The sequence below is a fragment of the Lutra lutra genome, chromosome 16, assembly GCF_902655055.1.
Source record: "Lutra lutra chromosome 16, mLutLut1.2, whole genome shotgun sequence".
Taxonomy (NCBI): Eukaryota; Metazoa; Chordata; class Mammalia; order Carnivora; family Mustelidae; genus Lutra; species Lutra lutra.
This window is the reverse complement of record NC_062293.1, coordinates 37,467,037-37,538,238: the sequence shown is the minus strand read 5'-3', so window position 1 is coordinate 37,538,238 and position 71,202 is coordinate 37,467,037. Positions and strand designations below refer to the sequence as shown.

General features: G+C 44.1%; 1 protein-coding gene and 1 long non-coding RNA gene across 4 annotated transcripts; both read left to right on the top strand.

Annotated features, from left to right (window-relative positions):
- Positions 1-19,734: 19,734 nt before the first annotated feature.
- Positions 19,735-24,329, top strand: LOC125087650 (uncharacterized). The gene is made up of 3 exons (XR_007123479.1): positions 19,735-19,890; positions 23,012-23,112; positions 24,144-24,329. It is a non-coding gene; the product is annotated as an uncharacterized LOC125087650 (long non-coding RNA).
- A 3,316-nt stretch (positions 24,330-27,645) lies between these two features.
- On the top strand, positions 27,646-67,755 carry HEATR6 (HEAT repeat containing 6). Of its 3 annotated transcripts, XM_047707525.1 has the most exons (21): positions 27,858-27,875; positions 31,394-31,501; positions 32,831-32,906; positions 33,607-33,747; positions 34,236-34,351; positions 34,920-35,034; positions 37,094-37,195; positions 38,099-38,236; positions 40,365-40,663; positions 41,408-41,585; positions 53,275-53,481; positions 53,905-54,004; positions 56,011-56,366; positions 57,211-57,333; positions 57,706-57,792; positions 60,146-60,280; positions 61,026-61,148; positions 62,062-62,186; positions 63,222-63,318; positions 64,348-64,552; positions 66,797-67,755. In XM_047707525.1, the coding sequence occupies exons 5-21, from the start codon at positions 34,272-34,274 to the stop codon at positions 67,366-67,368; spliced, it is 3,042 nt and encodes a 1,013-aa protein (XP_047563481.1). In that variant the 5' UTR covers positions 27,858-27,875; positions 31,394-31,501; positions 32,831-32,906; positions 33,607-33,747; positions 34,236-34,271; the 3' UTR covers positions 67,369-67,755. The 3 variants fall into 3 exon arrangements, with proteins under 3 accessions (XP_047563482.1, XP_047563480.1, XP_047563481.1); XM_047707524.1 differs by lacking the exon at positions 32,831-32,906 and having other exon boundaries at positions 27,648-27,875; XM_047707526.1 differs by lacking the exons at positions 32,831-32,906; positions 64,348-64,552; positions 66,797-67,755 and adding an exon at positions 64,029-64,319 and having other exon boundaries at positions 27,646-27,875; positions 63,222-63,346.
- Positions 67,756-71,202: the final 3,447 nt, after the last annotated feature.

The following is a 71,202-nucleotide window of genomic DNA, read 5'->3' as shown; positions in this document are numbered from 1 at the left end:
AAAGGGCATACATTTTTTTTTAAGTCAAAGATAAATTGCCAATGTGATTTTGTGAGGATGCATTATCTTTCTCAAAAACTTCAGTAAACTTCAAAATGCTGGATATATTTTTAATTTTCTCTACTTGGCAATAACCCTTTCATGGAAATTTGTGATTTTAAACCAAATGCAATTTAAAAAGAGTTTCAGTTATGTTCGTGAAATATTGTTTTTAGGGAATGTTTCAGGAATCCTTTGCAATGGGTTCGCATCCCCCAGAGTGGGGAAAGAGTGAAAACATGCATTTTTGACAACCTCTCTGTGGCAGGTCTTTTCAAAATATATGATTTTGTTTGAGAGGTTTAGGTGTGAGAGGTCTAAGTATTCATCTCACCTCCATTTTACAGATGAGGAAACTGAGGAATGAACCAAATTCTTTGGCCTTTTGCTCACCTTGCCATGATTTCTCTCTAACAGTGACACCAGGGGGCAATCATACCTCCAAGTGTCCCCACTTGCACTCACAGTTGGTGTCCTTCTACCCCTCAGGCAGGGCAGAGTCTGGGTGCCTGGCTCAGGAGCAAAGCCTGGGATGGCACCAGCCCCCTTGGTGCCATCTGCCAGCTGTCACTGTCCAATGTGTGACCTACCCAATCACACATGGCAGTACTGGCTGGAGCCGACGAGGTGGAAATATCTGTAAATCTCACATTTTTCCATTTAATCTTTATAACACTTTCCCAAAGGAAATCTTATTATCTGTATTTCAAGTGTATCAAAACTGGATCTCAGATTATGTGCTTATCTCCTATTAAGCAGTTCATAAACAACAAAGCTAGTCTCTCCATATCGAAAACACATGATGCTGCCTGTCGAATGAAGGAGGGGACACTGTCCACATGGTTCTGCATTTTCCTCCAAACCAGTGAAACCGTAAGAAAAAATATCCAGCATCTTTGCATAGAGTGACCACAAGCATGTGTCCTGGTGTCTCGGTGGCTGGCCACACTCTGACTCAGTCTCATGGCCAAGCCATGGACCACTCCTTCCCGCTCAGACCTTTTCCTGTTCTCTGCAAAGCCCAACTAGAGCAAGCAGTCTCTGTCCCTGTGGGGCTTCCCATCTCTGCCTGGCAGACTGGGCTTTCCCCCGCCATCCACTCCTCTCCTTCCCCCAGGGCAAGACCCATACAGCCCCATCCTAAGGAGCTGAGACAGAAGGTCATGGGGCTTCTGACTGAGGGCAGCTTTTCCTGGGGCTGCCATCATCATTCTGGTTCATGGGAGGACATGGCTGCGAGCTCCACAGAACATTGGATGCTTTATAGTATGGTGTAGTGTAGTGAGGAGGTTTGAAGTCACACAGACCCCATTCTGACCCAGCTCCCTCCTTCTCCTAGATCTATGGTTTTGTGCAAGTTACTCATCCTAAAATGGGAATAATCATCCATACCCCTCAGGATTGTTCTAAGGACTAAACAAGATAGGGCTACTAAGAAGCCCAGTGCCTGGGAGGTGTAAGTACTCAGTAAAAATGGTAGCCAAGGGGCGCCTGGGTGGCTCAGTGGGTTAAAGCCGCTGCCTTCGGCTCAGGTCATGATCCCAGGGTCCTGGGATCGAGCCCCACATCGGGCTCTCTGCTCAGCGGGGAGCCTGCTTCCCTTCCTTTCTCTCTGCCTGCCTCTCTGCCTACTTGTGATCTGTCTGTCAAATAAATAAATAAAATCTTTAAAAAAAAAAAATGTTAGCCAAGAGGGGCGCCTGGGTGTCTCAGTAGGTTGAGCATCTGCCTTCAGCTCAGGTCATGATCTCAGGGTCCTGGGATCGAGCCCCATGTGGGTCTCCCTGCTCAGTGGGGAACCTGTTTCTCCCTCTCCTCCCCATTCCTGCTCTCTGTCAAATTAAAAAAAAAAAAAAACTTGAAAAAAATGGTAGCCAAGAAACAGGTGAGGGGTTGGTGCTACATATGTCCCTTCTCTGAGGTTCTCTTGGTCAGTAGGGAACATTTGCAGCATGTGGAGGTAGAGACCCAGAAGTCTGGAGTCAGACAGACATCCTTTTGGCTTTAGGCTCTGCCATTTATTGGCTGTAGTGACTTTGTGTCTCTTCTCCTCAGGCCCATAGAAAGTCTTTATAAAAGCTCAGGGCCTTGCCTATGTATAAGGCTTTAGGTACATATTTCCAAATTGCACATAAGGACCTGTTTAAAATGCCAGAAACGTTAAGACACTCATAAGACTGCTGAACTTTTAGTATCCAACACACCTACAACATCATGACTAATGGAATCTGTAAGGCCACTAAATGACAGCCTGTGTTATTATTTACAGCCGTCCTCGCTTATATTTGAACAGAGAAGCATAATATTTATTCATTTTATGGACCAGATAAGGGTTACAAAAGGGCTTGCTAACCCCATGCATTCCCCTGTTGCCTGGGTCTGCATGACATGTACATGGAAACCTGGTCCCCAACAGCAGGGGCTGCCACCTCTCTCCCCAGCTTTGGGTCCCAGCTCTTGCTTTCCTAGGTGCTAGTGACGGACTGGAGTTTAACAGTCAGTCTGGGTCTTGGACCGCCCAAGTCCTGCTATACTTTGAAATCCCAGTTGCAACCAAGGGCTTAGAAAAGACCAAAACCCCAGGTTGTCAAAGTCCCCTTCTCTTAAAGGGATGAATTAAAGGCTTTTTTCCTTTCCCTTGTCCTTGCCAGGGTTTGTGTCCTTCCTATTCCCAGAATAAACAGAGTCTCATTAGGCTTTCATACCAAAAATTGTCCTCAAGTTTGTACAAAGAGATAGCTTGGTTCCAGACAGGAAAACCATAGCCTCAAATCTATAGAGGGTGAGAAGTTTGCATGGGAACAGCCTGTGTTGGAATTCAGAAAGTCTTGACAGGCTGGATGGAGACTACAACTAGCTCAAATGATGCTTCTGTGAGAGTCAAAAAAAACCCCTTCCAGCGGAGTCCAACGGGTGCTTGGTTTGATAAACAAATGACACCTTTATCCTAATAAGGAAAAAGTACCCCTCCCTTTGGGTGGAGGCTGTGCCTGGGGTAGGACTTCAGGAATGAAGTCGGGGATGGATTACAATCCTGTTTACAGTCACCAGATATAATTGTGGAGTGCACCACCTAGAAAACCATACATGGCCGCCGTAGTTAGAGTAGATGAGATGGAATTATGGATGTCTTCATTCCTCATTACATCTTTTTGAAGTCATAGTGTCATTCTCATTTTATGGAGATGGCAATTGGGGCTCAGAAAGATGATGGGATCTGTTAATAAAGGGTCTCTTTAACTTGAAAAACCAGATCACTCTCTACAACACTATATTGCCTCTTTGCATAAAACCTTTAAAGAGCCACCATTTGCCCACTTCTGCATCTTTCTTCATTCATATTCTCAGGGCACAGCAACTTCAAGAATAGAAAACCCAGCATCTTTGCATATGGTGTATTATTTTCTTTTCTCTGAGAGGCCCAGCTGGAGTAAGCAAGCTCTGAACCAGTGGGGTTTCCTCTGGCTGGCTGGCTGGACTTCCTCCACAGCGCCCCTCCCTTCCTTTGTGGGGACACACACAACCCCATCCTGAGGAGGCCATGAGGGTGTGAGCTAGAGGATGGCTGTCCAGGGGCCACCTACATTGTTCTGGCTCGAGGGTGAACATGATGGCCGGCTCCATGGAGACTTGGAGCAGTAGTGAAGAGGCTTCTTTGCAAATCTTTCTTTAGGAATCAGACTTGGTTCAGATATCATGTCTGCCTCTTCCTAGCTCTGTGGTCTCGTGTCCATTGCTCAAGCTCCCTGAGCTTCAGTTTATATAAATTGGGATTAAGAATCCCTATGTCCTAGGAATCTTGTGACAAACCAGTGAGATCACAGGCACAATGATAAGAACTCAGGATGTAGTGGGAGAAAAAACCCTGGGAGCTTAGGAGCCAGATATGCCCCATTTCTGAAGACAGCTTTCATCAACAGGAAACATTACCCTCTTGAGATGGCGAGAAATCAGAATGTCTGGGGTCCTCTCCTGTCATTACCGTGGTCTCTGTTTGTAGATCCACTGACAAGCCTCCATTCAATCTGCCGCCTGGCACACCTGTAAGGCATTTGATGTATATGTTCAGACTGGCCCGTGAGGACTGTTACATGTGAAAAAGGATAGGCAATCTGCATGGTAGTTGTAGAATCCCTTTGACCCAGTGGTGCTGTTAAACAGTTTTGTATTTTTTTTTTTTTAAGATTTTATTTATTTGAGAGAGAGCACGAGCTGGGAGAGGGAGAAGCAAGCTATCTGCCAAGCAGGGATCCCAGTGCAGGGCTCGATCCCAGGACTCTAGGATTATGACCTGAGCTGAAGGCAGATGCTTCACCGACTGAAACACCCAGGGGCCCCTCTTTATCACTGTTTTATTGAAACATTCCAAAATACTTTCCCAAATTATGGTTAAAATGGCATAGTTGGACTTGATCAACATTTTGAACAAATTCTGACATCTCATTTGCATTTGAGTTTCTCGGAATAACATCATCTCCATTGTGTCATGCACACGCACATTGCGAAAGTGTCCCATAAGTGTCCATTCTATGGAGATAGTGACTTTTTTGCGAGAGTAGGCGCATTATAAATTATGTAATTCATTAGAAGGGCAAATTGCAGACACTGCCTCTTAGGAAGGGCTCTGCTCACTCTTGGCCTTGGCCCCTTTCTAGCACTGGGTCCTGAGACTGAGGCTTTTTGATGAATCTGTTCTGGCAGGCATCTGTGAGCACCCATGCAGGACACACTGGGACGGCAGGGCTGGAAGACGGTGCATCGGGAAGGGCCAGGTCTGCTCCCCCAGCCCCCAGTGCAGGGAAGACCAGGAGTCCGACTCCATTCCCCAAATCAGGTGTGCCCAAGGTTAGCCCTGCATGGCCGTTCCAACACTGGGCTGCTGCTTAGAAACGGGACAGTCCCCCCTGGGTGTTCCTGGGGCTTCTCCCTCTACTCTTGCCCTCCCAGGAGGAAAATGGACCACAGGGCCTTGTGCCAGAGTCTCATTTTTAAAGACCCCTTTGAAAGACCTTTCCTCATTTCCTCTTCCCCCCACCACAAGTAATGCTTCTTATATAAAAATCAGAAACTAACAGGGCGCCTGGGTAACTCAGTCATTAAGCGTCTGCCTTTGGCTCAGGTCACAATCCCAAGGTCCTGGGATCGAGCCCTGCATTGGGCTCCCTGCTCAGCAGGAAGCCTGCTTCTCCCTCTCCCACTCCCTCTGCTTATGTTCCCTCTCTAGCTGTGTCTCCCTCTGTCAAATAAATAAATAAAATATTTATTAAGAAAAAAAAGCAGAAACCACAGATGGACACCTCTCTCTCTCTACACACACACACACACACACACACACACACACACACACACACACATATTGCCAGCATTTTGGCTACCCAGAAAAAGAACATGTCCACAGCATATATGCATTATACATATTTATATAAGTATTAATAATGCTTGTTATTATATTTAACCCCAAAGTCATCCAGTAAGTACTTTTTTGTAACTTGAGTTTTGTTGTACCTTCAGCTGTGAACGCTTATTTAATATATTTAATTATATAAATTAATTGAATACATTTCCTCATTTAGTTGACGGACTTTATTATATGCCACCATTTAGAACCTCCTATATCACCTCAACAGGTCACCTTCTAGGGGACGTTCCATGTGGGGATTTTTCTGTTTGTCTGGTTTGTTGGTGCTGTTCTAAGCAATGTCTCAGTGATAACTCTTGCTAGAATTCGTGGCCCTCCTTATTTTGATGCCCACATGAAATGGTGGCTCCTCATTTTTAAGAGACCCATGAATTGCTGGTGGCTGGGAAAACAGTGAGCGGCTGGGTCAGGATCTATCCCAGGGCTGCCCTTGACCAAGTGGGAGGCGCGGGGCTCCGGGGCCTTCCCATCCTACCTCTGAGGCTCCCCCACGTGGGGCTCAGGCCAAGTTACTTCACCTCAGGTTCCTCACCTGCAGAATGGGGTGACGCCCACCTCAGAGCGATGTGGTGGGGACTCCAGGAGCTAACGTCTTAATGTATTTGGCCCTGGCCCTCACGGATCCTTTGTAAGGAAAAGGAACAATAGGGAAAAGAATGAGGCAACAGAAAACATGGTAACATCACATGAGGTTTCGACTTGATTTCAACACATTGTCCTGACATGGAGGAAGCATATTTAGTTTTTATGATCCTCCATTGCCTCATCAGTGAAACCCAGAAAGTGGATCTGTGTGACAGCATTTTGGGAGGATTGAATGAAACGTCTGAGTCTGGAATAAGTGTCTAGTGAAGCATAAGTGCCCAAGAAACCCGTGACTGCCAAGGTGTGGGCCACTCTGTGGTGGGACTCGGGGGGCACTGGGGTGAACGGGAAGAGTCTTAGGGTCCCCTTCTCTTCCCCTTCTTTTTCCCCAAAAGGAGGCAAATTTAATTCACGTTGTGCAGAAGAAGGAAATGAAACAAAAACCTGGAAAGGGGCAGATGGGACTCTCAGCTAGGGCTCAATCCCCACTTTCCAGTTACTGGGTTTTCTTTGTGTAAGAACCTCCACATTCCAAACAAGGAAACTACCCTGGAGACAAAACAGACACTTTGGGAAGCCAGTCTGTCCTCTGGCTCAGCTGACAGAATCATGGCAGAGATGATTTCTTTCTCTTGGGGGATGGTACAGGAGGAGAGGAGCTCCTTCGCCGAAAGTTCTTGCAGACCAGAGAATATGTCATGCAGGGTTAGACCATCTGCTAGCCATGAACCTGGAGCGGGAAACCTAGAGCCTGACCTCCCCTCCGGTCGGGCCTGACCGCTCCCCGACATTCCTCCCCTCCACCCCCAGGCTTTTACAGCCAGGCTCACCGGGGGCGAGCTTGCACCCACGTTAGCCCGGTTTCCCAAAGCCAAGATGCCGGTGTCCCCGCGGGTGGACAGTCACGGGTGTTGGCTCCCCCTGCAGGCGGAAGGCGTTTAACATAACTTCCCTCTAGAGCTTCACCGCTGGGGTGCAAAGCAGGGTGGCCCCACTCCCAGCCCCGCTAGAAAGGCTTTGATTGCGCATTCTCTTTAGTTTGGCTCACTCTTTTGGGGGCACCCTACTCTTATTTCCCTAGCCACCTTTCTGCACAATTCTCTGCACAGCTGCATCAGAACGTTTTGAGAAGTCCCTGGACAAGCTACACCCTCCCCGTCCCCCCAACTTTGCCATCAATCAGTGCCCCAGACCAAACCTTTGCCCCCTCTGCAGGATTTCCTTTCCTGTTCAATATGGTTTCCTAATCTGTAAGCTGTTAATAAGTAAGGTCTGGATCCTGATATGTGACTAAAAGTACAAACAGCAAAGTCAGCCAAGTCACTTGAACAGGAGACGTTACTTTGAACCCAAAGGATCCTGGTTTCAATGGTCACTTGAGCCCTGAAGCACATGACTGGACTCGCTGCCAGGGATGGGGCTTCAGCTGTGGCTAGGCTGTCAGAGGGATCTCATCCTAGACCTGGTGACTTTAATAGCTTTGTCACGGTGCTTGGTTTTACAGCATGGGTGATACAGGGTGACTTCTGCTCAAATTAGCCTTGTACACTGCCATTCTAAGGATGTGGTACGTTTTCCCACTGACCCCGAGGAATGGAAGAGAAAGCAATGGAGTCTGCCATATATTGGACTTCAGCCCCTGGAACACACCTTTGTTGGCTGTGGCCAATGCATCTGGGACAGAGTCACAAACCACAAGAGATCTCAGGAGGCACCAGGGCTTGGGAGACTGAGCAGTAGCACCGTTTCCCTGGTGAGAGGGAGCCCTGAGAACCACACCGCGGAGAATGCCATGCTGAACACCCAGGAGGGAGGACGCCATCTTTGTAGGTGCAGCGGTGGGAATCATGAAGGCAACAGATGCCTGGGAGGTTGGGAATGGCATGATCCCTCAAGTGCTTGTGAGTTCCTGTCCTGAAGGCTCACTCTTCCCCCTCCCTGGAAAAAAAGCTCATTGTGCCTCCCAAAAGTCACACTGGGCCCTCAGACATATACAGCCATGGCAGAACCAATCCGAGGGCATACCTGAATCCACATGGGCATGTGTGAGCTGGGGAATCACAGAGAAGGTCTCTAGTCAAAATGAACTTGAAGCCCAGGGCCACCTGGGTTCCAACCCCAGCACCACCGCTCATAAGTCCTGACTGTGGGCAAGTCAGTTGTGTTCTCTGAACTCCTATGTCCTTGTGTCTTAAATGGAAATTCTATGCCCCCCAATACCTCTGTTGTTGCACAATTGGCATGCACAGGAAAGGCTTGGTGAGCACGGAATCCATCTTCTCCTGTTCTCCTGCTGATCGACAGCATTGGCCAAAAACCTGATGCTTATTTCTCTGAATTTTCTCCATTTTTAAATTTTGGGGTTTTTTTCTTTATTAAAGTTACACTTTTCTTGCAAAAGCTAAAATGTCAGAGAACTAAACCGAAAGGGATATATCTGTTTATAGTCGAATGGTCTTGAGATAATCACCTTTCATGGTTGGGTAAATATTATTTCAATTCCTTCTAAAAATATGCCAATTTAGACTTATTTTCAAATTATGTCCTGTTTCACGTCCTATTCCGTTATGTACTATGTACCACATAGAAGCAGGCCTGCGTCCAGATACCCCCACCTGAGCCTTCTTTGCACTCACTGGGTCTTTCCTAATGTCAGGAGTCTGTGTGGTTCTCTGCCAAGGCGACCAAGACTGTGAGGGCTAGAGGACAATCTGTCAGGAGGGGGTGTCATCAAATCGGCTCCCCAGCCCAGGAACCAGGTAAAAGCCCCCAACACCGCCCAGATCCCCAAATCCCACAGAACCCAGGGAGACTTACTTAGCTCTGTCCACAGATCCCTTCCTTGGGTGGTTAATACCTATGGTCTCTGCTTTCAGGCTTGTCATTCCTGAGAGAAAAGAATGACATGGCCCCCTGTGTCTCTACTTTCTGAGCACAGGAACTTCTTTTCTTACTTTATTATCCAAGTAATGCATGCTCATACAGAAGTGCTACTAATAAAAAAGAGAAATTGTCCATCATCCCACCACCTGATAACCACGTTAACATTTAAATAAATGTTTCCATAATTCGCATGTGCATGCATACACACACACTTTTGCAGTTTTCACAATGGATAGAGATTTATTTTGTGGTTACTGCATGCCTCTTATTGTGCTAAGTGCTGGAAGAAAAATTAAGGAGAGGTCTGTGTCCTTAAAGATCTTACAGTAATAGAAATAAACATACAAACCAACAAAAATTTAGAAAATGAGCATGTGTATATGATTTTTACAAATGTGATGTCATATATCAGCCCTAATCAGTAAACACAGTTCTACCACATGTTTTAATAAGGCTTTATTGTTTTCCGATATATAGATATGCCATATTTTCCACACCTTGTCCTGTTATACTTAGAAGATCTGTCATTTGGGGTTGATGTTCAGTAACAAGTACGAGATAAATATCCTTGAGTGAAATCATGTTTCTTTTTTTTAAGATTGCTTATTTGTTTATTTGAGAGAGAGTAAGATAGAGAGCATCAACAGGGGGAAACGTAGAGAGAGAAGCAGACTCCCCACTAAGCAGGGATCCTCACTCTGGGTTCCATCCCAGGACCCCAGGATCATGACCTGAGCCGAAGACAGACACTTAATGACTGAGCCACGCAGGTGCCCTGAAATCATATTTCTTTAGGATAAATTCTTAAAAGTGACATGCCCAATTGTACATTTGAAAGCTTTTGACGTATATTGTAAATGCCTAAATGAAGACATCCTTCAACACCAAAAAAAATGTGTATTCTCACTCTACATATTTGTAATTTAGTAAACAAATGTCTAGTAACATTTTATGTGCGTGTATATGTGTGTTATTGATGGGCTTGTGTTTATATTTATAAAAACAGAGAGAAAATTCTGGAAGGAGCCACAAGCAACAGTAGATACCTCCCAGGAAGTGGGCTTGATGGGTTGGGGGGGAAGGGAAACTGACCTTTTCTTTATATAGTTGAGTGGGTTTTGCCTTTTAAAAATGAAAATGTAGGGATGCCTGGGTAGTTTAGTTGGTTAAGCATCTGTGTTCAGCTCAGGTCATTATTTCAGGGTCCTGGGATCAAGTCCCACATGGGTTCCTTTCTCAGTGGGGAACCTGCTTCTCCTTCTGCCTGCTGCTCCCCTTGCTTGTGCGCACGCTCTCTCTCTCTCTCCCCGATAAATAAATAAATGGATAACTAAAATCTTTTTATAAAAAATGAAAATGTATTAGTTTTATAATAGTGCAAACTATGTAGCTATCTGGATATTTTGAACTGAACAAAAATTTAAAACCCATAAGCCCCCTCACAGCCTTCCCCTGCTCTCCTACCAGGCTTCATAGTTCTCGTTTTCCAGTGGCAGGTCTCTGTGTGGAACAGTGCTGAGGACCCTGGGACTGCAATTAGAACAGCCTTGTGTCAGTGGCCAATGCAGCCATGTGCACTCACCAGCTCAAGACCACGGTAAGAGCAGCAAGTCCTGCTTTCATGTCCTAGTGCAGCTAGAGACTTAGCCCTACCCAGACAATGGGTGTCAGGCCCACCACACCCACAGAGAGAGAGAGAGAGACCGAGAGAGAGAAGGGGGCTGCAGGTGGGGCCAGCTTTAGCCCCTGTGAAAATTAGAAAAGGTGTCCAGTCTCCCAGGTCTAGAAGACTATGAAGACAGATAAATAAGATCTTGCTTTAGAAGTATTTGCAAACCTTGGGGCACCTGAGTGGCTCAGTGGGTTAGGCCTCTGCCTTCAGCTCAGGTCATGATCTCAGGGTCCTGGGATTGAGCCCCACATGGGGCTCTCTGCTCAGCGGGGAGCCTGCTTCCACCCCTCCCCCCTCTCTACCTGCCTCTCTGCCTCCTTGTAATCTCTCTCTCTCAAATAAATAAATAAAATCTTCAAAAAAAAAAAAGAGAAGTATTTGCGAACCTTGAACAGCTGGAAATAGTCTTAAAACGAAAAGGAAATATCATTAAGTTACTACGTCGTTCCTCATCAAGGGCTGGAAAGAACATGGGTATGAATGAGTTAGCCTCTGTCTCACACCCAGACATGCATCTGTGCTGGTGTGAAGCACACAGGTCATTCACTCCCAGTCCTTACCCCACCCTGGCTGGCAGTTGCTGGTCTGCCAGAGAATCTTCAGGCCACGCACGTAGCCTGGAGCCCCTGAGGGCCCCCGAGCAGAGTACCAGGAACAGGAAGCCAGCGCACCCCAAAGTGAATGATCTCGGGAGCTAGTAGAGTGGCTCAGGGATGCGTTAGTAGTCTGGAGGAGCATGCCAAGGTAGCAACAGCTGCACTGCGGTCCTGTTCACCATTCCACTGCTCCACACAGATTGTAAAGATGAACTCTGAGCTTTGGGATTTTGAAACCCAGGTGAGGATAAGGAATGCATTTAGAGGAGAAGGAAAATCTTCTATATACGATGTTATGAGGTGTTAGATATTTTCTCTACATTATTTCCTTATCCTTACAAATAATCCCATGAGGGGCACCTGGGTGGCTCAGTGGGTTAAGCCTCTGCCTTTGGCTCAGGTCATGATCCCAGGGTCCTGGGATCCAGCCCCGCATCAGGTTCTCCGCTCCTCAGGGAACCTGCTTCCTCCTCTCTCTCTGCCTACCTCTCTGACTACTTGTGACCTCTGTCTGTCAAATAAATAGATAAAATCTTTAAAACAAACAAACAAAAAAATAGACCCATGAATGGAATGATCTGAGCTTCTCATCTGTGAGGAAGAAGCCTCCGAGATTAATTGCCAAGGATGTAGTCGATTATTACTACGATGTGGCAGAGCCCACTTTTAGATCCAGATCTGAGGGGCTCCCAAACCCCCTCTTTTTTCCTATACTACACTACCTCCAAAAAGAAAAATTAGGATGTGCATTATCTGTCAATTTCATTGTAGTCAACGAATGTACTCGCTACTCTCCCAACATGGGAAGCGCTGAGAGTATTAGGGCCTTAGGAACAGACACTGGAGGGTTTCCGAACACTTGTTTAGTGACTTGTTACAGGATCTTGATTAAAAGGAGACTAACAGCTTTAAAGACCTGAATTGATTATGCAGCCTTTCTCTGCCAAGTTAATTAGACAGTCCCTAAAATACTGGCTATGGGTCTTGGATCCCTCTGGAAACTGAGAGATGAAGAGGGACCTGTAAAGTGGGTTGTGACAATAGTCCCCTCTCCCCTGACAGGGGCTTGCAATGTCCCCGAGGTTTAAATGTCACCTGACACTGCCCAGGGAAGCAGCTGCTGGGATCTGTGCTATGGAAAGTCACTGATGATCTGGCAATCTGTGCCTAGTTCAAGCTGATCCCACTCTAAAGTGTGTCTTTTTTTTCTTCTTCATTGAGCTTCACTTTCTCAGTCTCCCGAAATCCCAGGGTTCACAAATATTCCCTCCACTACACCAATACACTGTACAATAGTATCACCCCAAAGTCCTCAAGCACCCCCAGCCTGTAGGAAGAAATGAAATTACATCTGAATGGCAGCCTGGGCTGGTACTCCTTAAAGGCAATAAGAACGTAGTGTTCCATTATAGCCGCACCACCAATACTATTCATGAAATATCAATAGGGACTTCAGAAAATCAGAAATCTCAAAAAGTGGCCAGCCTCTCCATTTAGGAATGCAGTGTGAGTAGGGGGAGAGGAGTTGGGAGCAGGAGAGGCTGGAGAGAAGATCAAACTCACTTGTCGAAAGGGGTGTGTGTGACTACTTAGAATTCACATTGCATTAATTAGCTGCAACAACAGATAAACCCCAAGTCTTAACTGGCTTCACTCAGTTGAGGGTCACTCCTTCCTGCTGTGAAATCCAGAATGTGTCATCTTGAACAGCAGACAGCTTTTTTCCAGCTGGTAATTTGAGGACCAGGCGCCTTCCATCTTGACTCACCAATTTCAGTACTTGGCTCCTAGAATTATTTGTCTGTGTGCTTCAGGCTAGCAGGTGGAAGGGAGGAATGCAGGGTTGCATGTGGTGGGGAGGGGGTGATCAGGGGCCTCTCCCCAGAAGTGGTGCTTGTCACTTCTGCTCACATTGGGTTGCCTAGAACTCAGTCACATGGCCATAGCTCACTGCGGGGGAAGCTGGGAACTGTAATGTACGTTCTCAAGAAGGAGACATGGGTCCGCCTGCTACCCCTAGGGAGCCTGACCTCGCTGACTGTGGCCAAGGCTGCATAGTACTCAGACCTTCCACAGAGCCCCCCTTGCAAGATGAGTGTTCTTCCAAACAGCTTTGCAAAAGGAAGACTGAAAACTTCTACATAAAAGCCAGGTCAGTGTTTCTGAGAAGATGTAATAAAAAGAAGGCTCAAAAAATTAAAAAAGAAAGAAAGAGAGAGAGAGAGAGAGAGAAACCTCGAGGATTCTATATAAGGTGGAAGGAGGGAAAAAGTTGTGATACTCAGGTATGGCGTTTTTTCTTGTGCCTGAATGTGGCTTGAGGCTTATTTACCCAAGGAAATCTCTACTTGTTAGCATTTTGGGCAGCGTGACCGGATGAGGAATTCTAAGTAGCTTTGCAGAGACTGGGGGAGAAGTGAGAGGTTGCCAGTCCCCACTCCTAGACCAGATTCTAAGCCCTGCAATAGTAATATTTGGATCTAGAATCTAGTGAATGGGAATGTGTAAGGAAAAGGTGTGAACTCTGTGTGTGTGTGTGGAGAAGAGAGCTTGGGATTTCGATCAGGAGGACCTGAATCATTAGGAAGTGAGTGGGGAGTGACTTCTCTCCATGTGTGTATTGGAGATAAACTCTGAGAGTACTTTTTGCTTTTAAAGGGGATGGAGATAGCATACACATATCTACCAGTTTAAAGATCAATTTATATATACTACTTAAAAATATGTATCTATAAGATCCAATTTATATATGTGTATGTTTGTAAAATCTGGCACACAGAGGTGCTCATCCCCTTTCCCTCCGCCATTCAAAGTGGCCTCTGTTCTGGGGCACCTGGCTGGCTCAGTCGGAAGAGGATACATGCCACTCATGCTCTTGGGTCATGAGTTCCAGCCTCACGTGGGGTATAGTTTATTTACTTAAATAAATAAAACTCAGAAGAATAGTGGCCTCTGTTCTTCAGCAGTCTTGATTATTAGGCAGAAGAAACTATTTTACTTGGCCTCAGAGAGCTTATTTGAAGATACGCCATTATTCAATATTAAACACGGATCTGTATAATCCAGAAAGGTCAGCTGCCCATATCAGGGTTTAAGCTTCCAAATACCCTTGCCTCCACCCAGGTCCCACACCCTGGCCCAGCTCAGTCGCCAGAAGTGCATGAATGTCAGGTCATCTCTGCCCATCTGCACTGTCACCCAAGGAAACTCCATACAGCAACGTGGCATCGGGGTGTCCTCCTCCTTGCAGCCCTCCCCACTCTCCACATAGAGCTGCAGGGGCTGCCCTCCAAACTGGTGAGGGGGTTGGCAGGTCCGTCAGCCACCACTTGCCTGTGTTAGGACGAGGAGCTGGATAGAAGGATGATACAACGATGAGCAGGAGGGAAGAGAGTGGGGAAGGCAGGGGCACAAGACACTGTATCTGAAGAGGAAGCCCAGGGTGGCATCTCAGTACCTGTCCTCTTTTCCAGAGCCCCTTCCCATGGGCCTCTTCTGCTCTGGCATTCTCAAGAGCACCGGTAATACAGAACTCACTTCATTTAAAGGAGAAGCATACGCCACTGTCTGTGTAAAGCAGAAGTGCTCACATCAGTGGGTTTTCAAACTGGGGGGGGGGGGGCTTCCTGCTCTAGCAACAGCTCTTAGCAATGAGGACCCTTGCGTCCCACAACAACAGCATGACTTATCCAAGGTCACACAGTCTGAGGCTTAAATCTGGGTACACTCAGTTATAAGCAAGAATTCCTTTTTGAATAATACTATCACGGATCCTGGAAACAGCAACCATTATGGGGGTGCTTGCCGTCTTTCAGACGTGGTGCTGAATTATGAACATAATTATCTCGTTGCATTCTCACCCCTGACACTGTGGGGCAGGTATTCTTATAAACTGAGCCTCCCAGGGGTTGAGTAACTTGTCCACGGTTGGTCGCACAGCTATGGAGTTGGGATCTGACCCAGGTGGCTAGGCTCCTGAGTGCAGATTCCTGCCTGTTACGTGATCAAGATTTGACACAGCACAGAGGTCTAGGCAGGAGGACACATGCTTAATATTCTCCTGGGGACCAGATGTTATCCTCTCCAGATGACCTCACCCTCAGTCTCATGCTCCAATTGAAGAACGCAGGGAGAGGCAGAGCTGGGATTTGGAGCAGGTCAGTGTTCGCGAAGCATTGCTGGTAAGTAGTTTTTGTTTGGAGCAGGGACTCTTGAATGAGGACAATCCCTTCTAGATGATTGCTGTGCTCTTTAGCACTTTGAGGAGAAATGGTATTGGATTGACTTCATTGACCCTCGTTAGGGAAAACTTGGTTCCATGCTAGGTTTCCTGACCTTCAGATGGGAATCCTGAACCCACATAAAGTTGTTGAGCTGACAACTTCATGGCGTTGATGGTTCAGCTGATAATTCCCAGTAGAATAAAATATGGGTAGGTTCTGATTCCCCTTTCTCTTGTGATATTTCCTTGGGGAACTGATACATTTTTGCACGGGCTGTCTGTACGTGCCCTGCTATCGGGAAGAGAAAGACATACATTCCCTTTCATAGAAATTAATGATAATAACAGCTGCTTTTTTTGTTGTTTTGAGGACTCTTCCAGGAATAGATATGTGTCCATATGTGTTCATTTAATCTGCCCAACAGGCCGATGCAGTAGGAATTAAAACGCCCACTTTACAGATGAGGAAGTGAGGCTCAGAAAGAGCAATTAATTTTCACAAGGTACACAGCTGCCAAGCAGCAGAGCCAGAGGCAAACTGGATCTGTCACACCCCAGAGTCCTCAGTCTTAAGCGCTGGGCAGTGCTTGCATTGGTCTTAGTGAACAGCCAAAAATAAGGACCCTATTGCTGTACCTCAACTCTCTTAAAATCACAGTGACAGGTTTTTTTCTTTTTCTTTTTTTTTTTTTAGATTTTGTGTATTTATTTGAATGAGAAAGAATGTGCAGTTGGGCGGGGGGGTTAAGGGGGAGAGAGAGAGAGAGAGTGAGCAAGCGAGCAGACTCCCAGCTGAACAAGGAGCCTGATGCAGGGCTCCATCCCAGGACCCTGAGAGCAAGACCTGAGCTGAAGGCAGATGCTTAACCCACTGAGCCACCCAGGCGCCCCCACAGTGACGCCTATGTGGGTGAGTCCTACCTTTAACCTGAATGGGCATCAGAATCCTCTGTAGCAAACAGCTTAGCCCAAAGTGGTTGTGTTCTGTGTATGAAATCTTAGCACCAGGCCTGTTGCTGTGTCCTCACAAACCTATTTATCTGTGTCCCAGAGAGAAGTCAAAGTTATCTTCTAGGCAGTTGGACTGAGCCTGACAGAAATGTGTCCCAGTTAAGTACAGTCTTTGGAGTTTGATCTTAGTTCTGCCATGTTATTTTGGTATATTACTAAACCTCTCCAAGATTCCATTTCCTCCTCTGTAAAATGGCAGTAATAGTGCCTGTCTGTGTTGGAAACCACGTGCGGGGACTTGTGGCTTACAATGGCTCCCTGAACATCCCCCCCTAAACACACACCAGGGCCCTCAGCAACTTTGTTTATATTATCAGCAATCAGACGATCCATTTCTCTCCTGCAGCATTCCAAATTTGCAACTGAGAAAATCTAGCCTTTTTGGATTGATTTTGAACTTAGGGTTCTGGAATGGTCACATTTCCTCCATCCTATAGTTTGAGAAACAGGAAGAACCGTAACTGGGGAACCCTTTGAAGGTTGCTGGTTTTTTTGGGCGGGGGTGTGGCAGAGTGGCAGCACAGTCAAGATTTTTGTTTTTTGTTTTTTTTTTAAGATTTTGTTTATTTATTTGACAGAGAGAGAGAGAGAGGGAGAGAGAGAGAGATCACAAGTAGGCAGGGAGGCAGGCAGAGAGAGAGAGGAGGAAGCAGGCTCCCCGCCGAGCAGAGAGCCCAATGCGGGGCTCGATCCCAGGACCCCGAGATCACGACCCGAGCCGAAGGCAGAGGCCCAACCCACTGAGCCACCCAGGCAACCCAGCACAGTCAAGTTTAAATGCAAATGGCACTCCCCTTCGTAGGCCTGGGGAAGCCAGATGACATTGGCTTAAAATTCGCTTCTATGAACAGACTATTTTCGTTGTTTCATACCAGCCGGGGTGCTGTAGAATGTTTACCTCCTCCTCTGTAAGAGGAAGTCCACCTTGCTCACACCCCATTTAGTACCCAGCATTTAGTACCCAGAATTTAGTACCCAGCATGGGACACAGTCAGAGATCAATAAGGCTTTTTCCAAGAACTGAATGCAGTTTTTTCATTCGTTAATATTTGCCCACGCACACACCCAGGAGATGGCCACATGGAAGGATTCAAATGGAAGTTTATCCAGCTTCAACACCGTGCCCTTCCTGCTGTTGGTGCCTTTATGGGACTTCCATTCTGGCAACTAAAGGATGCATTACGTGTCCTGTTCAGACCCATTCTCCATCACATGCTCCAAAACCCCTTCTGCTTTCCCGCTCTTCTCTCTGTCCTCATCCTTTAACCAAAACTCCCATTCATTTATCACTGCCTGTATTATGGGTTCATCTAATAATTACTGAACTCAGCAAATGCTTATCACTGGAAGACAAAAGATACATAAGACCACTCCCTCATCCTCACCATCAGGATATTCTCAGGAGAGAAATGTAAAAATAATAATAGATAATTGTAAATATAATGTACAAAGTGCTATGACCAAACAAGTATAAAGTTACCTCTCCTGGGAGTGGAGGTTGAGGAGGGTTTTGGCAGTGAGGTTTGTGCTGAGCCTGGTGAGATGTGGTGGGGAAAGAAAGGGAAAAGGTGTTCCAAGCTCAAGGAAAAGCTTGAGCAGGAGTGTGATGTACCAGGCAAGGGGCAGCAATCAAAGCAGCCCAGAGGGCCAGGGCCAAGAGGAAGGGAGACAGGCTTGGACCCCATTGCCAAGGCTCTGAAGGCCCTGCTTGGCTCTGAGTGACCCCAGGGACAAACAAAGCCTGTGTTTAGGACACTGGCAAAACAGGGCCCCCAAAATAAAATCAGGAAAAAAGAACATCTAAAAAGAAACTAATTTTAATTTCAACACACCTTTGAGTTTTGTTAAAATTTCAAAATTATTTCAAAATAGATTTTTATTTCCAGTTGAAACATTTTTTTTAAAATTTGGAATTACATGGGGGAGAACATCACTATCATTTTTTCAGTGTTTAGGATCTCTCAAATATCTCTGTCTGGCTCTGACTCTGTTACAGAAATTGGGCACCAACCGACCTCAGCACTGGGATAGGTAGGATCGAGTTGAAGCAGTATGCGAAATTGCTTTATGAATAGCCTCTAACTGGCCCCTTAACCTACCCGGGGGTACTAGCAGTTTATGATGTCAGGTGTTTTTCCAAAGGACTTCTCACTGGTGGCATTTCAGGAACTGTGACAAAGGAAGCATGATAGGGAGGGTCTCTTTCCATAGCCCTAGAATTAGGAAGCAGGACCCTTGGTGAAAAGTCAAGGACTCTACTTTCCAAAGAGAAGTCAGCCCTCTCCCCGGAGGTCTAAGAATCTGCAAACTGGTCCTACCATTCCCAAGTAGCCCAGTCATCCTTATCCCATGTTACCAATAAGACATCTTATGGGACAGGATGCTCAAGGCCAGAAGTTACGCATTCCTTCCTCTGCCCCCACTGCCTCTGGGGAGGGAGGGAGGGAGGGAGGGTGTATTCTTCCAAAAAACCAATGGGAGTATAGGTTTCAGGAAATCATCCCTCTAGCTCAGGAGTGCTTAGGAGAAGGAGGAAATGAAATCTCTCTCCCACCCCCACCCCCCGCCCCCCCGGAGCTGGCTGGTTACAGCAGCCACCCTGCCCCCGCCCTCCCACCCCTGTGCTGCCTGATGAGAAACATTCTGGAAGAATCTAGCATGTATGTTGAGAGTTAGGGTTCTCAGAAAAGAAGGTGGGCAAGATGCAGTGAAACTCTAGGCCGTAAAAGGATGTAGTTCATATAGGCAAAGACCCCCGCAACCGCCTAAATCAGACCAAGACAGGAGACTAAGGGGGCGGGGGGGGGGGGACTCCTTCCCAGCAGCAGGTGACCTAGGAGCACCCCTGCTGGCTCTCCTGACTCTCCGTGTCCTCAATACCAGAGATCTAGGGCCCAGAGCAGGGCGCAGAGAAGTGAGACAGGGGGCTACGCCCTGGCTAATGCCCAGTTCCTAGGTTGGAATTTCTATAAGGCTGTATCTGTGCCTAGCAGGTGCCTGGCCCAGAGGAGACATTTGCTTGTGTTGCAAAAGGAACACGTGGATCAAGTACATAATAAAAGTTAGTGCCCCCCCACACCCCACTCCACCCTTTTCTCTGTCACTCACGGCTTTCCTGCTTTGGGAGAGTCTTACTCATCTGCCAGAGGAGGGCGTTCCTTTGGCTCGGACTGGCTTGGGCAACAAGGCCTTCCTCAGAAGACCTACCGGGTGGGAGTTCTTCAGACGTAGTTTCAGGGCAGGGCTCAGCCTCTTACGCGCCTAGTCCCACCCCTGGGCTTGCGTTCTAGCTCAGTGAGCGGGAGAGCATAAATTGCAGCTGTCCTCAGCCTTGCTGCATTTTTACCGAAGACTTCCGACAGCAACATGAAGTTGGGGGGTTTTCTCCTCCTGGTGATGCTTCTCACCCTCAGCTCGGAGGTACAGGAGCTCCAGGCTGCGGTGAGACCACTGCAACTTCTGGGTAAATCTAGGCAAAAGGCAGCCCTTTCTCTGCATGAGGGAGCTGGAAAGTGGGCCGGCAGGGACTGGTGTGCGCTGGGGGTGGGGGTGGGGGTGGGGGTGGGGGGAAGGAAGGCAGGAAGGACAGATCTTCTAGTCCAGGAGCCACCTTGACTGCAGCACCTCTCTCCTTCTGCCTCCACTCTTCCCTCCTCCTTTCCTTGGGTCTTCCTTCCCACTGGACTCTCCACTCTTCCCTCTTGCTGCCCCATCAGCCCCCCGCCATCTTCCCCAGCATCTCTCTCCCCCATGGGTTTCTTGGTCTCTTGCTACAAATAGATCAGGTCACAAGAGAACATAGTTTCCTGATTATGCTCTATGGGAATCATCTTAATCTCTGCTTTTCCTTTTACCCCCAACATTCTCAAAGGAGCAATCTTAACTCTCTCCCCGAACTTCCCCACAACTCCTTCCTTTGCCTCCTAAAGGCAATCGCCATTCCTGTCCCCGTCAGTCTCCAGAAACTTTGCTCCCAGGATCTGCTGACACATCTCTTGAACCTCCTCAGCAGCAAAAGTCTGTAACCTCTGCAGCACTCGGCGTTGTTTGCCACTCCAACAGTCCTCAGATTTTTCTTCTCTCCTGGATTATCGTCACTGGAGCTCTTACTTCTCCCTAAAGATTCTTGGCTTCAGCTCTTAATCCTCTCTCTGCTATGCTGTCCTCTCCCACATTAAACCAGTTGCCAAATATCGTCCATTCTTTGAAATTGTCTCTTATGTGTGCTCCTTCCTTGCCACTCCCCATTGCCACATGGCCCATCCGGCTCTGACTACCCCTTGCTTGGGACAGTGCCGTGTGGTTTCCTGACAGCACTTCCTGACCCTGGATTGCTTCTGAGGTTTGCTTACTCACGGAACCCTGGTCAATTCTATACCCTCATGCCACAATAATTTTCTTTTTTTTTTTTAAGATTTTATTTATTTACTTGACAGAGAGAGATCACAAGTAGATGGAGAGGCAGGCAGAGAGAGAGGGAAGCAGGCTCCCCGCTGAGCAGAGAGCCCAATGCGGGACTCGATCCCAGGACCCTGAGATCATGACCTGAGCCGAAGGCAGCGGCTTAACCCACTGAGCCACCCAGGCGCCCCCACAATAATTTTCTTAAGTGAACTACAATTCTATCCCTCCCTTGGTCTAGCAAGTGAAACCCAAACTCCTCAGGTCCTCAAGATCTGGCCCCATAACTTTACCCCCCACCTACTTTTCCTGCCTGACTTCCAATTGCCCCCTTTTACTTCCCAAGCCTTGCATTTATTTGCCAGTCTTCCCGTATTCCTTGTATTTCAGCCAAGGAGTGAGGAGAAGAGGCACCCAGGGTGCCGTATTTAAGGAGATGTTCACTCTCAGGGCTGTGCAAGTGCCCCTTAAACTTTGTGCTCCTGGAGCCTTGCATGCCTCTTCCTATGCCAGGCCCAGTACATTTCTCCCCTTGTGAACTCTTACCAGTAATTCTCTTCTCTTCCATCAGACTCTACCACCCCCCTCAATTCTGCCTTTAAAAGATTCCTCTACTTCAAGACTCACCTTTTCTAGTCAATCTAACTGGAAGTGATGTCCTCTCTCCTCTGAACCCCTTTTCCTTTGGATATACCTCTTCTCAGGACACTTGTCCACACTGCCTTGTTTCTTGTGCCTTCAACACAAGACTTACTTACCTCCATCGTTAGACTCTATGCTGCTTTAAGGTAATGACTCTATATCTTTATATTTTCTGAATAACTTAGCTCTATGCTTTGCACCTTGTAAGAAATCAACAGATTTACTGAATGACCAAACAGCTATGAGTGGAGACAAAGTCTTAAACCTTCTCACCATAAATCAACAACAGTGGATAGAAGCGTGGAGGGATCGCACTGACTTTCTCTGAGGGCTGCAAGTATATGGCAGACACCCCACCGGGCCCATTCTTACAGTCTTACAGTGCTAAACAGCATTATCTTCCTTCCGAGCCTCGTGCTTGGTGCCAGCCCCAGCCCTCTCAGCAGGTGGTGCCAGCCCTCTCAACACAGCATCAGAGAGTCATCTTTTTTTTTTTTTTTATTTGACAGAGCGAAATCACAAGTAGGCAGAGAGGCAGGCAGAGAGAGTGGGGGAAGCAGGCTCCCTGTTGAGCAGAGAGCCCGATGTGGGGCTCGATCCCAGGACCCCGAGATCACGACCTGAGCCGAAGGCAGAGGCTTAACCCACTGAGCCACCCAGATGCCCCCAGAGAGTCACCTTTATGGATCAGGACTGACACTAGAAAATGAACTTCATATTCCCTGCTCAATCCAAGAGCTCCATTTTACCCATGAGGAAACAAAGGCCCAAAGAAGTCTAGACACAGAAACAGGTAGAGAAACTCATGATAATAGCTGAGCAGAAGCAAAACCACAGCACGTATTCATCCAGAGCTCTGCATACATTTACCTAGAAACTTCTGTAGGGTCTTCACCAGCTTCTTGGACCTACTTCATTGGTTCTCAAAGGCTAACTCTGAGGTTCTGGGAACCTGGGGGTGGGGCTCCACTCAGGCCAGGAGTAACTCCTTGAAATTTGGAGATGTGCTCATCATGTCAAGATCTACTTCACCATGTGGGATGGCAGAGGGAGCTTGGCCCAGGGGCCAGGCAGGTGTTGGCTGAATTCCACTTCTGTACCTACTAGTGGGCAATTCACCTCTGTGCACCCCAGCTGCCACACCTGTAAGGCGAGAGTAGTCAGACTCACTGCACAGGGTGACTGCAAGGCACCACTGATGGCATTTGGTAGATGTGAGTCTCCTCTTTTCTGCCCATTTCCCTGCAGAGTAGGGAAGTGGAGACATCTGAGGGGACTTCTTTGTACTTCTCTTCTGCAAACACAGTTACGCTCTTCATTAAAGTGGATCTTACTTTATTGTGGTCATGTGAATGCATCATTTTAAACTGTAATATACAAGATGTTAATGACTGTTGTTCTGTGAGTAACTATTTACAAATTCCCTTTTTATTCAACTGGAAGACAAAAATGGAACGGATTCTTTCAATCGGTCAAGGGCTGTCCTCTCTCATACTTGTGCTTAAAGCAGGGTGGTTTTCAGCTGGTCTGTTCTAATCCAGGCACCTGCATTGAGCTCTGCAGCGGGGACTGGGATTGTGACGTAGGGGAGAGCTGCGTCAGCAATGGGTGTGGCCACGTCTGTGCTGCAGTTTAAGGACAGGTAAAAACATCAGGCCCTCCCTGCTTCCTCAAACCTTGTCCCAGCTAGGCCGGCTGGCTCTGATGGGACTTTCCAGAAGTGGGTGGGATAGCAACCTGTCTCTCTGTGGCCTTTCCCTCTTCACACCCTTCCCAAGAAGTATCTATGACAGGATGGTGCCTTCCAAACCTTTAAAATAATTTCACTCTCCTAGCTCATCATATATCTAGGAGAGAAATCAGATTATTTATTTGAACAAAAAGAACATAAAAACCAGTCACATTATCTCCCATCCCCAAATGATACCTGCTTAATACTCTGGTGCATATTTTAAACACACACACGGACACATAATATATATATTGAAATGAGATAATCTTATATGTAGTTTGATTTCTTAACTATTTCACTTAGAAATAGCTAGTGAACAACTTTGAACAACATCAGTCTTCTTTAACAGCCTTGTAGAAGTCCACCATATATACTCATATATTTAGTAACCCCCGTAAATACACATTTAATATGTTCATTGTTTATTAATATGGTTATAATGAATATTAAATGTGTGCATATGCCCTTATTAATTTCCTTGGGATAAATTCTAAGAATTATAATTTATGACCAAAGAGTATGTTCATTTTCCGCCTCTGATGCACACTGCCAGATTGACCTATGAGAACCCCTTTCCTGTAGAAATATCTCAGGGTCCTCACATGATCATTTCTTTATTTTCAATATCCATCAAATGAAAATGCATAATGAGAAGCTACCATGATTCAGCCTTGATTATAAACTAAGCTGTATTCATTAGTCCATATAATAACTAACACAATAGAATCAACATAAACTTTACAAGTAACCTTTTGTGTTCAGAATATAATATCTGTCCAATTCACCCACATCCTTGGGATGCTTTTGGCCTTGTTGGTTCTTTCAAGTGCTTATTGATTCCCAAAACTGAGAACTGTCCCCTCTCGATTGCATTCTGTCACTCTGCTGTCAGGTCCCCAAAACAGCAGGTCTCACGTGTAATTTTTTGGTCCATTTTTCAGATGAAGACTCATCTTGAAGGTCATCCTTCCCCAATAATTTCTCAACACTTCCTGTCTTCAAAGATACAACTGGAACTCCTTCACTAGGAAGACAGATGAAAATGGGGGTCTGTGGGTGGAGATTACAACAGATGTGGTGGGGAAGGGGAAAGAGTCATTTCTTTTAATAAATCATTGTCAACAGTACCCATGCTGTTTGGGTTATTTGGTTAAGGGTGATGATGAGGTGGACAGGGTGGGAGACAGGTGACATTTGCGGAGCACTTGATATGCAACTGTGTTATAGTCTCCATAAGCATCATCTAATTTATCCTTACAACCACCTTGTGACTATGCTTATTATTTATATATAAGGATGCTGAGGTTTGGAGAGATTAAGTAATTTGCTCAAAATCACATGGCAGGTAAGTGACAGGGTCTTACCTCTAATCCCATGTCCAGCTCCAGAGCCTATGCTTTATAGTGTGGTAGTTAGGAATTCTGATTCTGAATTTCAAACCCAGGTCTGCCACATAACTGTGTGACCTTCAGCAAGTGTCCTAACCTTTCTGTGCTTCAGTTTCCTGATCTGTATGACAATATACACTTCATAGAGCTCCAAGGACAAAAGAAGTTAGTTCATGTAAAGTACTTGGCACAGAAAACATTCAATTATGTTAACTACAATTGTTATGATTATCAAATAGATGGGATGATGGCATTTAGTACTAATTTTCAAGGAATCTAGAACAGAAGCCTAGGACAATCCTCCTTCCTAGCCTATCCTAGCTCATCTGGATCCTGAAAGCCAGCCCCTCTCTTCCGGTTTTCCCCATTACAAAAGATGGGAGGTAAAAAAAGACTTACAATTTCTTGTCCATGTTCTTCCTTATTGCAACTGGCCTGGTTTGTGGTCTGATTTCAGCCAATTTACTGCCTGTGTGGGCCTTGACAAACCATTTGAACCCTTTAAATTGTCTTTCTCTAAGCCATTTAAACTTTTTTATCTGTAAAAAGGGAAAATAACAGTATCTACCTCACTTGGATGCTAAGATTTATAGAACGTTATAGTTTACAAAGTATCACAAAGATCCCATTTGATTTTCACAACAACCAACCGAAGGGAAATAGGAGGCGCTGAATAGTGAATTTATTCATTCCACCAGTAAGTATTGGGAGGTGTCTATCATGACTCAGGTGCCATGCTAGTATTAGGGATAAAATAGTGAATCAGACAGACAGGATGTATGCCTTAACAAAGCTCACTTCCTAGAGGAAGAAACAGATAATATAACAATAAAGAAGATTGCTACACATTATGGTCAATGTTCTGAAGGAAGTAAACAAGGATGTGCATTAGAAGGGGTAAGGAGTAAAGCCTACTTCAGTTAGAATGATCCAGACTCTTATGAGATGATAAAAATTAAGTCTTGACAGATTTCCAAAATATGAAAGAGGTGATATTCCGGAGTAAGGGTTCCAGATCACCTTATGCGGAATTTATAAAGGGAAATGGCTGTGAACATGCTTAGCATCTTCAAGGCCCCAAGGTTCTGTAAGTTTAAAAAATACTGAGAGTGAGGAGGAGTAAGGATGTGTGAGGAGATTTTCTTGGGAGAACTTTTGCCAAGCTCTAAGTTCCACAGTTTGGGGGTTATCACCTAAACACAAGACAAGGCAGGGGGCCCTCAAGTCCTCCTTGAGAATTTGATGTATGTTTTCTTCAGTTAGTGATCACTAAAGGGTAGGAATGTTCATTTCCTTGTAGAAACCATACTGCCATCTGCAAGGGCATATTCCATCAGAGCTTAAAAGACCGGTATCGGAAAAAAAAAAAAAAAAAAAAGACCGGTATCGGCTGTATCCGTGCACTTCACAATTTCTGGGTCATTCAGTCCTGAATATTGACATGGATCATCCATGTTACAACCTAAGATGAGCCACATTGAACCCAGATCCTTTCCAGTCTAGGTCACCACTTCCACTGTGGTGATGACCAGGCCTCATGTTCTTCTAGCCCAGTGTTGGGTATCTCTTGTGCACTCCTTCAAATACTCTTGGCCCTTACACTCTTATTTTAACCATCGCTATGGCAACCAGTTTCTATCGGGCATCTACTAGTTTAGTACAAGGTAATCAGAGACTTGCCTTGGACTTGTACCCCAGTACCCTATACCTCTCACTTTTGCCTCAGGGCTTTTTTGTACAACAAGAAACTCCTGCAGGAACCACTACCCATTGACATGCTCAAATGAGAAGCATTGGAGAATTGATACTTGGTGAGGATAATGCCTACAGTTATATGCTTCCATCTTCCATTCCTTGGTGGGGGACAGGGGGGTATCTGAGAACATTCCATAAGGCTTCACAGAAAATCTTGAGGATTGAGCAATCACTCACCCTTTGCAATGGCCAATTCAATAGTACATATGTGTACTGATTCTCCTTTCTTCCCTGTTCATTCCTGAATAAGTCAGTCACATAAACCTCATCTAAGGCTCTGCTTTGGGAGAAATCAGACTAACACTTCCGTGACTAGGTCTCAACTCCTGATCTTCCGTGAGCAAATGCTTGAATATCACAAACACACACAAATACATAACACACACATACACACATCCCAAGAATAAGCAATAATATACGAGCACAATGACATCTAAATTCAAACAAAAAATTAGTATTTCTTCCCAAAACCCAAAGTCTTCAGAAAACAAGCTCTTCTAAAACATGTCCCCAATTGTTATTGCTAAACACAAATGTTTTAGTCTCAGGATAAAACGTGTACATTCAGGTGACTTCGAGGTTTTCCTAAGAACCACTGATGAGCATCTGCTCTATATTTGCATAATTCAAAAACCCAAGACATGACCAAATGTAAATTTCATGCCTTCACCTCTTGGGTGACTAAAAACTGTTTACAGCATTTAAAATGGCTATTTTCTTTTCCAGCTTCTTGCTTTTAAGGCTACAGGAAATCTTGGGGTGTCCAATCTCAACCAGGTCACCCGTAGGCAGGTTATATTTTACATGGCTCAGTTTGAACTTCCAAATTTCTTTTCTTGTGTAATGGAGTGTGAGTTTCTCAGAAGGATGCACAGCCAAATGCAAGGAATACTGGGGCCTATACCCTCTATTTACAGGGTGGTTTTGTGCCTGGGTAAGAATCAAAGGCTCTCACACGATGTAAGAAGAATCCAAGGATGTCGTAGAACCAGCAGTTTCTGCGGTTGCCACCACCAACAGCCCCTCTCCAACTATAGCCCGCCTGAAACGCTAGTACTAAATACCCATGTCAGCCCTGCCCAAGAACACACTTTCTAGAAGGACAAATAGAGTCCCACTTTTCAGTCAGGAGTCAAAGACAAGTGGGAGGTAAAACTACAACAACAACAGCAAAAACAAAACAAGAAAAACACCAAGTTAATTTCTGACAAATATTCGCAAAATACTCCGAGGACCGACGCGGTCTAAAGAAGTATTTCCGGAACTGGCGCGCGGAGCCGGGAATACCCCGGAAGTGTTTCTCTGTTGTCCTACGTAGGAAAGATGGCGGCGGTACAAGTCGCCGGCTCTCCCCGGCGCGAAGTGCCACGAGAGCCACCGCCAGAGCGCAACAGTGGATTTCGCTGCTTGTCGGCCAGGCTCTGTGCCCTGCGCCCGGATGACAGCAGCTCCGCCCGGACCGAGATCCACCTGCTCTTCGACCAGCTCATCTCTGAGAACTACAGCGAGGGCGGCGGCGTGGCTCCGGAGGTAGGCGGCGTGCGGGGTGGGGAGGACTCGGGCCGCGCCTATTGGCCCCGGCCCCAGCCTCAGGGACCCAGCTGGTAGCTCCCGCCTGCCGCGCCCGGCTTTTCCAAGCTCCGCTAAGCATTACTTAGCTCTAGGCTCCTAGGCTCCCAGGCTCCCTCCGACCGCGGCAGTCTCTGTTCTCCTCCAGCTGAAGATCCTGCAGTGCTTGGCAAACTCGCATCTTTAAAACCCCACTTGATGACTTCTGCTCTGATAACACTGCAGTGTCATCTCTGGTCGCACCTTCCCGTCGCCCGGCTCCACTCCCTGCGTACAGAACACTTTGCATATAAAATTCACTTCTTCCATTTATTGAAGACCTGGTACTCAGACCATCATGTACTGTACTTTATGGTGTACGGTCCGAGGAATCTTACAACGTGGGTAGTATTAGATCTACTTTACTGATAAAAATACTGAGGCGCGTAAAGATCCAGTGTCATATTGCTGGCAAAAGGCAGAGGTAGAGTTGGAGCAAAGGCTGTCACATGCTCCCTGACATTTTATGTTGTTTCCTACTAGCTCTTCCCTATCTGCCTCCTATTTAGAGTAATAATATTCACACACATCAGGCCTTGGATACTACTTACTGAACTCCCAGAACTCTTGACCCAGTCATACCACTGCCTCTGGTGCTCACAGGTGCCTCAAACTTGACAGTTCCTAAAAAGGAAGTTACATTTTCTCTGGAGACAACTGTATCCACAGCCCATCCCATGCCCCAACTCACGGAAACATGCCCAGTCTGCCGAGTCACACTGGCACAAACACTGGTGCTTTCTCTTTCCTCCCAGATTTTACCCAATGCGGATTCTTCAGATTCCATCTCATAAATATTTCTTATTCCCTTTTCTGTGCTCCCACTGCAGTGCCTTAAGCTCTCAGTCAAGATGACTCCTGAACTCTTCCACTGGTCTTCTCAAACTTCTCTTCAGCCTCCTGTCTAGCTCTTCTCCAAACCATTCTTTGTTCTACTACTAGAGTGGTCTTTTCTTTCATGGGAAAAAATCTGATTCGAAAGGCAAAGCTCTGATTTGGGCAGATCTTCAGTACATATTGGTAGATGATCAGAGCAGGTTACGGAACAGTTCGTTGCAGTATGACATACAGAGTGAGGAGAGTGTCTAAGAGAATACATACATTTATAGATGTAAAGAGTTCACAGCAACGAATGGAAGCGTTTACAACAAAATAATAGTGTATGTCCCCAGGGAGCAGAATGGAATTAAGGAGGTACTTAGGACCTTTTGCTTTATTATTATAATTTGATTTTTTTTTTCATCAAAAATATGTGCCTTTCCAGTCTCCTGTCACTTCTCCTTTTGTGCCTTGTGTGCAGTCATTTAAAACCTGCTGTTCCTCAGCATCTACTAGTGTTTCACACCTACTGGTATTCTAGGTCTTTGCACACTCCATTCCCGTTGCTTGCTGGGTCTTTCTTTGCTTTGTCTGTCTGGCAGATTTTAGTCATCCTTCAGATCATTCCAGATTATGCTTAATAATCACCTCCGTGAGGGGCACCTGGGTGGCTCAGTTGGTTGCCTTTGGCTCAGGGCATGATCCTGGACTTCCGGGATCGAGTGCCACATTTGGCTCCCTGCTCAGCGGGGAATCTGCTTCTCCCTCTGACCCCCTCCTCTCATTCTCTCTCAAGTAAATAGATAAAATCTAAAACAAAACAAAACAAAAAAACCCACCTCCCTGGGGCTCCTGAGTGGGGCAGTGGGCTAAGTGTCCTACTCTTGGTTTCAGCTTAGGTCATGATCTCAGGGTCCTGTGATCGAGCCCCACATCAGTCTCCACACTCAGCACAGAGTCTTTTTGGGATTCTCAATCCTCCTCTCTCAGCCCCCCCACCCCCACTTGTGCTTTCTCTCTCTCTAAAATAAATAAATCTTTTAAAAAAATCACCTCCATAAGACCTCCCTAATTACCATTTCCCCATGGAGTTTGCAGTTAATTCTTTCAGCATTTAATTCACTTTAATTATTTATGAGTATTTCTGTCTTCCTCACTATGAGCTCTTTTTAAAGTTCAGGAACATGTTCATCTTTGGAGCCCAAAGATCTAGTACACTACCTAGCACATAGTAGGTGCTCCAAACCTTTCAATTCAATAAACATCAGTGGATGAATGAATAGTGTGATTTGCAAATAGATTGCCCTCTTTTTTTTTTTTTTTGAAGAATTACCTTATTTTACAATAAATTGATCCAGGTGTCATTTCTGATTTTCCCAGTGGCATTGAAAATATGATTTGTTTACTTTCTTTTCTTTTTTAAGATAGGAATGAATGAGTTCTATTTTTTTTATTTAAAAATATTTTTAATTCCCATATAGTTAACATACAGTGTTATATTAATTTCAGGTGTATAATACAGTGATTCAACAATTCCATACATCACCCAGTGCTCTTCACAAGTGCCTTCCTAAATCCCCATCACCTATTTCCCCCAACACCCCACCTGCCTCCCCTCTGGTAACCATCAACTTGTTCTATCTATAGTTAAAGAGTCTATTTCTTTGGTTGTCTCTCTCTCTGTCTTTTTTGCCCTTTGCTTGTTTGTTTTGTTTCTTCAGTTCCACAGATGAGTGAAATCATATGGTGTTTGCCTTTCTCTGACTGACATTTCACTTAGCATAATATTCTACAGCTCCATCCACGTCATTGCAAGTGACAAGATTTCATTCTTCTTTATGGCTGAGTAATATTCCACTGTAGATATATAAACCACATGTTTATCCATTTATCCATGGATGGACACTTGGGGTGCTTCCACATCTTGGCTGTTGTAAATAATGGTGCTGTAAACAGCGGTGCATGTATCCTTTTGAATTAGTGTTTTTGTATCCTTTGGGTAAATACCCAGTAGTGCGATTGGGTAGTTCTATTTTTAACTTTTTGAAGAACCTCCATACTGTTTTCCACAGTGTCTGCACCAGTTTGCATTCCCACCAACAGTGCATGAGGGTTCCTTTTTCCACACATCCTTGCCAACACCTGTTGTTTCTTGTGTTTTGTGTTTAGCCATTCTGGCATTCTGGCAGATGTACAGTGATGTCTCATTGTAGTTTTGATTTGCATTTCCCTGATGATGAGTGGTGTTCAGCATCTTTTCATGTGTCTGTTTACTTTTTGGTGTTTTTAACTTCACTGTGTAATTTTACGTTCTGGAGGCCTTTCTTTGGTTATTTAATTGCACTGTCTCTACATATGTGGAGACTCTGGAGTCTTCAGCCTGACCAAAACCACATTGAGTCTTATACTTTTTTAGGACATCATATTTCTGTGATGTCGTTTAATTTTTTTTTTTTTTCTGAGTTTCTACTTCAGATTTCATCTTTCCTCATTTTGAGTGTGAACATTCACTTTCATTTTTCTGTTTGGCTATATTTGGTGGGGGGTGGGGGGTGGTGGGGGGTGGTTCTTCACTTGACTAATAGACATATTGCCTTTTCATTATCTTTTTTTTTTGGTAGGATGTCTGTACTCTTCTAGTCCAAGCTTGCCGACTGGTGCCTCTTAATCAGAATCATCTCGTCAGCAAAGTGTCTCAACTTATCCACCATTTACTTAACAGATTACAGGTAATCACGTGTATGACCTTAGAATTCATCATAAACTAAACCTTTGAAATGTTCATTTGTGTTAGGTGTGATAGGCTGATCTTTTGAGAAACTGCAAGGAGCAGTTCCTTACTAAGAATGATATTAAATATAATTCTGACCAAAAAAATTATGCTGCTCAGTTCTAGAAGTTTGTCCATGAGAGGTGTCCCTTTCTGTTTGGTTCAAGAAACCAATAGCACTGAGGCCTCCAGGTCTTAGAATTTTTCATGGAAGATGTATTTGACCAAGATATATCTAAGAAAAAGTTGAACAATCCCCTGATTCTTTCCTACCAATATTTATCCCCCTTTCCCAAAGCTACCATTTTTGCAGTCTACTTTGTTCATCATAAAACATAAGAAGTAGCATGGGAGCAAGAGGACATTAGATGAAAAGACCCCTGTTATTTATATCAAGGTCTGTACTATGGTTCCCCTCTCTCCAGAACCTTCTTAACTTCCTAAATAAATCTCATATCTTTTTAGAAACAGTTCAGAAGTTGCGGCTGTTACCTACCATAGGATACCACATGAATATAGTTAGCATAAAATTTACAATTAGCATTATGTAATCTAGGATTCTTTTGGCTGCAAGAAAACAGAAAAAACAACCTAGAATAGCTAAAAAAATTTTTTTAATTATCTCAGGTCACAACCCCCAAGGGAGGAACTCCAAGGGGTACTTAATAAGAAGAAACGTATGGCATTTTTTTCATTCACTGTCTGTATGGGTTTTCTGTATCTCTTACAGTCAAGATAGCGGCCTCAGTTCCAGGCCTCCCATGTGAAATAAATAAATAACATCCTGCAGAAGCAAAAGAATGATTTGTTTTGTGTTCCTTTGATTTAAGAACGAGGCTTCTTGTCCCCCACACTCTCCATCACATCTCCCCTGATATTTGGCTGGAGAGACCTAAGTTATATGAAAACCCCTCTACACCCCTCTGATCAGGGGAATGGTTTACCATGAGTGGCTTAAACCATGGGTCAACCTTGACTGCATATTAGAATCACCTGGAGGGCTTAAGCTCCCTAGATGATTACAATGTGCAGCTCAACTTTTATATCAAAGTTTCTTAATCTTGGCACTATTGATATTTTGGATTGGATGATTCTTAGTTGTGGGCAGCAGTCCTGTGCATTATAGGATTTTAGCAGCATCTCTCTTATCTTCTCCCTTAGAAGCTAGTAGCATCCCCCCAATTGTGAATGTCTATACTCACTGCCATAAAAAAATCTTATTTCCCTGGGAAATAGGATTGCCCCCAGTAGAGGACCACTGTCTTAGCTAATTGGGATTTACCCTCAGGTCTCATGTGCAAGAGATGAGCCACCAAATAAAATCAGTACTCTGCCAGCAGGAGACAGGAGATGAATGCTGATAGGTAAGCAGTGTCTGCTACGTGTGACTTCCTAAATGAAATGAGTCTATTTTCAAGTTTAGAATTTTTCACACTGATATGGTACCTTCTGAATGTTTACTGTGGTCGGATATATTACCTTTGTAACTCAGGCAGTTGGAAAAATTCTGATCACATATGGTACCTACAGCCCTTAGCCGACTTCCTAGTTTTTGATGACAGGTTATTTGAGTTATTCATGAATTGATACTTCGATTAACCAGCTTTGTCCCAACAAGATTATAAACTCCTTGAGGACAAAGATATGTCTTCCTGTCCTGTTCCCTACATCAGAGTGAGACATAGTAGCTATTTAGCAGACATACATACTCGCAGTGTATTTGTTGAGCATTTACTATGTAGAAGGCAATTTTAGTGGATTGAGTCTTACACATATAAATGGATTATTAGCTGCCGGTGTCAAGAAAAATTTACAAGGACTTTGCCAGGTTCTCCTTTGTGTGGAGGGAATAAAGGGGGAGGTAATGAGCAAGGCCCTGGGGCAAGGAGAAGGCCTTGTCATGATCAGACTTGCAGGGTCATCAGAGCTGATCTATTTGACACCAGAAAGATGGGCACATGTGTTCTGTCTTTCACAGCTTGATTCAGGTGAGCATACATGTCTGAAAGGATAAAGATATTTTTTTACCAGTTAAATCATGCATATTTTTTCCTGTCTTGGTAGGTCATTGTGGATGAACAGAACCTGGCTTTCCTGCTGGGGTATGCTATTTCTGCTCTTCAGCAGTGTAGTTCCTGGACACATGTGGAAATCCTTCAAGCCCTGGCAGCTCTGGTTTACTGCAATGGCTCAAAATGTCAAAAGGTAGTTTCAACTGTGTTCTGTCTTTCCTTCAAAAGGTTAGGAACACAGGCTCTGAAGCAACAGGCCCGTTCTGAGGTTTTGGTCCTATCATTCATGGTACGTGTGACCTTGAGCAACTCTCACTCAACCACTCTGAGCCTCGTGTCTTCATGTGTACAGTAGTTCCTCTGAGGATGAAGTGAGACAGTCCTCGTGAAGTGCTTGGCACTCAGTGAATGTCATTACCGTTATTATTAATCTCTGTTAATATTATCATTACCCTTAGCTATGTACCCATGATGGAAGAGCTTCAGCAACTACCTAGGCTGGGAGTGGTGATCCCCACTGGTGTTTCGGGGCACACCTTTGCATGCCCATCTGGAAGATTTACCTAGCAGCTCGTCTTGTGGGACTTAACTGCCTTTTAGTTTAAAAACTGACATCTGTCTAAAGAGTAATATTTTCCTAGAAGCTTTCTTTGACCAACATTAGCTGTTATTTTGTTTTAGTACCTCCCAGACTTGCTGGGCAAGAGCGGGATTTTGATGACATTGAGTGACTCGGCTCAGCCCGACCCTGAAGTTAGGAGAGCTGCTGTGCACTGTATGGCAAACTTGTGTCTCAGGTATGTGGATGCTCACGGCTCCCAGCTGCAGTAAGACAGGGCTTCTCATGGGCCCTTTGTGGGTGGTTCAATCAGTCTGAAGCCAGAGCCAACTTAGAAAAATAACCTACTGTGTGATTCTCATGTTCCTTGCTAATAAGATCATCTTATATTTTTTATTTTTAATTTTAATATTGCTTATAGAAAAGATAAAGGAAAAACTAGACTAGGACCTTATCCCTAAAATAGGGTAAAAGAAGTCCATGTGCAGTATGCCAAGGCTTTATTTTCCGTTGATATAAATTTTAACCATATTAAATCTTTTAGAATAGAGTCATGAGAATTTAAGCTTTGTTGAGGCCTCTGCCAAAGCCAATTTCTTCTAAGAAATTGGCACCCATACCGGCCACCCAGTTGTAGATGTCTGCAATGAAAAATGAGGAGCACAGACTCAGTACCTATGCCCTTCATCTAAGGGCATAGTCCAACTCCGTTGGTCTATATTACTGCTATTTTTAATTCTTACTCTTTGGCGAGTCCCGTTTCAAAGGAGACTGAGTTTTCCATTGCTTTTTTATATGTGTTTCAGTGTGCCGGGACAGCCATACTTGGAGGAGCCCTACCCAAATATCTGCTTCCAGGCTTTCTTGACCACTTTACAGTCTCCAAAATCATCTGATATGGATGACATCACGTTTTGCATGGTAGGTGGGGCTACCGCTGATCTTGTGGATGTTACAGATGTGTCTAGAAGCAGCAGTAGAACAGAGTTACTAAAGAGTATAATTTGGTTGTCAAATTAGTTTTGTCGAGAGATGATAGGCATGCATGGAATGTTTGTAACTTAAGATGGACATCGTATCTTTCCAGTTTAAATTACAAGACAGTTTCTGTTTATTTTGTTTTGCAATTTTAAAGCTTTTTAAAGAAAAGTATTTTTTTCTCTCCTGACTATAAAAGCAATACAATTTCAGACTAGTAACTGTCATTTTATTTATTTATTTTTAGTGAGAGAAAGAGAGTGAGAGAGAGAATACAAGGAAGGGCAGGAGATACAGGGAGAGAGAATCCAAAGCAGGCTTCACATACCCATAATGGAGCATGACTTGGGGCTCGATCTCACGACCCCAAGATCATGACCCGAGTAGGAATCAAGAGTTGGATGCCCAGCCAACTGAGCCACCCAGGCACCCCTCGTAAATATCTTTAAGATGGAAGAGAGTGGATTTCAACAGTATCTGCAATATTATTTCTTTTTTTAAAAAGCTGATAGAAATATGACAATTTGTTAACATGTTTTAAATTGAGTGACACATATCAGAAATTACAGATCTGTGATGATGAAAGTTCTTCATAGTTCCCTGCTCAGATATAACCACTTGGAACAGTTTGTTTTGTGAGCCCCCAGATATTATTTCTGTGTGTAAATGAGCATAACTTTATAATTTTCAAGTGGGGTCATATTAAATATGCTGTTTTTCAGCTTTATCTCCTTTTTTTTGTTTTTTAGATTTTTCTTTATTTGACAGACAGAGATCACAAGCAGGCAGAGAGGCAGGCAGAGAGAGAGGAGGAAGCAGGCTCCCCGCTGTGCAGAGAGCCCGATGTGGGACTCGATCCCAGGACCCTGAGATCATGACCTGAGCCAAAGGCAGAGGCTTAACTCACTGAGCCACCCACACGCCCTTTTATCTCCTTTTTATTTTTTTTATTGTTCTATTTTTTTTTTAAGATTTTATTTATTTATCAGAGAGAGAGAGAGAGTACAAGCAGGCAGAGGCAGAGAGAGAAGCAGGCTCCCTGCCAAGCAAGGAGCCGGTTGCGGGACTTGATCCCAGGACCCTGGAATCATGACCTGAGCTGAAGGCAGCAGCTTAACTGACTAAGCCACCCAGGCATCCCCCTTTGTCTCCTTTTTAAAGTGAATATTTCTAGGGCAGCTCTTCAGTACCTGTTGATGTATCTCATGCATTCTGACTGCTGTCGCTGGGAGACCTTGGCCCAGTTACTGAACTTCTTGAGCTGCCCTGTTCCTTCTGTCTGAAATGGGACAGATGATGCAATTACCCTGTAGGGCCCTACGAGCAGTCTACGAAACACAGCATTGACAGTGCTTGGCAGATGCCTGCTTTACTTTGGGTGACTTTCCCATGCCACAGAGTGTCAGCTTCTGACCTTCTGAGGATGACACAGTCATCCTCAGAACAGGGGGAAATGGAAGCTTCTTGAGTGTTTCCACTATTTCAGAAAAAGGCTTTGTCCACATCCTCTCCGTAGGGGTAGTATTTCTTCAGGATGGTATTTCTTAATGAGAATGCTGGTCAAAAGATTAATCTGGATCAGACTTGCTCTCTGGTAAACCTGCTCCCCACACATGCCTTTGCTTTTAAGAACTAGTGAGGTTGGTGCATCAGAGAGCTTCCCCGCTTCCCATCTCCGCTGCTACTTCCCATCCCTATCACCTTCTTCCCACTACACACCTCTTCTTCTTTTTCTTTTTCTCTTGCTCACCATTTGTACATGCTAGCTTATAAACATATAGGATAAGACCACTCCTCCGTGAGAGCACTCTATTCTTCTAGAAAATAATTAGTAGTAGTTCATCAGATCTCTCTCCTCTGGATCTTCATTTTTTTTTCTCCTTTTGAATTTTTTTTTCATCATCTAGAGACTTTTTCTCCGCCAGCCTCAGTGGTGCTAGAAAGTTGATCCCTGGATAACTACATTTCCTTTACCTTTAAACTTGTCCCTTCTTTCCCCTAGTTGTTACAAAATGCATTAAAAGGTATACAGTCTCTTCTAAATGGGGGCAAGATGAAACTGACACAGACTGAGGAACTTGGAGCTCTTCTGGCTGTGCTAAAGGTGAGGTGTTGTCTGTTTAAACCCAAGTCCTCATTATGGTGAGTATCTTTCCTCCTTAAACCCCAGGGATAAGGACCACTTCACATCATCACTCTAAGGCTAGCTTTAGGGTATTATATTTTAGGAAAGATCATTCAAATGTTCATATACAAGCATACTTAAGAACTGAAAACAATAAAACTTGCCTTAAGTAAATATATCAAAATTCTGCAACTTTACTTACGAATCTTAAGTTAGGAAAGGAATAGGTTATGATCTGTAGATAATTTAATTTTAGATCATCTCAAACCTGTTTATACTTGAAAGAAGAACCAGGGTTTCCCTTTGGTTCTGGGCCCATGCAGTCGGCAGGCCAGTCAGGATCACATTAGGAGGATGCATCCTTTGGCTTCTGAGCCCGCCAATCAGTGGGAAGTTAAGATCAGCTTCTCTGGGGACCCACCTTTCAGTTCAGCCAGGAAGTGGCCTTGGGTCAAAGCCATGTGTGGTTACTTAGCTTGATAATCATAAAAACGTCAAATCCTTCCCTGTCCCGTCACCCAAATAGACAAACTGCTGGGTGTAGACATGCGTAAGTGAAAAAAGAACAATAGATTGGTTAAAAAATTATGGATCAAAGGATTGGATGAAACAGATTGGAAAAATTTTTTAAATTAACAAAAAAACATAATTAAATAAACTAAAATCAAGTCTAACCTAATCTGGCCAGGATAGATCTATCCAGATGAAATTAAATGCTTCTGTAACCCCTAAACCACCAAGGTACCAATTTTCTGTCCATTTTAATTTCCTTAATAAGCTTCTAAACATTAATCTGTTCATTGATGTGATCCAGAACATGGTGAATCATTGTTTTATGATTAGTTTTCTGTGTATGTGTGTCTCCTTAATCATCATTATTAGAAATCTATGTTTCATGGACTCCCGGGACTAAACATAGAGCTGCCCACGGTGTTATACCCAACTCTACTTCCTCAGTACGACGGGCGACCACCTGTCAAACCACAGCAACCAGAATCCAGCACTTCCCGACCAACTCTGGTATGCCTTTGTCTGCTTCAGCTTAAGTTGTGGATTGCCTTTAATTGTTTGTTATATGTGTTTTATGTGATTTGCATCACTACTTGTGCCAAAGGCTCACCTTGAATTTGATTTCAGTTTAGGGTTTTTAGCATAGTAAATTTAAATTCATCAGACTGCTGAAAACACCAGTTCAAGTCTCTTATATTTCTAAGAGTTCTAGACAGCGTAATAGATGTAACAGTGGACGTTCACTTTATACCTGAAGCCGCACATCCTCATTCCCCAAATGCTCAAGACCACAGGCCAACCAACTTTCTCTATAAAAGGCTGATTGGTAAATATCGTAGGTCTCTCTTGTGACTACCAAGTTTCCCAGCCTGTTCATATAGCTGCCATGTCCCTTAGACTCCCTTATGTTGAAGAACTGAGAACATATAGATACGTGAGCCAGAGTACTACATCTAGAAACGTATCAGGTGTTAATTACCAAATGCTTATAATGAGAAATTCTTTCACTCATTGACTTACACAACATTAACTGAACATCTGCTACATCCCAGACATTATGTTAAGCATTAAGGATATAGACTCTGCTTTTACAGTTTGGAGGGGAAGGGGAATGTGGATAAACAAGCAACTACGGTGTGGTATTGTGATTTCTTTCACCAGAATATTCACAGGTACCCTGGGATCGCATCAGAGTACCCAATCCAAATAGAGGGGTAAGAGGGGGCTTTTTATTTATTTTTTTTTAAAGATTTTATTTATTTATGCGACTGAGACAGACACAGCAAGAGAGGGAACACAAGCAGAGGGAGTGAGAGAGGGAGAGGCAGGCTTTCCGCAGAGTAGGGAGTCCGATGCGGGGCTTGATCCCAGGACCTTGGGATCATGCCCTGAGCCTAAGGCGGATGCCGAACGACTGACCCACCCAGGTGCCTCTAGAGGGAGCTTTTTTAAAAATGTGGTGGCCAAACTGAGACTTAAGAATGAGTAAAGTACAAAAAGGAAGGAAAGGGGGGGCGCCTGGGTGGCTCAGTGGGTTAAGCCACTGCCTTCGGCTCAGGTCATGATCTCAGGGTCCTGGGATTGAGTCCCGCATCGGGCTCTCTGCTCAGTAGGGAGCCTGCTTCCCTTCCTCTCTCTCTGCCTGCCTCTCTGTCTACTTGTGATCTCTCTCTGTCAAATAAATAAATAAAATCTTTAAAAAAAAAAAAAAAGGAAGGAAAGGGTTTTACTCAGAGGAAACAGAAGGTGCGCAAGCATAGAGGACGAGCATGTGCGTAGCCCATTTGTTAACCGGTAGGCTAGAATGTCAGGTGCGTGCAGAGGAAGGCTGGGACATGCAGGTAGCAGAGGCCACATCCTAAGGGTCTTATACGGTACGCTAAGGAGTTAGCTTTTATCTTACAGGTGGTAGAGATGAAGACTCATATAGGGGAGTGAGGTGATCAGATGCACGTCTTAGAAAATTCACTACGGTAGCAAGTAAAAGGGTGTCAGTCTGGACCCACATTTATAATCCGAAATAGAAGGGACGAGGACCTTCCTTCCTCAAAGTCAGGGACCTTGAGAATGCAAAGGGTGGCACATATTCCAAAGACATTTTGGAAAAAAGTAGGAGAAGGGGAGAAAACTGGCTTTTACTTCATACCTACAAAGCCCCAGTGCCCTAAAACATGCATTGTATGTGGTGGGCTAGCATTTCTCTTCTACATCTGGAGTGGTGCTAGCTACGTGTCTTATCTGGGAGAACGGAGAAAATTGTCACCCAGGTCCTTTTCTGTACTCGCATTCCCTTGCAGTTGAATGCGTTCACTTTGTGCAGGGAAGGTGGAGTTACAGATGAGGAAGGTCAAACTAGTGGAAGGCAAAGTGATTTGCTCAGAGTCACGGGGGTAGAATATAAAGCTGGGCTCTAAGCGTGGCTCTGTTGCACACACTTCCTGCCTTGTTTCCCATGGTCCAGTGGAGTGTGTGTAAGCCCTTAGCATAGCCCCAGACACCCAGAGTAGGAAGTGCCACTTTTTTCTCTTCTCTTTTCTTCTTTCCTCATACTACATTTTGGAGACATATTTAGTAATTATTAAATGAGAAAGGTACCAGTAGCTATCATATATACATGTTCATTTGCTCCTACAATCAGAATAAAAAGAAAAAATCAAAAGTCAAATCGAAGAAAATCCAGCAAGAAGAAGAGGAAGAGGAAGAATCCAGTGGTGAAAGAGAGGTAGCCCCCGTCGCTGGCTCAGGCAGAGAGCACCTGCGTGAGGGGAACACTCCCTCTTCCTCGACCCTGGGAGGCCAGAGTTTGCCCATAGAGGGAGATGGGGCTGCAGGAAAAGACCTGTTCTCCCCGCCCATCCGTTCTGCCAGCTGGAAAAGGGTCAGCAGTAGTGAGTCTGACTATTCCGACGCAGAGGGAGGCATGCAGAGTAAAATGAGGTAGTAGTATTTTGTTATGTTGTTATGCCTTATAATCTCCATTGCTTGTAAGTTTATAACTTTGCTTAAAAAGCTGACTGACAGACGGGATTGAACTTGAAGATTCATTTGTGTGGGCCTTTATACATGTGGTTCCTCTGCCTGGAATTTCCTCTCCCTCTGTCTGTCTCCTTGCCGTGTTAACTACTGTTCCTCTTCAGTACAAGCTCAGCAGTCATGTCCTCTGAGAAGCCTTTTCTGATGCCCCCCTCCCCCGAATTCTGGCTTAGGTCCCTACATTGTGGGCTTATTCCTGCCTTAGGGTTGATCATGCTGTGTTGCAGTTATCTCCTTAACTGTCTGTCTCTGTCCCTCGTGAGCTTGTGGGGGGCACGGACGGGCTTCATGTCTGTCGGCCTCAGCCCAATGCCTGGCGCGTACTTATGTACTCTGGGTGAGTTTGCTGGATGAATGGACACTCTGCAGTGTTGCATATCTAACACTAGTTTCCTGATGTCAAACTGTTGCCCTTTTATTTTCTGTCTAGTTGTTTTATATTGTCAACTTTTTAACTTGTTATGTAAACAAATTGCTTTAACATGTTTTGATGGAAAAATATTTGTTTTAATATCATGTTGGCATCTTTACCTTAGCGTTTATTCAGAACGTTGAATGTATCATTTGAGTTGGCTAAAATAAACAGACTTTCATGTCTATATTTTTTTAAAAACTACTAAAAGACTTTGTCTTCCTTCTCTTGGATAGGTCTTACCAAGCCAAAGTTCGCCAAGGAGCATTAGCTTGTTTTCTTTCTACTATAAAATCTATAGAAAAAAAAGTTCTTTATGGCTACTGGTCAGCCTTTGTTCCCGATACACCTGAGCTTGGCAGCCCTCAGTCCGTGTCCTTGATGACTCTTACATTAAAAGATCCTTCTCCGAAGGTAAGAGCATTTAAATTCTCACGTGATGCCAGGAAGAAGAACTTTACACATCTTTATTGTTTTCTCTGCCTTACCTGATCTCATCTGAATACAGCTCTCACTAATACCAACCCAAGTTCTGACTTGCAAACCACTGGACAGGCAGGAGGATAGGAAGTGGCTTATGTGACTAACAGGTTGAGAAAGAGCACAGTGAGGTTGCCTGCTGCCCAGGGCTCGCTTCAAGCCTGAGCACAGTGAGAGTTAGAACTTCACTTCACAAGTTAGTCCCTTCTGAGCTGCACTGAAGCAGCTGTGCTTCCTTCCCTTTGGTGAAAATGTTGATTGCCATGGTATTTGTAATAAGAAAAATAAAAAGTGAGAAAATAAAAATAAAAAGGCTTAAACACTCAGTGGAATATTTTGGTCCATAGTGGGGTTATGAAGGATGTGCAAAGCTTAGAAAAATGTTTATGATGAGAAAACTTCTAGGTGACCCTTCAAAAGCTCTTACAGGGTGAAGAAAGATAAATGGGCCTCAGTTACACACACAAAAAGTTGCAAATACCCGATATCTCGAACAGTTAAAAGCAGCAGTAATTTTTCAGATTGACTGAATCAGTAGCAAAGGAGAAGCTGGGAGGAAAATGGGAATGAATGGTGGCAAATAAGTGAGTAAGGAAGCCATTCTAGTATTTGAAAGGAAAACTACCATAAAGGATGAAAATACGGATATTGGAGGAGCCTCCGGCTGAGGAGAGCTGCCGGCAGTAGCTGAGGAGGAGATGGGGCTGTGGAGCAAGTAGCCGGCCAGATGTGCTTCAGAAAGCACAGCCCATGTGTTTCCAGGCAGCACAGAGCAAATCAGCAGTGCAAATACCATGACTGATTTACAGCTGTCTTCTATATAAATTGCTTGGGTGTTAAAAAGGTAGATTATTATCCAGACTTGCTAAGGAACAAAATATGGGGTATACTTTCTTCTTGGTACATTGAGAATTATTCTGATTTTGAAATTCCATGATGTTTATTTATTTCTCTTTTGGAGAACTGTGAAATGTAGAAACAAATCAAACTCTAAAGTAATAGTTAGCATAACTAAGAAAGAGAATAAAGCCAGTTTTTAACTATTACAGACTGGTAGGTTTTCCTTATAAGGCCAACCAAGATACAGATGACCTTGGCTTGGGTATCTCCAGATCTAGAGACCCTGACACTGTGTTCAAATGCCTCCACCCTAAAGGCAGCCAACTTTGGGAATGCAATCAAATAAAAGTAACCTTGAACAACTGTGCAGAATAATCAGTCCTGGGACAAAGCCAAAGAAGGGAACAGCCACGTGCATCGAAACCTCCCCGCTACCCACTCCCAGCAGTGACTTCTTTATCACCTTCCCAGAAAGATTTTGACCAAACAAACATAAAAAAAGGATGTGTGGGGTTTAAGAAACAAGGCAGAGGATCATAGGGGAAGAGGGAAAAATGAAACAAGATGAAACCAGAGAAGGAGACAAACCATAAAAGAAACAAACTTAAGAGAACTTTCACTTAAACAAACTTACAAGAACATAAGAGAATCAGGAAACAAACTGACGGTTGCTGGAGGCAAGAGGCCTGGGGGGATGCGGTAATGGGGTAAGACATTGGAGACGGTATGTGTTGTAATGAGCACTGGGTATTATATAAGACTGATGAACCACAGACCTGTACCCCTGAAACAATCTACTATATGTTAATTAATTGAATTTAAATAAATAAATTTAATTTTTTTTTTGTTTTGAAGCTTGCATTCTTTTCTTTTTTTTTTTTTTTAATTTTTTATTTTTTCAGCATAACAGTATTCATTATTTTTGCACCACACCCAGTGCTCCATGCAATCCGTGCCCTCTACAATACCCACCACCTGGTACCCCCAACCTCCCACCCCCCACCCCTTCAAAATTCTCAGATCGTTTTTCAGAGTCCATAGTCTCTCATGGTTCACCTCCCCTTCCAATTTCCCTCAACTCCCTTCTCCTCTCCATCTCCCCTTGTCCTCCATGCTATTTGTTATGCTCCACAAATAAGTGAAACCATATGATAATTGACTCTCTCTGCTTGACTTATTTCACTCAGCATAATCTCTTCCAGTCCCGTCCATGTTGCTACAAAACTTGGGTATTCATCCTTTCTTTTTTCTTTTTTCTTTTTTTTTTTTTTTTTACAGCTTTATAAACATATATTTTTATCCCCAGGGGTACAGGTCTGCGAATCGCCAGGTTTACACACTTCACAGCATACTACTACTACTACTACTACTACACTACTCACCATAGTACATACCCTCCCCAATTAAATTTAATTTTTTTAAAAAAAGAAAACAGAAGGATTGATTGAGCTACCATAGCAAGCATTTCTGCTGCATCTGTAGGTAGCAAGATAGGGAAAGGGCAGTTTCATTACCTTTGAACAAGACTGCGTGTCCAAGGAAGTGAAACTGGCCGCTGGTGAAACGGAGCACACTGATGCTTATCTGGCTGAAAAGTCTTCATCCATCATTGTAAACACTCAGATAATAAAAACTTAACAAAAGGAGTTCTCTGGAGAGCTGCATCTCTTACAGTTTGCTTGCACATCAGTAATTTCTGATGGAAGTGCAGATCAGAACTGGTCAACAGTTTATTAAATATTGATGTAAGAGTCAGTGAAGCAGAACTTGAACAACTCAGTGTCATAAGTAGAATTTTTTAGCAACAAAAATATGTTAAACGGGGTTTAAAGGAAATTAAATCAGAACTATGAGAAGTATAATTTGATATAGTATCAATTTTTTATACAGAGTTTATATCTCAGTGATATGTTTCAGTGACATTACTTTTGTTTTCATCTGTTGATGGTCATGGATACTTTTTCCCTTATAGGGTACCAAAGTTAATTGAGCTAAAATTTTTTAACTTTTGAACATCAGTTCATCGCTCTCCACAACTTGGTTTTTCATTATAGTTTGTTTGTAAGCTGTTGGAATTGCGGTTTTTAATTACTATCTAAAGGAATGGACGTTTAGCATAACATCTACATTTTTCAGTTCAGACCAGCCATCTACTCAGAGGTTGGCAAAGTATGTTTTTAGATGATGCATGAACTGAGAATAGTTTTATGCTTTAAAATTTTTTTTTATTTTAAATGATATTTCATGACTGTAAATATTAAATGAAATTCAGATTTCATTGTCTGTAAGTAAAACTTTACTGAAACACATTCCTATTTAATCTTTAGTGTCTGTGCTGCTATGGCTGGGTGGTTGCAACAGAGACTCTTGGGCCTACAAAGTCTAAACTGTAAAGTGTGTGCTACTGGTCCTTCACAGAAAAAGTTTTCCAGCGCCCGATCTAATTCTTTCTTGGATGAGCAGACTTGTGACTTGTGCATGAGTTCTTTCTCATGAGCAATCTCTCACACACAGTTTCCTAATACATTGTCATCTTCCTAAATTCAGTGATTGTGTTTAATTCCAAAGACTCATATTGCTCTACTACACATTTATTTTCAAAGCAATAAATTTTCAGTTTTTTTGTGAGTCCACTCTACAAGAGGCATGCAAAAATGATTTATTCATTGTTACCCAGAGATGATACAGTTGCAGATTTTCTGGAAAACCTTTTCACACCAAACTCAGGTACACTTCATGATGAGCAAATACTTAGATTAGAATTATTATTTTTTTAAAGATTTTATTTATTTGAGAGGGAGAGAAAGAGTGAGAGAGCAAGCACGAGTGGGTGTGGGGGCAGCAGGAGAAGCAGGCTCCCTTCTGAGCAGCGAGCCCAATGTGGGGTGATCCCAGGACCCTGGGATCATGACCTGAGCCAAAGGCAGACGCTTAACCAGCTGAACCACCCAGGTGCCCCTAGATTCGAATTATAATGTTGAGTCTCCATTTTAAAATTTTCTGACAGTGTTTGGTATTTTGGGGGACTGGCCAAAGAGGATACAGTATTACATTATTAGTCCTACATTTATCACCTATATTCCATTTCGGTTAAATTGGCTTTCTTTTTATTTCTTTTTTTTTTCCCTTTCCCTAGTTTCAGTACCAAGTGAAAGTCATATTTAGTATTAGAAACACAAGCTTGCTGCAGTGAATCTTCCGACAAGTGCAGCTGGCCATTGGCAAAAGGGCACATACTTGCATTTCCATCTGTCAGGCTACAGTTAATGGTTTTCCTTTCTTTGATTAACAAAGGCTCACTACAGGCAGTGTTCGTTTCTGTACCTTAAGAGTGTTTCTGAAAAATTGGATCACGAATGATGCCTGCCAAAGTTGAATGTGCAGAGTCTCTAATATCCTGTTTAATTAACTTAGAGCACTCACGGATGCTTCAGGAGAGTATATATAGCAGCATGTTTGATGTAACACGGACTCTAAACTCATGTATTTTATTTCTGCCCCATGAGCTATTTCACTCTCTCTTTTCCCTTGGTCTTGTACTCGAATAAACCAGGCCTCTAATTTTTCTTTAAGTTATTCTCATGTTCATGATTTCAGGTTTTTGTACGGTTGTGTAGCTTAGACTCGTTTCTTACTGTAAGAAAACCTAACAGCAGTGTGATGTAAGGCTCTTTTTTTTTTTTTAATTTTTTTATTTTTTTCAGCATAACAGTATTCATTATTTTTGCACCACACCCAGTGCTCCATGCAATCCGTGCCCTCTACAATACCCACCACCTGGTGCCCCCAACCTCCCACCCCCCACCCCTTCAAAATTCTCAGATCGTTTTTCAGAGTCGATAGTCTCTCATGGTTTACCTCCCCTTCCAATTTCCCTCAACTCCCTTCTCCTCTCCATCTCCTCTTGTCCTCCATGCTATTTGTTATGCTCCACAAATAAGTGAAACCATATGATAATTGACTCTCTCTGCTTGACTTATTTCACTCAGCATAATCTCTTCCAGTCCCGTCCATGTTGCTACAAAACTTGGGGATTCATCCTTTCTTTCTTTCTTTCTTTTTTTTTTTTTTTTTAACAGCTTTATAAACATATATTTTTATCCCCAGGGGTACAGGTCTGCGAATCGCCAGGTTTACACACTTCACAACACTCACCATAGCACATACCCTCCCCGATATCCATAACCCCACCCCCTCTCCCAACCCCCTCCCCCCATCAACCCTCAGTTTGTTTTGTGAGATTAAGAGTCACTTATGGTTTGTCTCCCTCCCAATCCCATCTTCTTTCATTTACTCTTCTCCTACCCCCTCGACCCCCCATGTTGCATCTCCTCTCCCTCATATCAGGGAGATCATATGATAGTTGTCTTTCTCCGATTGACTTATTTCGCTAAGCATGATACCCTCTAGTTCCATCCACGTCGTTGCAAATGGCAAGATTTCATTTCTTTTGATGGCTGCATAGTATTCCATTGTGTATATATACCACATCTTCTTTATCCATTCGTCTGTAGATGGACATCTAGGTTCCTTCCATAGTTTGGCTATTGTAGACATTGCTGCTATCAACATTCGGGTGCACGTGCCCCTTCGGATCACTACGTTTGTATCTTTAGGGTAAATACCCAGCAGTGCAATTGCTGGGTCATAGGGTAGTTCTATTTTCAACATTTTGAGGAACCTCCATGCTGTTTTCCAGAGTGGTTGCACCAGCTTGCATTCCCACCAACAGTGTAGGAGGGTTCCCCTTTCTCCGCATCCTCGCCAGCATCTGTCATTTCCTGACTTGTTAATTTTAGCCATTCTGACTGGTGTGAGGTGATATCTCATGGTGGTTTTGATTTGTATTTCCCTGATGCCGAGTGATATGGAGCACTTTTTCATGTGTCTGTTGGCCATCTGGATGTCTTCTTTGCAGAAATGTCTGTTCATGTCCTCTGCCCATTTCTTGATTGGATTATTTGTTCTTTGGGTGTTGAGTTTGCTAAGTTCTTTATAGATTTTAGACACTAGCCCTTTATCTGATATGTCATTTGCAAATATCTTCTCCCATTCTGTCAGTTGTCTTTTGGTTTTGTTCACTGTTTCCTTTGCTGTGCAAAAGCTTTTGATCTTGATAAAATCCCAAAAGTTCATTTTTGCCCTTGCTTCCCTTGCCTTTGGTGATGTTCCTAGGAAGATGTTGCTGCGGCTGACGTCGAAGAGGTTGCTGCCTGTGTTTTCCTCGAGAATTTTGATGGATTCCTTTCTCACATTGAGATCCTTCATCCATTTTGAGTCTATTTTCGTGTGTGGTGTAAGGAAATGATCCAATTTCATTTTTCTGCATGTGGCTGTCCAATTTTCCCAACACCATTTATTGAAGAGGCTGTCTTTGTTCCATTGGACATTCTTTCCTGCTTTGTCGAAGATGAGTTGACCATAGAGTTGAGGGTCCATTTCTGGGCTCTCTATTCTGTTCCATTGATCTATGTGTCTGTTTTTGTGCCAGTACCATGCTGTCTTGATGATGACAGCTTTGTAATAGAGCTTGAAGTCCGGAATTGTGATGCCACCAACTTTGGCTTTCTTTTTCAATATTCCTTTGGCTATTCGGGGTCTTTTCTGGTTCCATATAAATTTTAGGATTATTTGTTCCATTTCTTTGAAAAAAATGGATGGTATTTTGATAGGAATTGCATTAAATGTGTAGATTGCTTTAGGTAGCATAGACATTTTCACAATATTTATTCTTCCAATCCAGGAGCATGGAACATTTTTCCATTTCTTTGTGTCTTCCTCAATTTCTTTCATGAGTACTTTATAGTTTTCTGAGTATAGATTCTTAGTCTCTTTGGTTAGGTTTATTCCTAGGTATCTTATAGTTTTGGGTGCAATTGTAAATGGGATGGACTCCTTAATTTCTCTTTCTTCTGTCTTGTTGTTGGTGTAGAGAAATGCAACTGATTTCTGTGCATTGATTTTATATCCTGACACTTTACTGAATTCCTGTACAAGTTCTAGCAATTTTGGAGTGGAGTCTTTTGGGTTTTCCACATAGAGTATCATATCATCTGCGAAGAGTGATAGTTTGACTTCTTCTTTGCCGATTTGGATGCCTTTAATTTCCTTTTGTTGTCTGATTGCTGAGGCTAGGACTTCTAGTACTATGTTGAATAGCAGTGGTGATAACGGACATCCCTGCCGTGTTCCTGACCTTAGCGGAAAAGCTTTCAGTTTTTCTCCATTGAGAATGATATTTGCAGTGGGTTTTTCATAGATGGCTTTGATAATATTGAGGTATGTGCCGTCTATCCCTACACTTTGAAGAGTTTTGATCAGGAAGGGATGCTGTACTTTGTCAAATGCTTTTTCAGCATCTATGGAGAGTATCCTATGGTTCTTGTTCTTTCTTTTATTAATGTGTTGTATCACATTGATTGATTTGCGGATGTTGAACCAGCCTTGCAGCCCTGGAATAAATCCCACTTGGTCGTGGTGAATAATCCTTTTAACGTACTGTTGAATCCTATTGGCTAGTATTTTGGCGAGAATTTTTGCATCTGTGTTCATCAAGGATATTGGTCTGTAGTTCTCTTTTTTGTTGGGATCCTTGTCTGGTTTTGGGATCAAGGTGATGCTGGCCTCATAAAATGAGTTTGGAAGTTTTCCTTCTATTGCTATTTTTTGGAACAGTTTCAGGAGAATAGGAATTAGTTCTTCTTTAAATGTTTGGTAGAATTCCCCCGGGAAGCCGTCTGGCCCTGGGCTTTTGTTTGTTTGGAGATTTTTGATGACTGTTTCAATCTCCTTACTGGTTATGGGTCTGTTCAGGCTTTCTATTTCTTCCTGGTTCAGTTGTGGTAGTTTATATGTCTCTAGGAATGCATCCATTTCTTCCAGATTGTCAAATTTGTTGGCGTAGAGTTGCTCATAGTATGTTCTTATAATTGTCTGTATTTCTTTGGTGTTCGTTGTGATCTCTCCTCTTTCATTCATGATTTTATTTATTTGGGTCCTCTCTCTTTTCTTTTTGATAAGTCTGGCCAGGGGTTTATCAATCTTATTAATTCTTTCAAAGAACCAGCTCCTAGTTTCGTTGATTTGTTCTATTGTTTTTTTGGTTTCTATTTCATTGATTTCTGCTCTGATCTTTATGATTTCTCTTCTCCTGCTGGGTTTAGGGTTTCTTTCTTGTTCTTTCTCCAGCTCCTTTAGGTGTAGGGTTAGGTTGTGTACCTGAGACCTTTCTTGTTTCTTGAGAAAGGCTTGTACCGCTATATATTTTCCTCTCAGGACTGCCTTTGTTGTGTCCCACAGATTCTGAACTGTTGTGTTTTCATTATCATTTGTTTCCATAAATTTTTTCAATTCTTCTTTGATTTCCTGGTTGACCCATTCATTCTTTAGAAGGATGCTGTTTAGTCTCCATGTATTTGGGTTCTTTCCAAATTTCCTCTTGTTATTGAGTTCTAGCTTTAGAGCATTGTGGTCTGAAAATATGCAGGGAATGATCCCAATCTTTTGATACCGGTTGAGACTTGATTTAGGACCAAGAATGTGATCTATTCTGGAGAACGTTCCATGTGGACTAGAGAAGAATGTGTATTCTGTTGCTTTGGGATGAAATGTTCTGAATATATCTGTGATGTCCATCTGGTCCAGTGTGTCATTTAAGGCCTTGATTTCCTTGTTGATCTTTTGCTTGGATGATCTGTCCAATTCAGTGAGGGGAGTGTTAAAATCCCCTACTATGATTGTATTCTTGTCGATGTGTTTCTTTGATTTTGTTATTAATTGGTTTATATAGTTGGCTGCTCCCACGTTAGGGGCATAGATATTTAAAATTGTTACATCTTCTTGTTGGACAGTTCCTTTGAGTATGATATAGTGTCCTTCCTCATCTCTTATTATAGTCTTTGGCTTAAAATCTAATTGATCTGATATAAGGATTGCCACTCCTGCTTTCTTCTGATGTCCATTAGCATGGTAAATTCTTTTCCACCCCCTCACTTTAAACCTGGAGGTGTCTTCGGGTGTAAGATGAGTTTCTTGTAGGCAACATATAGATGGTTTTTGTTTTTTTATCCATTCTGATACCCTGTGTCTTTTGATTGGGGCATTTAGCCCATTAACATTCAGGGTAAGTATTGAGAGATATGAATTTAGTGCCATTGTATTGCCTGTAAGGTGACTGTTATTGTATATTGTCTCTGTTTCTTTCTGATCTACTACTTTGAGGGTCTCTCTTTGCTTAGAGGACCCCTTTCAATATTTCCTGTAGAGCTGGTTTGGTATTTGCAAATTCTTTCAGTTTTTGTTTGTCCTGGAAGCTTTTAATCTCTCCGTCTATTTTCAATGATAGCCTAGCTGGATATAGTATTCTTGGCTGCATGTTTTTCTCATTTAGTACTCTGAATATATCATGCCAGCTCTTTCTGGCCTGCCAGGTCTCTGTGGATAAGTCTGCTGCCAATCTAATATTTTTACCATTGTACGTTACAGACTTCTTTTCCCGGGCTGCTTTCAGGATCTTTTCTTTGTCACTAAGACTTGTCAATTTTACTATTAGGTGACGGGGTGTAGACCTATTCTTATTGATTTTGAGGGGGGTTCTCTGAACCTCCTGGATTTTGATGCTTGTTCCCTTTGCCATATTGGGGAAATTCTCTCCAATAATTCTCTCCAATATACCTTCTGCTCCCCTCTCTGTTTCCTCTTCTTCTGGAATCCCAATTATTCTAATGTTGTTTCGTCTTATGGTGTCACTTATCTCTCGAATTCTCCCCTCGTGGTCCAGTAGCTGTTTGTCCCTCTTTTGCTCAGCTTCTTTATTCTCTGTCATTTGGTCTTCTATATCGCTAATTCTTTCTTCTGCCTCATTTATCCTAGCAGTGAGAGCCTCCATTTTTGATTGCACCTCATTAATAGCTTTTTTGATTTCAACTTGGTTAGATTTTAGTTCTTTTATTTCTCCAGAAAGGGCTTTTATATCTCCCGAGAGGGTTGCTTTAATATCTTCCATGCCTTTTTCAAGCCCGGCTAGAACCTTGAGAATCATCATTCTGAACTCTATATCTGACATATTACCAATGTCTGTATTGATTAGGTCCCTAGCCTTTGGTACTGCCTCTTGTTCTTTTTTTGGTTGTGAATTTTTCCGCCTTGTCATTTTGTCCAGATAAGAGTTTATGAAGGAGCAAGTAAAATACTAAAAGGGTGGCAACAACCCCAGGAAAATATGCTTTAGCCAAATCAGAAGAGATCCTGAATTGTGAGGGGGGGAAAGGGGATAAAAAGGGGCTCAGAAAGAAAGAAAAAAAAAACTATTAAAAAAAAGAAAGCCAATAAAGAAATAAATATAAAAAAAGGAAAAAATATATATATATTAGATAAACTATTTAAAAAACGTTAAAAAAAAGAAAATGGTAAAAGTTAAAAAAAATTTAGCAGAAGAAGAGAAAAAGAAAAAAAAATTGAAAAAGAAAAAAAAATTAAATTAACTGCAAGGCTAAAAAATCATGGGGAGAAAGCCATGAGTTCCGTGCTTTGCTTTCTTTTCCTCTGGAATTCCGCCGCTCTCCTTGGTAGGTGAACTTGGTCCTGGCTGGGTTTCCCGTTGATCTTCTGGGGGAGGGGCCTGTTGTAGTGATTCTCAAGCGTCTTTGCCCCAGGCGGAGTTGCACCGCCCTTACCCGGGGCCGCGCTGAGTCATCCGCTCGGGTTCGCTTTCGGGAGCTTTTGTTCCCTGAGCGCTTTCCGTAGAGTCCGGAGGACGGGAATAAAGATGGCGGCCTCCCGGTCTTCGGCCCGGAGGAGCCGAGAGCCCGGGGCCCCACTCCTCAGTGCGCCCTCAGAGAACAGCGCCAAATGACTCCCGTCACCCTGGCCTCCGGGCGCGCTCCGAGCTGACCAAGCCTGCGACCGGTTCAAGGCAACCCTGAGCTGAGAGTCACTCCTCGGCTCTGTCTCTGCAGCCGGCTTCCCCGTTCTAATACCGGTAAGCTCTGCGACACTCAGACACCCCCGATCCTTCTGCGACCCTGCGGGACCTGAGGCCGCGCTTACCCCGCCTGGGCTTCACCCCAGTTAAGCCTCTGGAGCGATGTCCCTCAGCAGAACAGACTTTTAAAAGTCCTGATTTTGCTCCGTTGCTCCGCCGCTCGCCGGGAGCCGGCCCCTCCCCCCGCGGTCTATCTTCCCGTCGCTTTGGATTCACTTCTCCGCCAGTCCTACCTTGCAGAAAGTGGTTGATTTTCTGTTTCTGGAATTGCTGTTCTTCTTCTCTTCAATCTCCCATTGGATTTGTAGGTGTTTGCAATCTTTAGATAAGCTATTTAGCTGATCTCCCGCTACCCGAAGTAGTCTCAGCCTGCTACTTCTCCGCCATCTTGACTCCTCCCCTGTAAGGCTCTTTTTAAAGTGGAGGTGCAAGGGGCCTAGTTCATGGCTACTTTTAGGACCTGATAGATAATCCCAATGCCTTTGTTTTCCTAATTAAAATGATCCACAATACTTCCAAAATTAAAAACAAAAATAGGAAGAAGGGGATTTTTTTTTAAAGATTTTATTTATTTATTTGACAGACAAAGATCACAAATAGGCAGAGAGGCAGGCAGAGAGAGAGGAGGAAGCTGACTCCCCGCTGAGCAGAGAGCCCGATGTGGGGCTCCATCCCAGGACCCTGGGATCATGACCTGAGCTGAAGGCAGAGGCTTTAACCCACTGAGCCACCCAGGTGCCTCATAAGGGGATTTGACTCCTGATTATTAACTAACTGATGGGAATCATCCTGAAATTTCAGACACGTGCCTGTGCTCTGCAAGTTCTATCTGCCATCTTGGAAGGCTCAAAGCAGTTTCTGTCTGTTGCTGAAGATACCAGTGACCATCGAAGGGCTTTCACTCCCTTCTCCGTGATGATTGCATCCAGCATTAGAGAATTGCACCGATGTCTTCTTTTAGCGCTGGTGGCCGAGTCGTCCTCACAGACCCTTACTCAAATAATTAAGGTCAGCGTGCCAAGTTATCCATAGGTTCTGGAGTGGTTTTGTCTTGTTTCAATTCTGTATGTTTTACATTGTCCAAAAGTAATTTGACTTAAGAATATAAGTACTAATTTTATTTAATGATATCCTATTTGGAAGTCTAACTGGTGATTTTATTTAAAGCTATACTGTTGTGCCCACTTATTTGATCTGACCTACAATTTCTGTATGTCCAAGTAAATGATTTACTAAAAATACTCCTATTTTTAGTATTAAGTTGTACCAATGAGAATACAAATGCTATTCCCCTAAAAAAAGAACAAAAAAGAAAAAGACTGATTTTCAAATGACTATGAAGACTTTTCTTTTTTAATTAAATGCTGTGAAGTTTGTGTCTGTGCTGTGGCTTAATCAGACCGATTGATGGGCTATTCTTGTATTTTGCAGTGCCTTGCAAATTTAGTATCAAATTCACCATATAACCGTCTGAAACTCAGCCTGTTGACCAAAGTCTGGAACCAGATAAAGCCTTATATTCGCCACAAAGGTTGGTGGTAGTTTAAAGTCAATTGCTTTTTTATATCAATCAAATCTAAATTATTATTTTTTAAAGTATTTAGAGCAGATTTATAGCTCTAAGATATCTCTACTTATTCTCAAGTTTTCGGGGAAACCAGCCATTGCTAGAACCCACTTTGGACCCTAGAGCCCCAGTAGTAAGGATGGATGGAGAGTCACATAGACATCATCCTCTTTTTGGAAAGAAAAACTGGAATATAAAACCTAACTTCCTTAACATTATCTCCTCTGAGGTTTGGATAAAATTCCAGAGCCTCAAATCCCCACTGGCTACAGTCCTATTTCTTGCTGTTTCCTGACTTATTCCCACCCATAATACACATGTGCTAGAACACTTGCCTGGAGAACAGTTGTTTTTCTTTTGTTTGCAAGCTTTAGGATCAGACCGCATTCTGGTACGTGAAGTTGTTCAGTGTTGACTTCTAGTACTTGAAGGAGGTGGCAGATGTTTCTGTGACGTCATGGGAGGGCTGGTGGACCTGGAATCAGGCTGACGGTCTGCAGCCCCTTCCCACTGCTGCCATCTCAGAATTGCAGCCCTGTCAGAGCCTCCTTTCCCCCGAACAGGAAGAAGTAGACTCACCTCATGAGATTTTTATAAGGCTTAAATGAGATCATGATGTGTAAACTAAGTCCAATTCACTTCTTTCGCTAGTGTGTAAAACGGGACCCAGAAAGATAAATCCTGCCTTGGAGTCTCTCATCACATTAGTGGCAGAAGTAAGACTAAAACAACCCGAGTGCTTGGGCTCAGTGCCCTGCCCGTCCCCCTGCTCCAGCTCTTCTTCATCTGCAGACTGAGGGGACAAGCGTCTGGCTTTGTCCGCCAGCATTTTTACTATTAAAATGGTCAAACCCACAGAAATTTGAAAGAATAGTGCAATTTACATCTGTGTACCTCTCCTAGACTTAATCATTGGTAACGTTTGTCATGTTGGCTTTGTTTCCGCGCATGTATATCTGTGTATGTGAATATACATGTGTGCGTATAAATATGTATATTTCTGAACCATTTGAAGGTCAGTTACAGGGGTGCCTGGGTGACTCAGTTGGTTATGTGTCTGCTGGTGGCTCAGGTCATGATCTTAGGGTCCTGGGATCGAACCCCACTTCGGGCTCCCCACTCAGCGGGGATCCTGCTTCTCCCTCTCCCTTTGCCCCTCCTCCTGCACATGTTCTCACTGTCTCAAATAAATAAAAATTTTTAAAAAACTATTTCTAAAAAGTCAATTACAGACATGATATTTCATCGTCAATACTTCAGCACGCATCTTTTAAGAATAAAGACAGTCTCCTAAAAAACACACCACTATTCTCACACCTAAGAAAATTACATTGATTCCATAGTATCGTCTTATATCTACTCCACCTTCAAATTTCCCCATGTCTCAAAGAATCTTTCCTCGTTTTTTGTGAGAACTTGGGTTCAATCTGGGTTCGTGCACTGCATGTCGTTATCCTGTCACTCTAGTGGCTTCTAATCTAGAGCAGACCATCAGCCTTTTCTTTCTTTCGCCACGCTGATTTATGGATGAGTCCCAGACAGTTGTCTCTTAGCACGTTTCACATGCTCAGTTTGCCAGATAGTTTCTTTTTTTTTTTTTTAATTCTTTACATATATATATATATATATATATATATATATATGCATATATATATATATATTTATTTATTAACATATAATGTATTATTTACCCCAGGGGTACAGGTCTGTGAATCATCAGGCTTACACAGTTCACAGCACTCACCATAGCACATACCCTCCCCAATGTCCATCACCCAACCACCCTATTGCCAGATAGTTTCTTTATAGTGTTGTTGAACTACTGTTTCTGTCCCGTGTAGTTCTCTGAACTGGAAGTTAGGGCTAGAGGTTTAATTAGATGCAGGTTAACCAAGGATGCCCTAATTCTTCATTGCCTGCGGGGGTAATTGTGATCCCACAGTGATAGTGATTCCCGCTAACTTTGACAGATGTGAATGTTCGAGTGTCAAGCCTCACTCTCTTGGGAGCCATCGTGTCCACTCACGCACCTTTACCTGAAGTCCAGTTGCTCTTACAACAGCCCTGTTCTTCCGGACTCAGCAGTAGCAATTCAGTGACTCCCCACCTCGGCACTCCTGATCGGTGCAAGAAAGCCCCCCCAGGACCCTTTCTGGAGGAAGCATCAGCTAGCTCCCCAAGGGGGTCTTCAGAGCCCTGCTGGCTCATCCGACTCTGCATTTCCACTGTTGTGCTGCCCAAGGAGGATTCCTGTTCGGGTAGCGATGCTGGCTCTGCAGGAGGAAGCACTTACGAACCATCCCCCATGCGGCTGGAGGCCTTACAGGTAGGAGGTTCTGGCTCCTTGTTTCTGAAATGGAAGAAATCGTTCTGCCTTCAAAGGGTGATGGGTTGTGGGGAGCAAGTCCATGAAAGTAATGGAAAACCGAGCCACGGGCCAGTGGTGTTACTGAGAGTTGCATTTTAGGTGTGAGAGCTCTGTCGTTTTGTTTTTGGCCGAGGCTGGGGGAAGACCTGGTTTAAATGTCAGATGCCTGTCTTTTTGTTGCAAGCCATTTTAGTCACCTCCATTATGTGACAGGTGGGAACGCTAGGTTATATAGTAATTCTGAAAGAAACTGTACAGTTCATCTCTGATTCCTGCAGCTTTAAGTAAATGTGCAGTTCTCCGTAACTTCTCTTTCATCTTCCATCTGCTTAGAGACAACAAAAGAATTGCTCCTTCAAAGGAAGAAGACAGGCCTAGGTTAACATACTTCCTTCTTCTGTACTCAGCTGTGATCTTAGATATGGGTTTGGTTCTGCGCTCTGCTGCTAGTTGTCTGGTTTGATATGAAACATGGAAGCTTCCAACATTTTCAGCCTTAGCTCCCTCCTTCAGCTCAAGTGTTCCACGAGTCCCAGCCTCAGCAAATTGTTCCCAGGCGTAAATAATATCGCCGATCTTAGTGAAACACATTTCATAAATTATAAAGCACCCTGAAATTATATGATACCGTTAATTGATTTCAGTCATAAAATACAGATTGCGGTTGTTCATTTCCTTCAGCATTAGAGTCCTGCCCTGTGTTAAGTGTGGGCGACTTCTGTAATGTTAGAGCACGCCTCTGGGTAATGCAGCCTCGCACTGCATTCAGGTCTTGGGGGTTATTCGTCCCTTCTCTTTGCAGGTGTTGGCTCATCTGGCCAGAGGTTACTTTTCAATGGCTCAGGTGTACTTGATGGAGCTTGGAGAGGTGATTTGCAAGTGCATGGGGGAAGCAGACCCGTCCGTTCAGCTTCATGGAGCAAAGGTAACTTTCATGAAAAGCCACCTCCTTTTTTCTTCTCTTCCTTTATGTCCTTCCCTCTGCTGCATGTCTGTCCATTCTGAGGTTTCTTTTGGCGGGAGGTTTCAGGTAGGGAAAATCGTGCATTCTTTTATTTGCAGTTCTAATCTAATGCAGAAACCCAAAGAATTCATTTGGTAATAAATTAACCATATATTTCTGGTGATTCTGTTCCTGAAAGCATACTTCTCGCATAGCAGTTGCTGAGAAAGGAGAGAAAATTCAGTTGGAAATGATTTTCCCCCTTGATTTGAGGTCATCTCCAAACAAGTGAGGTTTTCTACCTCCGTAATTCTCATACTGGGCTTTGATCATCTGTTTCCTTTACCTTGGCAGCTTTTGGAAGAGCTGGGCACAGGCTTAATTCAACAGTATAAACCGGACTCTACCGTGCCGTCTGATCAGAGAGCGCCAGTCACCGTGGTGAGTACGTCTCAGTTCACAGCTTTCTCTTTTCTTAGTGCTTCAGTCAGTTTTGAGGCTCAGTAATGAAGTAAAGTAAATGATATGGCTTCTTCCAGTGTCAAAAACTAGTTTATAATCTGTGGTGACATGATACTACCACGAATAGGATTTATTTGCACTTTGGTTTCCCTGCAGTTCATTGTGTGGTCACATTATGTGTAACATACAGCCAGCAACTGAAGTAGCATTTCTTCCACATAAAACCTAGTTTGGTTATTCATCCTGCCCAAGAGGCAGACTGGAATGATGGGAAGAGCCAGGCATTTGGAATCAGAAGACAGGAGGTCAAATCGAGGGAGCACCATTCATGGATGTACAAGCACAGTTTCCTCATAAGGAGGAATAATAATCTTTAACTCCTGGGGCTATTAGAAGATTGAAATGTAAAGGTGCTGGCACATAGTAGGTGCTCAACAGATGTCCGTTCCCTTAACTCCCTCACCACCGTGCCCCTGTGGTTCCCATTAAAGATCTGAGATCTTAGTTGTTTCTGCTGTCCCCACACTGTGCCAGTGAGGAACATATGACTCTACCAAAAGTGATAGGTTTTTCTCCTGTCCTCCTCAACCTGCCTCTTCTTTTCCCTTTGCAATTTCCATCATCCTTGCAAGAAATTAATACCTAGCCCTAGTTCTTTCCCAAGACTGCCACTAAAGCTGAAATGTCACCATTCACGGGGAGATGAGCTGATTTGCTCAGACAGACTGAGTTTGCACCCAGTCTTCTCCCCCTGCTTGTCAGTGACTTTTAGGCAAGACTCATCTGTTCACACTTGGGTGTTGTTTCATCTGTATGAAAGGGATACACTTGCTATATTACTAGTCAGTTGCTGGTAGTAAATTATCTAAAACACTTAGCAGCTTAAAACAATATACATTCTCTCACATAGTTTCTTTGGCACGAGAATTGGGAGTGGCTTAGCTCAGGTTTCTCTGAGGTTGCAGTCAGGAAGCCAGCAGGGGCTGCCATTAACTGAACTTGACAGGGGTTTGAGGATCTTCTTCCATCATGGCTCACTCACATACCTAGCATGTTAGCGCTGGCTTTTGGCAGTGGGCCTCTTCCCTCCCCACGAGGACCTCTCCAGAGGGCTGCATGAGTGTCCTCTAGATGCAGTGGCTGGCTTCCCCCACAGCAAGAGAATCAAGAGAGAACAAGACAGAAGCTGTGGCATTTTTATGACCTCATTTTGGAAATCTCACACTGTCATTTCCACAGCCCGTTACTGGATACACAGGTCAGCCCCAGCCAGTGTGGGAACGGAGGGCCACCTCCTTAATGTAGGAGGCGAGAATCACTGTGAGCCATCGTGGAGGCTGGCAAACATACCTGTCTGCAGTCTTTCATTTGGGGTGGGAGAGGCCCAGATTGGGTTTCTAGGAGCTGGGATTGAGGGGAGGACAGAACTGGAGGACAGATCCAACATGATGGATCTTGGGACTAAATCCATGGGGCAGAAAGAGGTACCAAGCCACAGACAGATTTGCAAATGACATGAAATCCCTGGGATTTCATGAGCAGGGGAAGGAAGCTGTTCAAGGTACTCTGCGGGTGCCTACCTGGAGAGCTTCAAAGTGAGTTCATTCTTCCTTGTGCTCACAGCAGCCCCCTGCTCAGTTTAAGTCTCCGTTACGCACTGGGCATGTGTGAGGGACTTCACACCCAGCATTACGTCTTACTCTTGCCCCGACTCTGCCAAGTAGACAGCTTTGCCCTGTTCTTCTGAAGAGGAGCTGACACTTAGGCGGGTTTGGTGACTTGCCCGACGTTGCAGAGATGGGAAGCGGCCGCTGAAGGATCCAGGTCTGCCTCTGGATCCCACGCTGTTTGGACTCCCGCACCGACGTCTGGGCTCTGGGCTCTGACGCTCACTAGCATGTTACACCATGTCTTCGTGCCTCAGTTTCCTTGTGTGAAAGTGGAGATAATGACACATACTTCGTTTGGTTGTGCCGAGGACTGCAGTGTGTAGGCACTGAGAGCAGCGTCTGGCATGTGAGACGCACTGTGGAAGACTCGAGGTGCGGGCGGCTGCTGCTTTTACCACCATTGTCTTCCCCTCCTCCTCCCGATTGTCTTCTCCGGTCGCCTTACTGTAGCAGACCGGTCCCTGGTCAGTAAAGTGGAAGGATGCAGTTGTCATTTTCTGAAGCCCCTTCCATTGCAGTGGAAGGACTAGCAGAAGCCTTAGAGAAAGCCGCTGCTTTATAGAAGGATGTTTCGTTACTGTGGCCCCCTGTGGTAGTGTTCGCGTCGAGCTGGTTCCACTGTTGGCTCTTGGGCCACGGTTTTGACTGTGCCCCTGTTCCAGGTGGTGACGTTCTGGACTATGATGCTGAACGGCCCTCTGCCCAGAGCCCTGCAGAATTCCGAGCACCCGACTCTGCAGGCAAGCGCCTGCGATGCCCTGTCTTCCATCCTGCCTGAAGCCTTCAGCAGCCTGCCGGTAACCGGAGGAGTGTTTCCCCCAGCCCCAAGCAGCCCCCTCGAGCATCAGAGCTTTAGTTTGATTCAGATTCTTGTTCATTTTGAGCCAGTATTCATCATGCTCTCAGAGAAAAGGGGGCTCAGTCTTCTTGAGTGTGGAGCGAAGGCGGGGGCAAAATTTAAAATCTTAACGTCTCGGGAGAGCGTTTCCTCCCTGCGCTTTAGAGGGTGGGTGGTGGAAGTGGGGGGAGAGGCTCGGAAGTCAGAGACATTTCAGAAAGCGTTCGAAGCCGGAAGTTAGGAAGACCTGGGTATAAGTCCCAGCATCTCCACTCTCCACCTCTCATGATCTTAACTTCTGTAAAACTGAGTTTTATCATCTATAAAATGGGCACTACGTGAGGAATAACGTGAAGTATGTGACTGTACTTGGCTGGTGCCCACCACACGGGTTATCTAGAAGGCTCCCCTTCTTTAGTCCCCAGTGACATTTGTGTCTGCTCTTAGCTTTCATGAAGGAGCAGAATACAGTGACCGAGTTCACACAGTGGTAAGGTTAAAGGTCACAGATGCTCTGTGTGCAGACACTCCCCTGATGGGTCCGAAGTGAACCTCTGCTCTCTGCCAAGGTAGCTTCCAGGTCTCAGTTGTGTTCTGCTCCCAAATATGAACTCAGACACAGACGCGTCACAGTCACCTGTCGAGGACAGTGGTTTCTAGTTCTTTCAGGCTCACTTTCCCTTTGCCAACCTTTCTCACTGCAGAGTGACAGGCAGATCCTGTGCCTCACCATGCTGCTCGGGCTGAACGACAGCAAGAACCGATTAGTGAAAGCAGCAACCTCACGGGCCCTTGGAGTCTATGTGCTTTTCCCCTGTCTCAGACAGGTCAGTGTGAGCCCGCACTGCCCTTCAGTGCCTGTGATGGGCCAGCGCGCTCGTGGTTTGGGTAGATAGAGAGCTGAACAGTAAAAGACGTAACATTGCTTTAATCTGGTTTCCTTAATTGTTGCTAAAATATAGTAATGTCTGTACTGCCCAGGACCCTCAGTGCCCAGGTAATGTTTACATTAATGAAAAATTGAAAAAAAAAGAAAAAAAGAAATGGGACAGGGCGCCTGGGTGGCTCAGTGGGTTAAGCCGCTGCCTTCGGCTCAGGTCATGATCTCAGGGTCCTGGGATCGAGTCCCGCATCCGGCTCTCTGCTCAGCGGGGAGCCTGCTTCCCTCTCTCTCTCTGCCTGCCTCTCTGTCTACTTGTGATCTCTCTCTGTCAAATAAATAAATAAAATCTTAAAAAAAAAAAAAAGAAAAAAAAAGGAAATGGGACATTACCGTGTGATAGTAATAACTTAGAAAGCTGATAAAATTATTACTAAGAAGGAAATAAATTTCTCTTTCAGTCTACCCATGACATTTATCTCCCTGAGAAGTGTGTAATGAATAGGGTGTGTTTCCAGAAATGCATTTCATTGTCAACATCATTTCCCAAGGTGGAAATCAGTCTAAGCACAGAATTCATTGATAACTGTCATGGACCAGGTTATAAAATGTTCAACAAGGCAAAATCCGCAGGTTCCTTGAGTGTGCATGGCACATACCAAAATCATGGAAGATCCTCCCCTGGGGTTTGAGTGAGGGTCCAAATTGTAATATAGTAGAATAGCAAATTAAGTAAATACATGTTGATTTTCCAGTGGAAATTTGTGGTAAATAAATCTTTCTCTGAAAATAAATTTCAGAATTGCAAGGCAGCCGTGTGAGCTCATAAAGTAACTACAGTGTTTCATTTTATCTTCTAGGATCTCATCTTTGTTGCAGACACAGCAAATGCAATATTGATGTCACTTCAAGACAAATCTCTGAATGTCCGGGCCAAAGCAGCCTGGTCCCTGGGCAACCTGACAGACACTCTGATTGTCAACATGTAGGTGACTCAGCTCATTTCCCGTGCGTAACTTCTGAGGCTGAGGACCCAGGAGGATATCTTTGATCACTACTATAAAAAAAAAAAAACCTAACAGTAATTCTCCCATATTGTGTAGTCAGTCTTTCTGTTTTGTTTTTATATTCCTTCAAGTATTAAGATTAGAAAGTTGTGGAGCAGCTGGGTGGCTCAGTCGGTTAAGCATCTGACTCTTAATTTCAGCTCAGGTCTTGAGCTCAGCATCGTGGGATGGAGCTCCACATCGGACTCCGTGTGGGTGTGGAGTCTGCTTAGGATTCTTTCTCTGCTTAGGATTCTCTCTCTCCCTCTCCCTTTCTCCACACCCCAAAAAAAAGATCAGCAAGTTGTTCTCTGTGTGTGTGTGTGTGTGTGTGTGTGTATTTAATACTGTCTCTGATACAAGTTATGTATCCACATTATGGAAAATACAGAAGTAGAAGTACAGAACCATAGTAGTCACTGCACTACTTTTTAAATGTCAAATTTGTAATTTTTTAAAGCAATATATTCACAGGTTAAAAAAAAATCCAAATGATGCTAAAGAGGTGTTCAGTATAAAGCCTTGTTCCTACCTTGCTCCCCTCCCTGGAGGCAGCGGTTGCTCCTCATACGGCCAGCGTCCTGCTCTTCATTGCTGAGCGCTCTCTCAGAACGTGTGTGAGCATTCTTCCAGCTTTATAAATGTGAATTACTATTACACAGTCATCAGTGGGCAGTGGTTATTTAACCACTCCCCTGCTGCTAAACATCTGCATTATTTTAGGCTTTGATATGCAGTGAACATTTTTGTGCATGAAATCTTTATTCTGAGATACACCTTTTGGTCGCGTACCTAGATGTAGACCCACTGAGGCAAAGGGTATAAACTCTAAGTTCTTGATATAATCTGAACAGATTTGTTGAGCTGTTTTCCCAAATTTTTTTTATAGTTGTACTAAGTGAGTGTATGTGTATATGTGTATATTCAACTGGGTTTTGCCTTTCAACATGTTTTGCCTGCTTTGGATGGAATAGGGAGACACCAGACCCCAGCTTCCAGGAAGAGTTCTCTGGTCTCCTGCTCCTGAAGATGTTGCGATCAGCGATAGAAGCATCCAGGGATAAAGACAAGGTAGAATCACAGCACTGGTATTTCTCAGGTAGATACTAGTGTATTATGATTTTGTTCCACCGAATCTGTCCCTGTTCAGAGGAGATTGAGAGAGTACTCAGGGTATGATGTGTTTCTCTCCTGTCTTCCTGTGTCCTGAAAAACATCAGTGCTGTTTGTAATACCACTTGTAATCTGTTTTCGTTCGCTTTAATATTAATCTGCCTTTGTTTTGTTTTGTTTTTTAACAAAAAAATCTTTTAAGTAGAAGTGGTAAGTCAGAAGGATGAGCAACTCTTAGACTAGTAAGTTGAAAGCATAGAAATGGGTTTTAGGGTCAGGCAGACATGGTTCAAATCCTGGCTTGCCCTTTGGTACCTGGGTGATGTTTGGTGTATTGCTGAACTTCTCCGAAGGTCAGTTTCCTCATCTTGAACATGGAAGTCATGACCTCTACCTCAGCGGCCTCGGAGATGCTTGTGTTGAAGCACCTAGCATAGCACCTGACCCATACCAAATGCTTAATTGAGCATGGTGATTCTGAAAACCTAGGGAGCCCTGCCTTGGACTAATTTGTTCAGAATTTCTGGACTTCGGGCCTGGGAATTGGTTTCTGAAAAAGAAAGCTCCCCAGATGATTCTAGTAGGCTGTAAAGGTTGAGACTCTTAAATACAAAAGTATGGGATTGGAACTCTGAAACCTCGCCTCTTCTCCCCTTGCTCCAAGCCAGCTTTGCCATGTTGCCCCTGGGTCTTCCACGCCATCTCTGCAAAACGAGGAAGACACACCTCTCTGAAGTCTAATCTAAAGATGCCGGTGAGGAGCTGTAGAGGACCTCACCTTTCCGGGGGCACAGGCTGTTCACCACACTAGGTCTTTACAGCGTTCCAAGAAGCTACACCTTTATGGTCTGCTTGTCTCATTGGCACTAAGACTTCCTGGGTTTTTTAAAGCTGAAAATAAACTTTCTGTAACATCTCTTTGGCAAAGCAGATTTCTAATGCTTGTTCTTTTTTTCTTTTTTTTTTTTTTTTTACATTTTTTTCTAGGTAAAAAGCAATGCAGTCCGGGCCCTTGGAAATTTGCTTCATTTTTTGCAGCCGTCTCATATAGAAAAGCCCAGGTTTGCTGAAATCATTGAGGAGTCCATCCAGGCCCTAATTTCTACTGTTCTAATTGAGGCGGCCATGAAAGTCCGGTGGAATGCCTGTTATGCAATGGGGAATGTATTTAAAAATCCTGCTCTTCCGTTAGGTAAGAAAGTCTCCCTCTTCTCTCTGGTGGAGGGCCCTAGGACAACACACACCAGCCTATATTGTTATTTATGATGTTCCTTACATTGGTACTTATCACAGTATTAGGAAAAAATGGAAATGTTCTGACACCCAAGTTTAGGGGAATGGTTGAGATAAATCATAGTATATATATTCAAAGGGTTTTTTTTAAAAGATTTTATTTATTTGAGATAGAGCACAAGCAAAGAGGAAGGGGAGATGGGGAGAGAGATGCAGACTCCCCGCTGACCCACTGAGCAGGGACTCCAACTCAAGGCTCAATCCCAGGACCCTGAGATCATGACCTGAGCCAAAGGCAGACACTTAACCGACTGAGCCACCCAGGCGCCCCTCAAAGGGATCTTTTAGAATTATGTTTACAAAATGTTCTTGATAATCTGGGAAAGTATGATGTTAAACAAATTAAAACAGGTTATGAAATTGTTTCAATAGCATGATCTCAATAAATGGGTAGAAAAAGGACTGGGGGGGGGCGGGGCACCTGGGTGGCTCAGTGGGTTAAAGCCTCTGCCTTCAGCTCAGGTCATGATCTTAGGGTCCTGGGATCGAGTCTGGCATCAGGCTCTCTGCTCAGAGGGGAGCCTTCTTCCCCCTCTCTCTCTGCTTGCCTCTCTGCCTACTTGTGATCTCTGTCTGTCAAATAAATAAGTAAAATCTTAAAAAAAAAAAAAAAGAAAGAAAGAAAAAAAAGACTGGGTAGAAATTAGTCTAATTAGTGATAGTGGTTGCCTCTGGAGGGGATGATGAGTAGAATTTTTTTTCTGCTTTCACTTTCTAAATTTTTTACAAGAGCATCTGTTGTTTTAACAACAGGGGTAAAAAAGAAGGAAAAAAAGTGGCATGGAAGAAAGGGTAGAAATCAGAAATCCCATGTGAGCCCTTGGCTGTGGCATAGAAGGAGGGCATTAAGGAGTGACCTGCCATGTACCGAGCTAGAGAATTGGCGGCTAACAACTGCTTAGGCGTGTGGGTTGTAGCTTTCACATTCCCATTCACTTTACTTACCAGCATTTGCCTTATACACTTGTCTTTGTGACGAGGTTTGAAACAAGATGTGTTACTGAGGAGGTCAGTCCATTCTGGACCAGCAGAGCATGCATCAGGTTAGGGAAATCTGGCTCTGCTCCCCTTTATTACCAAGAACTCCCACCCAGAGAGTGCCTGACTGGCACAGTCAGAAGAACATGTGACTCTTGATTTCAGGATTGTGAGTTCGAGCTCCACGTTGGGTATAGAGATTACTTAAATAAATAAATAAACGTACTTAAGAAAATAAAAGGGAGCTAATGGAGAAGTAGCTTCTCGGCTTTTCCATGGAGGAGATAGGCTCAAGTGACCTGTGGAGTTAGAGCTCATTAAGGTAGATGTCTGCTCGCCTGTCTTCAAAGGCAATGAAGAAGTTGGGAGGAGCTAGGAGAGTTAGGGAAGATGAAATCTATTCTGCTGCCCATCTCGAGGAAAAAGAACACCCTCACAATGGAGTGGGGGAGTGGAGAGTGGTAGCTCTGAGGAGGAAGAAAGCAGGCTAACTTCCTGAGACCATCAGAAAGGGAGAGAAGACAGAAATCGGGGCAATGTCTTCTCAAAATTAAGACAGTTGTACCTTTGGTTAATCTGAGTATTCTGTTCCCCAGTCACTGCCTAGATAGTATTTTCTTTCTCTATGCAATAAAATGCATGACTCGGCTATGTCCAGAGCCGTGCCTGGACGCTAATCTGGGTGATAAAATACTCTTTTGTCAGCATGAACAAGGATGTGCATACAGTTGTGCAGTGTGTGCACTGCTCAGAAGCACCTGACTGAGAGAACAAATGGGGCTATAATTCAGTCTGTACTCCACCCACCAAGCCCTCAGGACAGTCTCTTCCCAGAGAAGAAGCCTCTGTTGTGGTTGCCAGAGTCCCCATTTGAAGTAGCAAGTAGCAGAGGCCCTGAGCATGCAGCAGGTTGTTTAGGGAAATGGGAAGTTTGGGAGTCAGTACTCAGCACCTTCCCCAGAATCCCACAGTTATCCCATTGGTTACCCTGTGGTTATCCCAGTAATGCCACTGGTTACCCTAATCCTCTAGGGTTAGTGTGAGAATTAAGTGAAAACGTAGTGATTAGCTTGAGCACTAGTGTGTGTGCTTCCTCTGCCCCTCTCCCTCTCCCCCGTTTATGTCCAAGCCTTCGTTGGTTTCAGTGCCAGTGGGTTCTTTCTAGGAACAGCCCCATGGACCTCCCAGGCCTACAACGCCCTGACGTCGGTTGTAACATCATGCAAGAATTTCAAAGTGCGCATCAGATCCGCCACTGCCCTTTCCATCCCCAGCAAGAGAGAGCACTATGGCTCTGTTGACCAGTATGCTCAGATCTGGAACGCATTGGTCACTGCCTTACAGAAGAGTGAAGACACCACAGACTTTCTGGAATTCAAGTACTGTGCCAGCCTACGGACCCAGATCTGCCAGGCACTGATTCACCTCCTGAGCTTGGCCAGCGCCTCCGACCTGCCCTGCATCCGAGAAACTCTTGAATTGAATGGGGACATGGTGCAGTCATTTATCCTACAGTTTCTAAAATCAGGAGCAGAGGGAGAGGACCCCGGAGCGCCCCACAGCTCGCATGAAAGAGGCCAGCTGGTCAGAAGGGCCCTGGAGCACGTAAGCAGTATCCAGGCACTGACCAGCGACACAGCCAAGAGGGCCATCATGGGCTTTTTAGAAGATATCCTCACCATTTATTTTGACTCGTCTGGATCCCAAGAAGCGATCCCAGAATTAACAAGTCGGTGAATAGTCTGCCACACTTCTAAGTGTTAGGTGGTAATAGAAAGACATAAGCTTGACTACTAGATATGCAGGATTTAATTTTAGGGGCAAAACAACCTGTTCACCTTTATTTAGAATAGGTTAGCATCTATTGAAATTTTTCCTTGAAGGGCTCAGCCACCTCAGAGAGTAGTTCCATGGCATTGGCCACGGTACAGGCTGCTGGAGCCTCTGACCTGTGAGGTAGGAGCCCGGAGACAGGGTTGAGTGCAGATGGAGCAGATCGGGTGGTCATGAAGGGCATTTAGCCTCACAAGGTAGAAACAAAAAACAAAGGAATTTAGAGATTAGGATGTTGTATCTTGTGTCTACGGGAATTGTTTTGCTTTTATAATAAACTAATGAAAAATAGCGTGCCCACAGTCTCCTCTGTTTTCAGATCAAGTTGCACTTCTAGAAAGCATCCCACAGAGCTTGCGTTCAGCCAGTTTGCACTGGTGGAGCTGCTTCAGTTGCGAAAATACTGGGAAGTTCCTTCCAGGTTGGTAAATAGCTGCTGCACTGAGCTCCCCAGTACCAAGCCTGGAAGCCTCTCCACATCTCCCCATAACCCACTCACGGACATGTTGACCCCCAGCACGCAGAGGCTGCCAGCTAGGCCCGTGTCTGTCTCACCTTGGCCGTAACACCTACTTCTGTCTCCGTTCCCTGGTGTCCTTGCGGGGGGGGGGGGGGGGGGGGGGGCATCCTCACCTGATGGTGTTTTTGCCACCTTTGAATTTGTGCCTTAAAAAAAAACTATTTAATTTAATTTAGGTGGTTAGAAAGGAAGGTTTTTAAATAATATTTTGATCATGTCTAAGCAGTTACAAAAGTCACTTCTCACTGAAGAATTATTTACATTTAAATTTTGCATTCATCTCTTTGCCTCCAACAGTTTGTAAGAATTGATTTCAGGTAGGAATTTAGATACATAAAAGAACCAATTAAAATGTCTCCAAACTTACATTTGATCTGGGATAAATAAGAATCAAGATACATAGAATGGGGTTTGGCAATACCTTATTTAACTATTGTTACTTAACACATGGCATGCATGTGTCCTCCGTGTTTCTCCTTTGCTCCTAAGTTGCTCTTTTCCCTCTACTGTGTTGCTGGTTGCTTAGGAAGTACTACCCAAGCAGTGTGGGGAACAGAGGAATCCAGTACCTAAAGGCCTGCTTTTCCTTTGGTAGAATACCAATTGATTTCCAAAGAAATAGACCACAGGTACAGTAAAAACATCCCATAGAATGTTCTTTAAATTAGCTTTTCTTTAGGGATGATTCTGGACACGAATTGTTCCAGAGGCATGGGGCCCAAGTTGAACATCTGCTGCTCTGGTGCTGATCTGATGATGACTTTCAGAACCTCCCTCTTTCTCTTGAAGGGATACATTCTTAGTAGCAGTTCATTTACCTGTCACTTTCATAAAAGCAAAAATGTGGCATGGATAGCCACTGTTTGAGGGCTCTCACTGGTGAGTTTCTTGATAAAATATCTGTAAAAAGACTGAATGGTTTGATTTGATGATATGTTCTTTATCTTGAATAAAATCTCATTTAAAAAAAAAAAAAACTTTCACTTCCATAAAGGTTTCCCAGTCTCCAGATGTTAGTGTGTCCATAGGCAGGGAAAGACCAGGGGTCCGCTGCTAGAAGCTCAGGACATCCAGGGTACAGATCCTGGTCTGGATGGGCTGCTGACTTTTCCTTCTCACTGTGGTACTGCAGAGGCACCCCAGGCTCCAGAAGGCCCTCAGATGCTCAGGGCCCCAGGAAAGCTGCTGTCCGGAAGGGAAGCCACGCAGAAGATGCAGAGTTAGAACTGAGTGTGATGCGGAAATAATAGAAAGTCCAGTTCCAATTCCAAATTTTCATTCAGACTGCCAAGTTCTGAACTGTCTTTTGATATTTAAAGAAAATTGGAGAAAGGTTCATCCATGTACAGATGGCTAGAGTCTTTTTATAACAAACTGACCGCATTAAGACACCTCACTTAACTTTTGAACATTTTCTGTGACCACTAAAAGAAACTCATGAGTTTCTACCCACTTTTAGAACTTGAGGAAGGCGCACATTGTAACCTCTTCTGTGGTACTTGTTAACGGGAAAGCAGGTGTCCTATGTCCTATGGTCCTATGTCCTATGATTACAGGGCAGCAGAAACCTTCCATGGAATACCTGGGCAAGGGGTTCCTTGATTTTGACATTTGTGCATGAATGCAGACCTTGAGTGGAACCTCACTGTCTTTCCAACGTAAGAGTGCGGAGTTCTAGCTCCTCTGGTTCGTTTGGCCTTCACTTCGTTGATACAGTGCAGTGGTCAAGAGCCTAGGCTTAGATCCTGGCTTGCTTTCTATGGACCTCTTGTGCCTTAGTTTTCTAAGGGGAGAAAATGTAAAATGGAGATAATAGTACCTGCCTCATAAGGATGTTCTAATGATTAAATGAGTTAATGCATAGAAATTTTTTAGAATAGCTTCTGGTACTCAGTAAATGTCAAATATGTATTTTCCTTGAATTTTCAGAGCACTAGGCAGAAATACTGTCAACACACCATGAATTTTCGTGATGACAAATAGCTGGGTTCTCCTGACTGCTCCTTCAGGTGAGGTGTTACCTGGGCTGCTTCGGGAAGCGGAATCCAGCCCTGCGGGAGAGGCGCTGCTCTGGGACCTTGGTAGCTGGCCACATGCAGCCCTGCATCCTGCCCTGAGGTCCCCACAGGCCAGGGAAGGGACCAGACCTGTGGCAGGCCAGAGACTCAACAGGACAGCAGTAACCCCTTCCCTAGTTCTGCCTCATGACCCATCCCTGAGGGCCAGTGAGAAATTACAGATCAGTTTCCACAAGCTTTGGAACTACACTTGAGCTTTAAAGGACAACACTGAAACTTAATAACCACATCCAGGGGCAAGTTACTTGACCTCTCCTCTGTAAACTGGGGATAAGGGTACCTCAGAGTGTCAGGGCTAAGTCACGTAAAGTAACTGGCTTACTTCACGTGAAGTAAAGTAAAGCCTCTGGCTTGGAGCTGGCCCAGAGCAGGTGCTCAGTAAGAAATGGTGTCCGGTTACACTTTTCTTTGATGTCTTTCCTGGGCTTGAATGTCTGTCTCATTAGAGAGAGATCACTGGAGTGGGATCTTGGGGAAGAAGCATCTGTCTGCTTTTAGTACAAAGCTTGAGTCTTAGGTTGAGACAAAAGGCATCCTCAGCTCCAGTGGACAAGGACATGATATTAGAGTTGGGGCCAAAGTCTCAGACACTGAGCACTCACTTGCCTTTCCTGTCCAGCACACGCAAGGACACAGCCACCAGCAACAGCAGCTCATGGCACAGATGTGGCCTGTGGGTGCGGGGAGGAGGGGACTGGTACAACCCCACTGCAAGCAGGATTCAAAGCAGCAGCAGCTTGGATCATTTGCAGAAGCCTTTCCTTGTGAATTACTGCTCCGCAGTTGGTTCTGTGACCAACTAGGATTTACTGTGGAAATGCAGGCGTTTTGGGGATGAGTTCTATTAACAAAATGTTATCACGTTAACGTGTCAAATAGGAAAACCCAATAGTCATTTTTATGGAGGCTGAAAGAGCATTTGATAAAGTTCAGTGTTTTTTGTGATCAGGGTTCTTTTTATTTATTTTTTTAAAGATTTTATTTAGTTGACAGAGATCACAAGTAGGCAGAGAGGCAGGCAGAGAGAGAGAAAGGAGGAAGCAGGCTCCCCACGGAGCAGGGAGCCCAATGCGGGGCTCCATCCCAGAACCCTGGGACCATGACCCAAGCGGAAGGCAGAGGCTTTAACCCACTGAGCCA

Excerpts from the sequence above, each read along its gene's own strand:
- HEATR6 (XM_047707524.1), top strand. The coding sequence starts at position 27,669 with ATGGCGGCGGTACAAGTCGCCGGCTCTCCCCGGCGCGAAGTGCCACGA. Across the intron at positions 41,586-53,274 it reads TAAAAGATCCTTCTCCGAAG|ACACGTGCCTGTGCTCTGCA; the intron begins GTAAGAGCATTT and ends CTGAAATTTCAG. Across the intron at positions 64,553-66,796 it reads AAATCCTGCTCTTCCGTTAG|GAACAGCCCCATGGACCTCC; the intron begins GTAAGAAAGTCT and ends GGTTCTTTCTAG.